Source organism: Diuraphis noxia, unplaced genomic scaffold, assembly GCF_037042655.1.
Source record: "Diuraphis noxia isolate RWA-SAM2 unplaced genomic scaffold, SU_Dnox_SAM2 contig0002, whole genome shotgun sequence".
In the NCBI taxonomy this organism is placed as follows: domain Eukaryota; kingdom Metazoa; phylum Arthropoda; class Insecta; order Hemiptera; family Aphididae; genus Diuraphis; species Diuraphis noxia.
The window spans coordinates 31,305,397-31,370,626 of NW_028301712.1; the positions used below are offsets into that span (position 1 = coordinate 31,305,397).

Genomic DNA, 65,230 nt, shown 5'->3' on the forward strand with positions numbered 1-65,230 from the left:
GATATTAAGACACATAAAATATTATAATGGTACCAAAATATACACACCACATATATTTTATTGAATGTCTTAGAAAATTTATTGTTCAATATAAAATAAATTTGGATTATTTTCATTTTTTTGTTTATTTTAATAAATATCAAAATATTGCTTTAAATAAATAAATAAAAGTTGCTAAGATATAGTTGCCATTGAGAATAATAAACTGTTTAATTTATACTATGGTCTTATTTCATTATTCATTATATCTTTGGCTGTCTTAGCGTGTGCACAAAAAAATAAAAGTTTTATTTTGTCTATAATATTATAATAATTTACTCACCAGTTAATTATTACTATTAATTATAATATCATGTCGAGCATTGTTGAACAGAGTATTACAGCATCCACCGAGGCGATCGTAATGGACAGTTCTCCTGCAGATCTGAAAAATGACGTGACCGGAGAAATCGTGATACAGGAACCGGACGTAATTGACTCATGCCGATCCGAGGACGAGTTGATGCCAAATACGGCTTTTCCGATCGAGGAGTTAAGTGGACCGGCTGTAGAAATGCATGGTATCGAGGTACAACAGTCCTCAAGTTGTGTTTTGATGCCAAATTCCAGTATAAATGAGGTATTTGTTATATTATATTATATTATAAAGTTATATTATATTTGTATTTATAAACACACGCTATTTTTCCGCAGGAACCCATAATTCAGGGATCCGATGATGCAAATTCAATAACCACTGTGGCCAAGCCAAAGTGCCGATCTGCTTGGAAAAGGACCAAGCATTTCTTCCGAAAATTGTTTTGTTGTGGTGATGTCAAGGTCCGGCGTTCTAGTTCTGGCATACTCGTCGAGCCGACGAATTCCGCGGGTGATAAATTAGATTTTAGTTCGCTACCAGTCATGGAGGAACCGGTATTAACGGATTCACCCCAATTTCCTGAGGATTTTCTGCAGCAAACGACATTGAAAGTAGAGGAGTTCAACGATCCGATTGAAACTGACGTTCAACAGTCCGACTTTGAACCTATAGGCCCACAAATGACTTCCCAAGTAGAAGAAATTAGTGGCCCGTTCGAAACAGACGTGCAACAGTTCCACTGTGACCTTAAAGTTCCACCGTACGAGTGTTTTGTTTCACAGTTGACTCCCGATGTGGAAACGGATTCCGTGGGTGATAAAGTCGATATCGGTTTGACTTCAAACACACACGAACAGATATTGATGGATTCACCCCGGTGTGCAGATGAATTACAGCAGCAAGCGTCTTTGCCGATCGAAGAAATCAGTGGCCCGGTTGGAACAGACGTGAAACAGTTCCACTGTGACCTTAAAGTTCCACCGTACGAGTGTTTTGTTTCAATGTTGACTCCCGATGTGGAAACGGATTCCGTGGGTGATAAAGTCGATATCGGTTTGACTTCAAACACACACGAACAGATATTGATGGATTCACCCCGGTGTGCAGATGAATTACAGCAGCAAGCGTCTTTGCCGATCGAAGAAATCAGTGCCCCGGTTGGAACAGACGTGAAAAACTCCAGCTGTGATCTTGTGGGTTCTGTGTCAGATATAGTTATCCCCGAAGCTAAGCCCAAACGCCGCTCACTTTGGAAACGCTTATTTGGTTGTGTTTTTTAAATATATTCGTCTATAATCATATTTTAAATACAAATTTTAAATTAATAATCGTATATTTTTAGTTAAGGTTTTAAAAGGTCGTCAACGCATTTATTTTTATCTGAAGGTCCAAAGTGAAACATTTAACATTTTATGCTTACAAAAATGATTCATCAATCTTTATTGTAAAGATATAATGTTCCATGTTGCGTTTTGGACCTTCAGATAAAAATAAATGCGCCGACATCGACCATAATAATCATATTTCATTTTATTATTTGTTATCCATACTATTGATTTTATAATATACAAATAAATTGGACCACAGAAGTTTTTGGTGATTAAAATTTGTCATATTCTTTATTAGACCTATCGGATGATAGCATAATTTTAATCAACAAAACTCTTATGGTCCAACTCATTTGTATATTATACAATCAGTGGTTATATGTTATACTGTTCAACGTCGAATTGGTTTTCTTCAATGCTTGCTTAGTGTAACAAACCCAATAATCTGTCATTCGTGTTATATTTTCTTAACATTCAACGGTTCCTACATTGTTATACAATATACAGAAAACCAGTAACTGATAAAAAGATACAATATGTATGAAGTATGATTTTTTCGAAAATATTATTTTTAACATAACAATTAACAATTTTCTCAGGAAAACGTTAGAAAAGAATATACTTGAAAAAATCAAATTTCGTACATATTGTATCGTTTTATCAGTTACTGGCTTTTCTGTATATTGTATAACAATGTAGGAACCGTTGATTGTTAAGAAAATATAACACAAATGACAGATTATTGGGTTTGTTACACTAATCAGGCATTGAACAAAATCAATTAGACGTTGAACAGTTACGTATAACCACTGATTTTATAATATACAAATAAGTTGGACCATAAGAGTTTTGTTGATTAAAATTATGCTATCATCCGATAGGTGTAATAAAGAATATGACAAATTTTAATCACCAAAAACTTCTGTGGTCCAATTTATTTGTATATTATAAAATCAATAGTATGGATAGCAAATAATAATTATTAATATTTTCTAAAAATCATATTTCATACATTACGATACGATCCTAAAGTACTGTTTTATCATTTACTGGTTGTTTTGTATATTACAAGGAATTTAGGAACCGTTGATAGTTAAAAAAAAAATGACACGAAAGTTACGGTTTGTTACACTGAGATGACATTGAAGAAAATCAATTCGACGTTGAATACAGAGTGTCTCGTGAAGATTTACCCATTGCGATATCTCCCGAAATAATAGTGATGATATCGAAATTCTGGTTTTGTAATAAAACTCACAGGGATAAGAAATACAATTGTTTCATATTTTAATTTATTTAATGTTTTGGTAAAAAAGTAAAATATATTTAACTATTTCCAAAAAAAATTAAAGATAGTCATTTTGTAGAGTTTATTTTTCTGAAAATATTTTCGTTTCAAAATTTCATTTTCAGTAATTTCCTGATTTTTAATATTTTTTTTTAGTTTCGAGAAAAATTGCAAATTATTTAACACCATAATATTATCAAACATGTGACCCGCCGAGCCACGCGCATTCCCATATGGTCGGCTGAATACTTTCCGTGTTCCTAATAGTAATAAATTTATAATCATATTTTATTTCTTCTAAACTAGAAAAAATATCAAAAATCAGGAAATTAGTGGAGATAAAAATTTGAAACGTCAATATTTTCAGAAAAATAAATTCTACAAAATGGTTATCTTTAATTTTTTTGGAAATAATTAAATAAAAAATTATATTTTTTAAATTATTTACAAAAACATTTAAATTAATTTAAAAATAAAATAATTGTAGTTCTTAACCCTGTGAATCTTATTATAAAACCAGAATTTTGATATCTCCATTATTTCGTGAGATATCGTAATATGGGTAAAACCTCGCGGGACACCCTGTATAACCATTAACCATTGATTTTATAACATTCAAATAATAGGAGTTTTTGGTGATTAAAATATTATACTAATTATCGTGATGATGAATGCATGTTGTGATTAATGTCAGCGAATTTGTTTTCTCTTTCTGACCCACTCAAGATATTATGGCTATAAATATGGCTATAAATATGGCTATAATGCCATATAGGTGTAAGTGGAAAAATGTTAAAATAATTATATGATATAATGTACATTTATAATTTACCAAATTAGGGACAAGACACCAAGACATATTTGGATATTGTGTGAAAATAAGTAACAGCAATGAAAAACTACTTCAATCCTCTGAAATTTATCGTAGAAATTATAGATTAGTACGCAAGAAAATTTTTTAGCGTTCGATTGATTTAAAAGATAAACAATATTTATATAATAATATGTTTTGTATGAAATGTCAGTTAAACAAAGTATTGAATTTATTGCTATAATTAATAATAGTATAATAAGTATTGCAAAAATGTATGACCAATGAAAAAAAGGGAACCTCCTCTGTAAAATAATTTTCTGGATTCAACACCATTCATAATTATCAAGTGTAATATTAAACAATATATTCTCATAAAGTTTTATTGCAAACATTTATACATTGACGTAAGTACAAACCTTTTAAGCTTTTAAATTACTTTTGCACAGTTATAATTGCTCAGAGAAGCTACATTGAAAAAAAATATTTATCTTAGCGCTAAAATAATTTTAAGCTCAAATTACCATAAACGTTATTTAAGGTAAAATACATTATTTTAAATGGTAATATCGACCAACACGAGAGCAAATAAAAAGATAATTGTCTATTGCCCCAACTGGTAGTATCAATTAATTTTTATCGAATAATTAAAAAATCAGTTTTATACTTCATGTTTAATTTATATTAAAATATTAATTTATCCAGTAGGTTAAGTATCTATGTTGATTTTTTTTGTATTTGCATTTCAAATTGTTTTAATTTATCAAGTATTTATTTCAGAAATAAAATTGTTGTTACAAACTATTTTGACATTTTATATTATAAAGGTTTTTGGTAAGATATACTTATTTCATAAATTACTTTTTGTTGGAAATTCCTTATAATTTTTAAACATCAATACTTAAAATTTAAAATAATCTCATAATTAATTAACTATTGCAACTTAATGCTAACTAACTTATTATAACTGCTAAAATACTACTATTACATATTATATAGTTCAGCTGTTTGTGTAGACATTTAGTGAATATATGTACTAACTGAGTTATTAATTTTACTTTATATAGTTTATAATAAATAGAACTGATTTTTCGTATAATTTTTATACTTATATGATATTTAGTATCATGTAGAAATGTCAAATATTCGTTGCTAAAATTAAAAAGTGTATTGTAAAATACATCCGTTATGTTTAAAATTGAGTAAAAATTGGAAATATTACTTTAAGGACACTTAATATTTTTAAAATTAAATGTATATTAAATGAATACTTAATTTTGATAAACATTAGTATAACACCACTGGGTCTAATTGAATTTCAGAAAAAATGACATTTGCTATAAATTGTATATCATATTGTAAGTATAACATACATTTTAAAATCATGTAATTATATACACCATATTCATTAATAAAAAAATATCAAAAACATTGAGATAATAATATTAATACTAGCATGTAATATTCTCACAGTCTGTGCAAATTATGTATTATTATCGAAAAGCGGTTATAAATAATGTGAGAGGCCAAATACATAATAGTAAATATTATAAATAATTGATAAAATTATTATGTGTTCGAAAGCCCGGCATGCTAAATATTTTCAATTTTTTTTTAAAAAAAAGACTAGTGAAAAAGCAAACTTATTTAAATTACTATAGTTTGTAGTTACTATAACTTTTGAATTTTAAAAATTAGACATAATATGTGTATTTAAAAAACTATAATCACAAAGTGCACCATTTTAAAAGATAATATGACACGGATCAAACTTTACTTTTCTGTAATCGCTTACATTTGTATGTAAGCGATTACAGAAAAAGCCATGAATTTTCTACCCACTGGCTATTATTGTATAAGTATTTGAATGACCTTTCAAACATCCTCGTAAAGGTTTTGTCTCAACCTATTCCTACAAATCTCTCCATGAGGTCGAGAATAAACTGGTGCTGTGACCTACTATCAGCTTAATCTTTATTTATTTTTTTTATTAAATCCTTAACAATGTCGTCAGTGGGTGGCTTTTAAAAACCGAGTTTTTTCAATCTTAAACCGTTTTCTGTAAAATATATCATCATTTACGCTTTTAATACATAATTTGTAATTTGTATGGATTATGTACATCAAAAAAAGAAAATACATAAACTATAATATATGAAACTTGCAAAAACGCAATTTAATTTAATAATATATATCGTAATAAAGTTTTTATAATTAAATAAAACTATTTTTAGTACTTTGGTATATTTTTATAGATGATATATTATAATATATTAATATTGATATTGAAAATTCAAATACATATTATGAAAAAATCTAATCCAAACGGGTTCATTGTTTAGAAGTAAGTTGTAGTAATAAAGTGATTTTAATCGAATGCCATTCTGTAGTTTAATAATTGTAAGTTTTATGAATTTTATACTGTAGTATTGTATTGTTGTACTATCTAGCATGAATTTCTTAAGAAGCACTATAACATTAATACACTTTAAAACAAGATCCATGTAAATTTTAAGTTTTAACAAACATTAAAAAATAAATGTTTACATATTAATAAATATATAAAAGTTATAAAATTTAAAATAATATGTTATTAACCTTTATAAAATATGTATCGTAAGATATTTTAGGTATCTATTTTAAGATTAAATCAGTACCTATATTATATTTATATCAAGATTCTTATTTCTCCTGTTAAAGTAATTGATATATTACGTAATTACTGTAGTCAATAAATTCATTTATAATTACGACAAGAAATATTTATGTATAAAATTAAATGGTTATTTTTTCGTTGATTTTTATTTTTCATAGGTATAAATAATGATGATTGATGACCTATTTGGGGTAGTTTAAGTTTAGTTTTGATAAAATATATCTTAATAATGTAAATATATTTGTTATTAAGTTGTCGTAATATCTTATTACCAAGGGAATTTCGTTTTTTAATAGGAAAAAAAAAGCATAAGAAACTAAATGTTAATGTTAAATGCCATAATTCATAAATTTAAAACAAGTACATTTTCTTAAAAAGTAGATCTAATAAAAATTCTTAACATTCTCTACATGTTCTTTATAACGCCTAATAATGTATTTAATTATGCAACACAACGAACATTTAGTATTTACTGCCATAATATCGGTATTATTTCGACGCTCATTGAATATCGCTTCTAAAAACTAAAACAAAATAATATGTTCTGTTGCTACATGTTTTGATGATAGTAATATTTAAATAATAACAAATTATGTCTTCTCTATATTATAATATATTACTGTCTAAAAGTAAAAGATTTGTGTGTTGTTATTATAGTTATACTTTTAATATTTTAGAATAGTCATATAAAATATAGAGAAGAATCATGTAAGGTTGAGTTTAAGATGTAAAACGTATTTGGCTTTTTTCCATTTCACGAAAAAATATATTATTTTGTTTCTCACCAAGATAATGCAAGCATTGGTGATATATACCCGTACTAGAAAAGAAAATTTATATATTTAAGCTTGTAAATGACTTGTATTTTATTTTTAAATGTTAATAAATGATTCTCAGGTGTATTTAAGCATATTTTTGTTTAGTTTTTATCATACGATTAAACTGATTAAAGTCAAACAACATCATTAACAAATTATTTTTGTCATAAATATTTAAGCAGATTTCCCGTATAAAATATAATTTATCAAATTAATATAAGATTATCTGTTCTATTAGTTTTTATTATAAAATACACACTCAATTTAGTAGGTATTACTGTTGTTATAAATAATGTATGTGTCAAAAGATAACGACATTATACTTAAATTGTAAAGTTTATTATTTTACATATTATACATTTAAGAATTAATTACACGTAAGTGGTAATACAAATTAAGGAGACTCTAAGACACAGATATATACCTCTCATTCAAATATATCTATGTATAATTTCAACAAGAACACTCTGTCAACTCCGTGTAAAAAAAACTTAATGATAAATGCTATAAAAAGTATGATATGGTATGGAATCTAAGTAAATGGTCTAATGTGTATAAAATGTACATATAAATAATTAATCCAAATTTAACAAAAAATGGTAATTTAATTTTTTTGATCATATGAATTATTTTAACTATAAAATTAATCAAATTTTAGTTTACTTAGCTGAAAACGAATTTATTTATTTTAAGAAGTTTTGTGTATTATTTTTTATATGATACGAGTACTTAGTACTTGGCTAAACATTTTAAGACTGAATCTTTTATCCAAGTAAACTAAATGTGGATTAATTTAATAGTTAAAATAATTCATATAATAAATAAATGTAAATTACCAATTTTCATTAAATTTGGATTTATTATTTATACAAACATTTTACACATTAGACCATTTACTTAGATTTAACCTAGCATAATACATTTTATATCATTTATCTTTAAGTTTTTTTCACTTAACATTTTTTATATGGAGTTGACGGAGTGTTTTTGCTGGCATATCATTAGTTTTTTATAAATTATCATATTTAATATACTGTATTAATATATCTGAGGTAATTGTATACCGTGCATCTAACGACGGATTAAATTAAAATTTTTTTACAAACTTTATTTAAGACTAGATTATTTTAGATTAATTATATGTATTAAAATAATTATTATATATTAATCATAATAATTCAACGACGACGGACGGGTAGGACGGGTAGGACGGCAGTCCATATGTTTTTGATAGGACTATGCAAACTATGTCTTAGTGTGTTATATGTGCCTAGTGTTGGTGAAAGTAATAGTAGTGGGAGAAGTAGCGTTACGTACGTCGCCGTCGCAAGAATCTCTGTCACCCGTTCCCGTCACCATGACGCGAACATACGGGCATACGTCGGCAAAAGCAATATAAAATGACCACTAAAATATCCACAATTTTTTGCTTATAACTGAAACATCATTCAACCAATTTCGTTAAAAATTATTCAAGTAAATAGTCTGTGATTTTACGGGTCGATGGATACCTTATTTTAACGATTTGTTCCATCATCTTTAATGAAGAATACCAAAATATTATCACACATTGAATGGGAATGTTTAGGTTATGTTAACATACACGGCCATGGATACTATAATCATGGAGTCATAGAACATTGTCTATTTACTGGCGTTAAGTTATACATTTTTAAATAATTATAATATAATGATATTTGGAGTTGTATAAGCAATTAAGCTTTTAATAATGTTGACAAAACATCTCTAAATATACCAGATCACCTTTATGAAGCACTTGGTCTAAGTCTTGAAAATTGCAGCAACGTCATAACGTTTCTACAAAGAACTAAACTTAATAACCTTACGGGGTCGAACTTACAATTAAACATATTCTTACGGAATGTCTTGCATCCTTGACGCCTGAAATCGCAATAATATATCTAGCGATTTATACGATATACTAGGACAATTTCTGCAATACCAGACATATTCGTGTTTCTCCAGAAGACAGGATTGGACAAATTTATTTAATCATTTAAAAAAAATAAAACACAACCTTATTATTATTATTCTCACATAATTTAAGCATTTATGGTTATTGTTATTAAACTTTTCCTTTATTATTATGTAACACCTTTCTAAAAAAAAAATGTATCTTATCCCAATGGCCAAGTTGCCGAGAGTTATTTCTTTAATAAAAAAAAAAAAATATGTTGACACGAAATAGAATTTAGATATTTTATAATACCTATAGAAATACCTTGTACCTAGACACGATATATGCTATAGGTAATGTTCTTATGTGAAATAACTTGATTTAGGGGTTTTATATCATTGTGAAAACTACCTGCAGAAATCTGAATAACTGTTATTCGATAGAGGTGGATTGCCAAAAATCAAAAGAATAATTGGGCGCCTATCCTGGAAATGTTCCAATACATTTGCGGCTAGATATATAATGATATTAAAGTTTTATTTTTCATTACTAGCAACGTGTTTTTTCCCGATAATTCCAACTTCCATCGTTTTGGCAGTCACCCAATGTTTACAAAAGTTCCTTAAAAATTGTTCCGAGTAGCATATATTATTAATGTGTATTAAGCTGTAACGCTGTAAGTAAACAGATATGTTCAGCACCAGATTTTTATGATGAAGTTATTTCTTACAACAGATTTAATTCAATCGTAAGATAACATAAAAATTTTATGCACACCTATCTATAATATTGCATATTATAATCATGAAGTCTCAAAATAGGTAGTGCGCATGGGTCGGTTTAAGTTCTAATAGAGGTTTAGTAATTTTACAAGTAGTTTAATATTTAGAACACAATACTTGTAGTTACTACTTAAAATTACAAAATAAATATTAAAAATGTTACAAATTCAATAGAAAATATTTTTTGAGTAAAAATATATTTTATTAATTTATTTGTAGGTACTTGAAGATTTTTTTTATATTCTATTGGGATGTCGTCTTAAACATCACACGCATGAATATCTTGCGTTTACGGACGTATGTATCTTTGATCCCAGCATTGTTGTAGTGAGGAACCGAATAATAGAAATAGTATGCTGCAAGAAATTGACAAAATGATAGTCACCTGGAATGTTACGCTCCAGTTCATGGTGTCTGAAAATAAACTTCGAACCACCACTAAATCAATTAGATTTCCCATAGAGTAAAAAACATCACACATTGCTATTAGACTTCCCACATAACCTGAAATTTAATAATAATACATTTTTTGAAATTTACCTTAAAAGTGTTTAATGATTATAAAGTGTAATTTTATTTGTACACACACATACGTGTGTAAAGCAGAGCAAGAAATAAAGACCTATCAGAATCCTGGAAAATAATAACGCTTCGTGATTATAGGTATTCTCTGGAGGATTTCTGTGAGTTTAAAATGTATTTTACAATTTTTACTTACTTAATGATTTAACTATTACGAACTTGTATCATAGTATATTTATTTTAAATGAAAATCGAAGAAAAAATATATAAATATTATATAGATAAGTACTTATATAGAGTTTTAAAAATAATATTTAAAAATAAAATTGTGGTTTTTAATTTAGTATGTAATATGTATATACGACTTGTAAAATGTTAAAATTAATCTTAGTTGGATAATTTTTCACGAAAAGACAAAAAATTAAACTTTGTAGTTGTTATAATACAATATTTCATACAAGATGATTGCCAAAGCATAATCGTGGCTCACCACTTTTTCTTCAATAATGTAATATTATTAAAAATCTGATTTTTAAAAATTTTAAATATTACACTTGAATACTATACCTTCAAGTTCTTGTGATTTTTTTGCATTACCTAAGGAGTGTTCTGTGAACATAAAATTATTTTTTATTTTTTTTAAAATGACAACCCCCCCCCCCCTTTAACTACTGTAAATTATTAAGAAGATTGTTTTTCTGAACATGTTGACGTATTAGAATACAAATTCAGACTAGTATTTTTTGAGCAATTTAACTTTAAAAATCAGATTTTGAATAACCGCATTATTGAATAAAAGAGGCTTTTGTAAATATGCTTTATAAATTTATTACTCTGTACCTATAATACATCAATCATAGTAGACTGTTAAACTCTTTAGAATAATACGAATATTACGGTATGTGTATATGTCAATTCAATGAATTCATGTTATCTTACTTACCAGGACATAAGTCCATGGAATTTATTCGAATACTGCTTCTTTCGAATCCCAATAATATCACAGACATTTTCGTGAACGTTTTCACATATGACTCTTGACATCCAGCGACCATGACGCCAAAAAGCATTATCGGTGATCCGATTAAAACAATTCCTACGTACATCTTCCTGATTGTTGTCTTAGTAATTGTGTTAACGTTCGTCAACGAAGCAGCTGAGATTCCTGCGATTATAGACGTCATCCAACCGATTAACCATGTCATAGATACTGGTATTCCGTTTTTAACAGCATTGCCACCCAGAACATTCGCAGTATAAATCGGTATCCCGGTAGTAATGAAACTGTATAAAAATCCAAATCTAAAGAAATAGAAGTGTATGAATAACTAGATAATAAAATAATTTAAAAACATGTGATAACATATTATTATAGTGATAATTATTATTTTTTCAACAGTGTAATATTATTTGCGTACCTACTATAACTACTTAGTACCTATCGTGTCTATAATAGATTACGTTGTTGTTTTAAATGCGCATAACACAAAAATAACTCAGACTCAGAAGGATTCGGGCAAACACCGTTTTCACGGTATCTTTAATTCACCAATTTAAAAAAAATTTTGATTCCCGTTTCAACCAATATATTTAATATGTACGGTGTTAACTAATCGTGCCCAACTTCATTTATGTTGAAGTAAGAGTAAAATATTAAGTGTTGGATAAATTAATATCTGTCGGAAAAAATGTTTACAGCTTTTGGTAGGATATGCATTCTATAAAGATACATAGATTATTATATTATACGGTGCATAATTACAGAACAGCAAACAAATATGAACGGAGATTAAAACTAGGTGTTTTAACTCATTCTATCCGAGTATCTGACTTATGCGATCTCCAATAGGCGATTTTCTGCTTAGAATAAATTATCTTTTGAAAATCGTAATATTATTGTAATTATAATCCTATAATATCAAAGTAAAAATAAAAACGTGCTGTCTTCCTTACCCGAAAGATGCGTTAAGCAGACTGACAAATGGCATAGATCGCATGATCACGGTCCATGTTGTCGAGATAAATGACACGGACATGGGGATGCTGTTTAAGTCGCTGTCGTATGGTGTCAGATGTATCATGGTAGCCCACACGGCGACCCAAAGGAATCCGACGACGGACAGTGCCAAATAGCTGCCGTTGTGCGAAACGTTAGGTATGACAAGTCCGCTGTACAAGTGCCCGAAGAAGCCGCCGAACATTGTGCCAGAGAACATGAACGTCGAGTATAAAATCCTGTTCGTTTTCGGTATAATTTTACCAGCCAACGTCCCACCGCATGACCCAGTCGGTCCAAACGCACACCTGGACACAATATCGAAACCAGTGATGGATGGCATCATGATTTATTGGTTTAAAACAGTCATCATACCGATAGGACAAAGATTTAACCACTTTATTCGATTATGTAATCCCAAAAATTATAATTATACTAATCTTCTATTTAGAAAATAATTTGATTTCGATTTCGATATTATGAATTACCTATAATGCATATTTATGACTATTATAATATGATCAATATATTATTCATTAATTCATAAGTTCTTTCCGTCTGCTAAGTGAGTAGTTTATTTTTTCCTATGTTGTGATATACTCACTATATTACATAGGTTGTTTTCGATTTTTTTTTACCGAGAATTATCTGATAATATCACGCACGGGGAATATAATGTAAATAACAACTAACACAGTTATAACTCATTCTATTGATATCAAGGTAGTAGAAGTAAATAAATAACTATACCACAGACAATATGAAAATATAGTACAAGATATTTAATATAGTCCGTGATTGCAGGATTATACTGGATGCGGTTAATATTTATATTATTTTGGAAACAATTGTTTGTATAACGAACATTTCTAATTAATTTAGTATAATAGAATAATAAAGATACATAAAGTCATCCGTAAATTAATTAGGTGTAATGCTTAGGTTAATGTAATTAAATATAAAATGGTAAAATAATTGTCACTTAAATGTATAAAAGATAACAGGTTAAATTTCAAATGGAAACTAGGTACTTTCTTGAAAAGTTTTTTATCACCTAATTTGAAACGCAGAATTTACTGTCCGTCCTGATTTTCAACTATTTCAGTTGAGCTCTTCTTGTAAATACATGAAAAAAATTTCAACAGTAGAAATTTTAACAAGGAAATATTATATTTAAAAAGAATTTAGAAAACTTTTGTAGATGTTATTTATGCGAATTATCTTAGGATATAGTTAATAAAAGATTTTTTTATTTAATAAGTACATGTAGTACCAATGTACCATCATAGTATAGTAGTAGTAGTGGGTAGTTGCATAAATAACACACACTTAGAATTTTTACTGTGATTGTAAGACAATAATCCGTTTAAGAATTCAGAACATTAGATAGTAGTATAGTACTAGTAAAAATCTCAAATAAAAAAAATATGGATCAAAACACTTAAAACACAAATGTCGTTGTTTAAGAATAAGAATTTATAGGAGAAATAAAACATGTTTATCTAGTTTACGTTTGGAGAACTCTTTGATTTGTGTTTACGTGAAAAAGATTGTTGTATAAAGTTAAAATATGTATAAAAAAAAAATATAAAAATAAGTCGTCTAAAATAAATACAGACGTACTGCAATATAAGAACATAATAGAAATTTTATAATATTCTCTTTAACATTATTGAAATCGATTTTTTTTGGTCTACTAGCATTATTTAATTATTAAACACACATTTATTACAGTTACATAAAACTGTATATCATAACCTATAACATTATTTTAACTTTGAATGAATACAACTTACTTACAAATATTTGTATTTCATATTTAGAATTTTTTGGATTTGTACAATGCATTAAACTCTAAGTAAACATGAATTTAAGGATTCACGTAAATTGTCAACAGATCGTACACAAATATATGTATTTACACTTTTTAAAAATTGTATACAAGTGTACTAGGTATATTTAAAATATTGAAAAATATATAAAAATTATTTTCTGAAATTTTTCAGTGGTTTGTTTATTATTTTTTTTAATACAGTAAAAATTACTTAATTTTGTAAAAAGGAAAAGAAGGTAAAATCACAATATTCTCAAATAATTATGTTATGAATCATATTAATCTATTATTTTTGAATATTTTAGTATAAAATAGGTAATTATATATTATTATTAAACGCGATAAAAGTTTTTTTAAACTTAATTTGAGATATTAAGAATAAATATAAAATTTGTATTCCGATATTAATGTGAGAATTGTTGTTTAATAATAACAAAAAATTGTTTCAATGATAAAAAAAACATAAAAATAAATTGCAGGTTATTTCATGTTATGTACACATATTATTCTATTTTTAATATATATATATATATATATTACGTTATATAGTTTATTATTATCTTTATCCATATCTACGTTAGATTCTTAAGTATAATCTCATGAATCTAAATTTTTTACGAGTATTTCACATGCAATTACTTTAGGTACCTACACATAAAAAACTATTTTTATTAAGATAAAATGTCTCGCTCTCAATTTCCGTTATACATAATAATGTTATAACTTATTTTTTTTTGTTTTTTATTGTAAGTAATACCTTATATACATCATGATTCAATATATTATATTTTGATTAATATGTAGATTCTATAAATTATACGTATTTATACTGTCGATAATGTTATTAATTATTAATAGTTGTTGATAAGAATTGGTCTTACTCTAAAAAATTAGCTTAAGATAGCAAGAGAACTCTTAAATTAAAAAAAAAAAAAAAATGTGTACCTTACCTACTGCTTAATAAATTTCCTGCCTTCTTACTCCCACCTTCAATCTTTTCAATTTTACAGGGTTACCATAGGGTGATTTCTTAATCAAGTCTTTTCATGTCTTTTCACTACTCTTTTCACGTCATATACTTATTATGCTATATTGTATAGATTGTATATTATCTCTTAAATAATAAAAAAAAAAAAAAAAAAAAAAAGATAGCAAGAAGTTAATTATATTTTATCATACATTATTGCGTTTGATAAATTAATTTGTATTTATAACGTTAATATTTATAGAATGATTATAAATGCTTAGACATTAAAAATAGTTAAATTATTAATTTATTATGGCGAATATCCAATACATTACGAGAAGACTCGTATACAATATTTATTGCCATAATGTCATAATAAATAATAATACAAAATCTATGAAAATATAATTTTATTTTCAAGTTAAAAAAATTCACCAAAGTTTAAAATGTATATAAATGCTTAAGAAAATATATTACCATACAATGTAATCTATTGACTTTTAGTTTGATATTCATTGACTGTGTGTAAAAAAACATTAAAAATAGAGCAACGCAACAATCAGTTGTTGGAAAATGCTAGAGGATACGTTTTGTGAGAGGGAGGTGGTGGTGTTGGTTCCGTCGATCGTAAGTACGATGTTGATATAAGAACGAATTTATATGGCGTGGTGGAAAATGTTACTCAAATAATAACATTATAATACGTTCTAACATACAACGCGAACACCTAATAATAATCTAGAAAAGGTATTTGTGTGGATACCTTGTGAAGGTGCGTGTCAGTTTTAGCTAACAGCGCCGCCGGTTGCAAAACATATATTTTCGACCGAAAATAATTAGGTACGTTACCTATTATATATATTGTTGTTGTTTTTGTGTTTGTTTGTATAGGTAATATAATACGTACTACTGCGCCACGTTTAGGTACCCTTATCCTATAGAGTAACTCGTGGCTGAATAGCATCGTAAGATCATATTAAATTTGTGTTTGCTTCACCTCACGCGTAAGTACCTACAACGGCTACAACAGCACACTCAGTATTCACAAATACGAATATTATTGGATGATGCGAACTATAATTTTTTGGTGCCAAGAAAGACTCTATACTTTATAAATGGCTCTATCGTCACGATCTTTTCAGATTTATCGATTTCGCATAAATTTTTTTGATTAACGTCGTCACGTCATGTTCAACTCCGACTTATTTTGAAAATCAAACTATGGTTTTATCGGTCAACACAAACAGAAGACGCTCATTTTCTGTATCCCTATAATGTAGCCCGTGGCTGAATAGCTTCGTAAAATCCTATTAAGCTTATGTTTTCTATACCACACGTGTAGGTATTTAATTAAAAAGTACTTTTTCGTTAACACGAACCTAGTTACCACAAATTATTGGATGGATAATGTAAACCGTAATTTTTCTGTCCCGAAAAGGCTCTAACTCACGAGTTTTTTCTTTTCTCTGCTTCATACGAGTTTTTCAGTTAAGACTTTACAAATCTTTGACACATTTTTGGAACCATATGTCGTTTTGTTTTATTAACACGAACAATAGACGCTCATTTTCTATTTTCATTTCATTACATAATATATAAAATTATCTTTGGATATTACAACTAAACAAGTAGGTAAACAATAACCTATGTAGGTATACAAAGATGTTTTCGTCTCTCTAATCGATGCATTATCTTCTTCCAATATACAGATAGTATGTTTGGTGTTCATCGCTTTAGTTCAAGTTAATTATTCTATCGATTAGTTTCAAATTCATTTTGTAAGTAATACGCTGCGCGAAGTTGAAAATTTAAAAGTAGAATGAGCTTTAATAGGTATCAAACGTAAAAATGAAAATCGTATTAACACAGAAATGTAAAAAGTCCTATTTAAAAAAATCTTATTTCCGCTTTATATTTATGGTGTAAAATAAAAATAGAATATTATTTAATTATTTCGATTCATAAGAATTAAATTGAAGTCATGTACTTAGGTAATTTGTTATTAAAAGTTTAGATTAGTAAACAGTGGACAAGCATAATATTATAAAGAGTATTTATATACCACTCTATTTCGCTCATCGGCTCATCTATACTCAAAAATGTAGTACTTATAAGTAAAAACTACTCCATTTAAATACGAATTTTTATATAATGAAGTTTTAGTAATTTTTAGTTTATATTATTTATAAATTTTTAAATTAGTGTACAAATAAAAATTTAAATAATATACAAATATTAAACATTTAAATTTGCATGAATAATAGTAATGTGTTGTGTAGTATAGATAAATAAAAAATTTTTCTTGTTAAACACACATTATAAGAGAAATAAAGGTAAATAATGTTGGATTCAGATAATAATATATGAATCAATTATTGTTTATGAATTTAAATGGTAATATAACGTTATGATGACACGGCGTCATGGAAAGGCAATTTCATGGTCATGGCGGTCGTGGTTACGTTTTCTCTGTAATATAATAGGTGTATTGAGCGTGGTTTATGTACAGGTCAATATAATGTATACAAGAAAGTTTAAAGTCAATTAGTTTGAACTTTATTACAATTATCAACAGTTCAATGTTCTTATAGTGAATATAGCATTTTCTTGATAACTTTGAATTAAATAATCAGTGTTATTTTTATTTTTAGTGGAACCTCATCTATATATATAAAATTCCCTCATTATTAAATCAGTTAATGAGATGGAAAAATTTATAAAAACTGTTTAATAAACATACAAATAATTAGCTAGGTAGTATAATATATATAAGTGTTAATAATAAACTGCATTAGGTTTTTATGGGATTTATATACAAATTATGTATTCTATACATTATTGAATGACATGAATGTTGATGAAAAAATATAATATCTAGTTATTCAACTTTTACAATAATTATTTAACATAATATTTATAACTTTTGATTCATATTTATAGTAGATTACATAATACAAAATATAATATTCATTTATTTTATTTACTTTTAATAAAATAAGAAAAAACTTAAAATTTACGAAAATATTACGTAAAATTTAAATTGAACTTCAGAACTTACAATAGACGTATGACTAATTGTTAATAGTTGATCATGAGTTGTTATAATTATTATGTTGAACATTACGACTGCATCAGAGTATAATAATTGATTTTTGTAAAACGAAATGTATAAGATAAAAATTGACGTAGTCTGTGTCAGGTGTAGATAAAAAAAGTCCCGTCAGACGTAATGTGCTTGGTTATTATCTAACAACTTAATTGATGACATTTTAAGCTGCGCGTAGTCATATTAAAATAAAATAATTTAATACAACTTGTAAAACACCAATACATTTGTCTCCAGTAAAATATCTATAGAGAAATATCTATAGACCAAAATTTTATGTTGATGAATAGTTAATACATGATAATATATTGTAATCTTTAATTTATGAACATTCTGTTTATTTTGTGTAATATATAATAACTCAAATTAATAAACCACAGGTTCTAAAAAACTAAGTTGGGAAAGTAATTGAAGAAGATTGTAATCGACTTAAGTTACCTAGTGAAAGATAAAAATATAATGATAAAAAAATTAAGTTATGAGTTAATAGTTATAAAACAATAAATTTAAATCAAAACGTTTTAAATTTATAGGGGAGGAGAGGAACAATATAAATTAACTCAGTTAAAAATTAATTAATTTTTTAACTACCACCTGGATCACATACTGGAGTTATTGCTATTTAATGTTCAAATCGCTTAATCAATAATAAAATTAATTCATTCTAACTTCTTTCTTGTCACACACCAGCAGCAGCGGCTTAGGCAAAATCGCACGTCAGTGTCAAACTGTCAACTAAAATCTAAATTATTGAATTAGATTTATTAGTTTGGTGTTGAATTATTTTTAAAAATCAATTGAAAACATTTAAGTTTGATAATAATGGTATTGGAGAGGAGATCGATCAGTAAACTAACTAATTCATTATTTCTTTTTACTGGTATTAATTTTTTGACCGGTTAATGCCTCTACCTTTGCTTCTAGGTGTACCATAATAATGAAGTAGTGTGTGCATAATATGACGTGCTCACAATAACACATGTGGTAAGATGTGTAGGAAAAAACCTAACCCAATAATTTGACCTGACCTTACCCTTGCAGGAACCGTAGGAACGTGACGGCCAACCAACTGTCGTACTGGACGAACGCGACCGGCACCAATGCCAACGTGGCGGACGTGGTGGCCACGCACCACAGCATTATGGAGCGCTCGTAACCGCGACTCGAGTACACGCCGCCCGGGAGAGTGGACACCAGCGTGCCGAAAAAGTATGCGCCCATCGTGACCGCCTGTTCTCGGATCGTCCAGTCCATCCGCTTGGCCACCACGATCGTAGAGTTCACGCCCACGTCCAGCATGGCACCTGGACACGGCGGCCGGTCAGCTAGTACCGCCACTAGCGGTACGATCATCATCACCATCATCGAGTAGTTGAAATGTACCCGGACGGTCAACAGAAACGAGTACGCCAAGAACATCATCGTCAGCCAACCGTTGGTCGCGCACATCTTCTGACGCTGCCGCATCGTGCATGACCTGACCACATTGATGTTGATACCGCTGTTGCCGTCTTCAGTATCGTTATTGTTGTTTTGCTGTTGTAACGCCATCTCGGACATCGGTATTGTAATATAAAACAGCGAACGGATCGTTATAAGGTGTACGACGAATCGTCGTTGTTGTTCAACGCCAAATGCTGAATAAATCAATATAGGTACTATCAAGTAAAAAATCGCTACAATGAGTAATCGAATGTATGATGTAATGCTATTTTGTAAGAATTTAAGTGTTGGTCAAAGGTTCGTCCTTAGATCTAATTAAAAGGGGAGGATAATAATAAAGGGTAGAAGTATATATTAATTGCATATTTGAATATTGAGGTTTTAAATAGCGGAACATAATATTATCCATTTTTATTTTTACGGACATAGGGTGTTTGTAAACATGGATGGAAATTATTTAAAGATAACTTTATTTTAGAAGTTTTTTACATTAATAATATATGTATATATATATATAAATATTTATATTTATTCAATGTACGTATGTTGTAAAAGGATGTCATTCTCGCATGAGTAATTGTTTGCGACTTACTAATAACGCATAACAAAGAACATTTTAAGTTCGAAATACTTCATTTTATTACCCATGTTACTTTAAATATTATTGAGGATTTGTTTGTAAGTAGAAAAGCTCTCGAATGTTTTATTTTTATTTTTTTATTTTGAAAAAAGTGTTATGATTTATGAGTAAGTATTTAAAAACTTAAGATATACGTATTTTTAAAATGCTCATACTTTATATTTTAAAATTAAAATATCAAAAAAGCTCACAAAGGGTCCCTAAATAATATTGCGTTTACATCTGATGACAAGTCAAATAACTCCGAAATTAAAAACAATTGAGTTAATGGATTATTCTGAATGTAAAATTCGAAAGTAGGTGGGTTATTAATACACAATACGCGGGTACGACGTCCTCAAGAAATTGTAAATAAATAAGTTTAACGACATTTCAAGATAGTATAATATAATAAAAAATTATTCAAACTTAACTATTTAAATAATAAATATTATTATTATTATTATCAAGCAATAACTAATATGTATAGTATGTATCGTGTTATCCATTCGTATATTATAATTTTATTAATTAAAAATAAACTATTCTTAATTATTAATTAATAATAATTATATCACACTACTTATGGTCTTAATATTTTCGTAAACCATATAGTTGTAAACTGAATAATAATCAACATTCAAGCATTGCTATACGATACTCGGCACTAAAATAGTACTTGTTTTGTTTTATCATTATTTACTTATATATTGCAATCATAGTAATAATGTATAGTTGATTATAATACATTGATTACCGAGTAATAAACTGTAATACCTTATACTTAATAAGTACTATTGTCATTAATAATTTTAATCAAAATGATCAGAAATTAAATAGATGCACTGACCACTTAGTGTTTGAATTTTTTTTTTGTTAATAAAAGTTTACGCCATGTTTCAAAATTATTTAACAATTAACTTGTAAGTACGTTACATATAAATACCTTATTTTTTTAATAATACAGACAATCTATTTTATAAGCCCGTAACTAGTAAAATTAATATTATACAACTGTACACCGAAGTGATTAATATTTGATATACTGCAAATCACAGGTTAGATGAAATAAAATAATCGATTAAAAAAATAGTATTTTAAACATACAATTATGTGTATACACAGTAAACTAATAAATTATATGGGGTGGTGGGTTTTATTATTTGTACAATAAATTGATACTAATAAAAATATGTTGAAAATTAAATCCACCGCTGTTATAGTTTTTATATTTTTATTGTCTTTTTCTGTCGATGTTTTATTGTTTCAGGACGATTTAAGTGTCAGCATTCGTCAAGTTTAAAAAGCGCTACTCTTAACGTGAACCAAACTTCTTTATTGTATTATAGATTTTGAGTTTCCAAATGCCTATTTTTTTCCTTATCTTCGAATAAACAGTACAATTTTCTTTTAAATCAATATCGGCCTCTTTTCACGAATTTCAACACCTGGGGAGTATTTATTTTTTTTTATTTTAATAGGCATGCTGTGAATTGGCATTGTTATAAAGATCCTATTTTTTATAGTAGTATCGTTTATTTGAAATTTATATTTCATATAAATTTAAAATGTTCTTGTAGGTTTTCATTATTCTAAATAAAATTGAATAAAAATAAATAAATTTATTTATTTATTTTAAATAAACTTACTGTTGGTCAAACTGTATGTATATTATATGATTTATACGATGATTGATAACACCACTATTTAAATTTATCAGCATTAGTATGATTATTTATATATGAATATTTATTTCGTTTATCTATTCTATTCATGACTAAATCATTATTATACATAATTTAAATTTTAAAGTAGATTCCTACAAAATTATACTAATATTTACTTTATATGAGTAGGTTAATACAAAATATATGACAATAAATTTAGGTAGCTATTTTTTATATATTAAACTAAACCTTTTTAGCTCATAAATAATTATGACAATATTATATATTATATTCAACACAGTATAAAATTTAAGTAGAATAACGAAAAAACCGTATAGATATTATAAGGGTCTACTTTTCCACATATTCAATTAATTTTGTTATTATTACGAAAGTTTTATAAATGCATTTTCATTTGAAAATATTTTAAATTAAAATAACGAAGAAGCTTAAACATTTTAATATTTTTCTTCCACAATGAATTTTTTAGAATTAACATGTAGGTATAAGTTTTTTCGTATTTTATACTCACATAGTCACATAAACATATATTATAATGATCATGTATTTATTTATAAAAACTTTCAAATTTTGAAACTTTGGCAATAAATTTTTGTTTTGTTGTAGTAAATAGTTCTAAAACAATAATTTATGAATTAATATTATTAAAAACAACGTTTCTTGTTGTATATGTATAAAACTTTTTTTTAGTTTATTAATATAATTGTTTCAATATACTAGGTATTTTTATAATGCTTTTACAATGTTTTTATAATATTATAAAGTTAATTAATTAAGGTTAACAAATAAGTTTATGGATACATTTTAGCTTAATTATGAGTCTGGGTAGTCCTCTTCTTAAGTTTCAACTGCTTCAAGTAAAATATCTTGTGGTAGCCGTGGCTTTAGTCTGCGGTTTTTGGTTCTTTCCCCAATGTACAAGTGAAGAAGTATTGTTTTTTAATTTTGAATGAAATTTTTGAAAATTTTCATTGATCCGTGTGGTTAGGTGTGGTATTCCAGTGCCGTTGTGGAGTTATGTGTTTTGCATGTACCATGCGGTTTTAAAATCTATTCTGAGAAATCTGTTTTATATCGTTTGTAATTTTTGTAATTTTTTTTTGGGATGTGGTTGCTCATATTGGGCATGTACTTATATATATAATTAATGGTTTTATTATTGATGTGTATATTAGAAGTGAGATATTAGTAGATCTGAAGAGTTGAACTGTAATTTTTTTACGGAGTATCAGATTCTCAATCGTGTACAAGTTTGGTTTAATTTTTTGTTTATATGCATTTTCCATGTTAATTTTTGATCAAGGGGAACTCTGAGATATTTTATTGATTGATCTTTCTTATTCCATAATAAAGGCTGATTTTGATTTTTAATTGAGTTGGATTTGTATATCTGTATGGGGTAAATGTTTTCGCTTCGCTCTTAATTGGATTAAGAGCTAGTTTCCTAAGTTAACCAGTCTGAAATTCGGTCTAAAGAAATTTGTAGATCTGTTATTGAGTTATCAAGATTTTGTGTTATGTTAAGATAACAGTATCATATGCGTACATTGCCCATTGACATTTTTGTGGAACTGGGATATCATAGCAAAAAATATTAAAAAAAGTGGGGCAAAGGACTGACCCCTGTGGAATTCCTGCTTTTATCGAGTGTTCTTCAGAGATATCAGTATCTATTCGTAATTTAAATGTGCGATTTGTGATAAATGAGAATATGATTTTATATACCTACATAGGTTGGCAGTTTTTAGTTTTGTTAATTTGGACATGGTGCCTTGGTGCCAGATCTTGTCGAAGGATGTTACTTGCCTGTGCGACGTCAAGAAAAGCAGTGGTTGTGTATTTTTATTTTCAAATCCATCTAATATTATTTTTGAAATTCGCTGAAGTTGATCACATGTGGAGTTTTGAGGTTTTAAGCTTAATAGGTCAGCTACATAATATGTTTAAATATAATTTTTATAATAATCAGATAATTTATAATTCATAACGAGGTGGTATTTAAATTCTATATTTCGAATATTTTATGATGACTTCTTTAACATTTTCACGGAAATATTTATTTAGTTTATTTCAACGAATTTTGTTAGGTATAGATAATTTAAATAATATAAATTTTTGGAATATAATTAATTTATCAGTCTACATATTTTATGAATGATATTGATTTATATATACTGTGATAAAATGAAAAGTAAAAATAACGGTTAAAGTATGTTTTAATTATCACAATATTACGTTTTTTTTATATATATTTATATGTATAATATGTTATATAAATAAAAAATTAATAAAAGTTATTCAGACAACTTGGATTTTATATTACTTAAGGACGAAAAATGCATTGAAATTAAAATTATTTAGGTATGTTTATTCAAATTTTAATTTCGTTTGTAATATTATAATAAACGAATTGGTTAGATTTATTATACATACTTTACAATATTATATGCATTGTTTTAAAAGAACAATAAATAAAATATTGATATATTGTGCATTTAAAATAATAATTAGTCTCGAATACTAATGCGTATGGTATTGATTTGATGAAGTAGTCAAGCTTAGTTAAAGTTAACTCTATTATAAACTACCATATGTCATAAAATTTAAAAGCATAATGTGTTATATCACTTATATTATAGTTTATGGATATAAAAATGATCTACTGTGTTGACATTATAGTTTATAAAATTAATAGTTAATACGTGGTTAATCACTAAAAATGAAATTTTATGAAAAAAAAATTCAATATTTCTAAAAATAAATTTGCTAGGTATTCAACTAATATAATATTAAGTTTTTATATATAACGTATTACATATTTATTATCATATTTTATAGTATTTAATACTTGTATCCATTTTTTTGAACTCGATAATTATATATTTTAGTTAAATCAATTAAATTAATATTATGTGAAAAAAACTGAGATTAATGCAGTAAATCCATTTTTATATTAATTATAAAATACATTTCATGAATGTACTTGGGATATAACAATATAATTTTTACACAATTGCCATAATCATGCAACAGTGTTAAAATAATTTTGAAACTTAAGATATTGTGAATAATATATTTAACTAAAAACAATATGCATTTTAACATTTTGTAAACTACTTATAGTTTGGTATCAGAGACAAAATCAAATTCAAAACATTGACAAGGAAAATTATATTTAATTACTTATATAATATTAGACATTTAATCAATAACGTATTACCTAACCACACAATATGAAACACTTCGAGCGACAATGTAATCATGAAACAGTTATAATGCAGCTGAAAATATTTGTAATGATATAAGGTAATAATTAGACGTATCTGGTAACATCATCTTACGGCTTATGTACATTAACAAAAAAAACTTGACTTTAAAAAAAATATATACATTTTGTATATATTTTAATAACTTTATAAAGTCTTTTTAGTAAAACAAACAAAACAATACAGTTTATATATTATATATAGTTTAGAATAACTTGTAATAAATCAAATCATGTAATGTTCCATGATTATTACCATTGAGCATATAATTATAATATCGTAAAATAAGATTTATACCTTAACAATTTGTTATGCCCTCTCGTTATATACTTACAACAGTGTCTTCTGATTGTATGTAATATTATCAATCACATAATTATTTATAAAACAAAGTAATTATAACGGTTATTTTAGTTTTTAAATTTCTTAAATTTTTTTAAATAATATATCTAAATCAAATGACAAAATAAGGTATTTAAATAAATAACTCGATTGTCAGTCGGAAAAATAAAAATAGGTACGTACGTTATTTAGTGAATAAGTACGAAATAGTGCTAAACGTAAATATGAACCTATACAACCCTGTCATGTACAAAATACCAAAAACAATTTTTATGTTTAATTCTATAAGATTTTGCAGATACTATGTTTAGCTTATTAAACGTTGTTGATACTTTAACATCGTATAAAATAAACAACAAACCATTTATACTAAAACTACAAATATCGCACATTTTCAAACAAAAGAACAGAAAACGATTATATAGGTACCTAATTAAAAAATAGAGTCTTTTTTGATGAAATTATGTTGCTTTATACCTATTCTTTTTATTCTATCCTAGAATTTTGGTATTTAGAAAGTCCACAATATTATAAAATTACATGATATAGTCTTAACTATGTCGGAGTTACTCTGCTGGGATGCTTCGGCAATCTGTCTAATCTGCCTTTTTATTTATTTTATTGCAAAACTTATGAACAAAAAAAAAACATAATATAGATGAATTATGAATTTTATACCCGCCTTTAGTTTCATATTTAATTTTTATTAATTATGTTATATTACCTATGTTAAAAGTTTATAAACTATAATAACTATTAACTACATAATAATTATGTAATGAAACAAAAAAAAATAATAACTAAACTTTTAAATGTTGATTGGTACCTACGACGCCAAAGATAAAATTTCAAATTATTCAAAAGTATATAAATACGTTAAGTTTATGATGTTTAAGTTCGTAAAATATGCAGTAAAAATTACATAGGCACATGGTTTTAAAAACAAAAAACCATAGATACTTGCAATATTGATATTGAATTTTTATTTAAAAGTTTGATTTAAAAAAAAGTATTTTGACTATTTCTAAGCAATTTATAGCATTTTAAATTTTATGTATTGTTTAGTTATTGTTCAATAAATATCCATAAAAATGTTTTTATTATAATAGCAGTTCAAACTTCAAAATTATTAAAGATACATACATTTAGACTAAATAAGATAGTTTAACGCAGAATTAAGATTTAATTAATTCTTTATTGTGATATAAATATATTGTTCATGGGTACCTACTTGAAAATGTTGACCTACTTGAATGTTAGAGTTCATATAAAAGAGTTATTTTTTATATAGACAAGTACATTTTTAAATAGGTACTATGTTATTGGGAAAAGTTAATTTAACATACTGTATGAGTATGGTTATAATAGTAAAATAAAATAATTATACCTTTATATCAATAATATCATCTAATTTACTTTGTGATATATGCTGACACACCGTCTCCGCTTAATATCATTTTTCGCGAGTAATGGTTTATCATTGAATTCAAATTTTACATTAATACAATATCCATTAAAGTGACCTGACCCCCTTGACATCTACTGTATAGTAGAGGTTAACCGTTTCACTTGCCACCTTTTTCAATTTTGATAATGAGACAATTAAATTAAATTCCATGCAATTTTATATTTCCAAAATGGGTTACTTGTTAAGATAAACTAGTCATTTATATATACATATACATAAATTATACTGTGATATAATTGTAATTTATAACTTACCATACTAAATGATGTCTCAAGAGTCAATCATTAAAAAAAATTAATTTTAACACATTTATTCATGAATAGATTTTGTAGCCACGTTCTTTACGTTTTGTTAAATTTGTTATTCGTTACGTATCCATGCATGACGATTAAGAAAAATGCATTTTTATTTGTTATGGTAACTCATTATTAATATTATCACGACGTTAATCAATTTAAAATGTTGAAGAGTACATTTTTATTTAATAGTTTTATTTAAGTCTTGTATTACAAAATCACATATATTAAGATAATAACATATCACAACAAATACATCTTAAAAAATAACATTCCATTTGTCATAAGCCAGAAGAATTTATGACTCAAAGTCTAGTCTCGTGTCCCACAAATACAAATTATAAATATTTAATGTGTGTGTGTGTATTATGCTGAAATATTTATTTTTTTTATTAGGATAAGATAAGATGTTCCTAGCCTTGGCTATCTACATCTATAGATATTTACAATGGTACATTTTTAACAATTTGAACACAATTATTAATTTATATCGAAATTTAAATAGTAACATGAATTTGGTATCTGCTGAAATATTAACGAGAATGTATACTGCTTTTGTGGACACACGTTACATCTAGTTTTAAATCTCACCAATATCTGTTAAACATGGATGAATAGACTACATGATAATAAATTGTAATATATATGATTGTTACAAGTTACAACCAATATCGCAGCTTAAATCATGATAATTTGAAGAGAATTTCGTTGCAGTGAGGAGAATATGGTAGTTGCTGTAAAGCTGTCACAATATCATAACATTCATAACTCTTGGTAAAACTGATACACTATCAAACGTTCATGATTTTTGACAGTTATTTTTGGGCAGCTTAAGATTTATTTGGATTTATTTATTTTTTAAAGTCTATTTTAAATAAGTAATATACCACTTGTATAAATATCAGTGCTCCTCGCATTGGTTGCGACAACGTAATATAATTATAAGTTTGGATAACGGACCGCAAAAAACACAAAATATACTTATTATGTATAAATATATTTATAATATTATATAGATATCTACTTTACTTGTATTATTTGTGGGAACTTAATGAGATTTTTGGAACATTTGGACTCCAAGACTGAATACGCCACTGGCGAAGAGTGAGTTAAAATCTAAGTGACTTTTGCAGCACTATTTATACAACATTAATAATTCAAACGTTATAAATTGAAATTATACAACATGTTGATTCTGAAATTAAAAATATTTATTTATCACAATGTAATTTTCCTACTGAATTTAATATTTTTCACAAGTAACAAAGTAACGATAAATACGATTTTTTAAGTTACTATCTTACAAAATAATATTTAATGCATAGATATTTTTTTTTTTTTTTGGCCTACAAGTCAAGTAAGAAAAAAAATAACTATTATTAACTACGATTAATTTATATTTCTTTAAAATAATATATAAATATATTTTAAATAATTGGAAATAAACTATTATCATATTATTTTTATTTTGAAACAAATTATATATTTAAGAGATATATTTTGCAAGTCTCGGGTATCTGAACAATTCTTTAAAGAAAAAACAATTTGTAAAATTGAAATCCATAATTAATCAATTTTGCAGTAAATCGAATAATACTAATTTTTGGTTTGCTTTCATATTATCCGTTTAATGTTCCCATTCAAATTCCGATAGATTATTATACACAATAATGTCGTTAAGCTTGTGCTATAGAAAATATTTTCTTCTAATATTAGTTTTATATAGTATAATTAAATGTTTCATTTTTTTATTTTAAGTTTTAACTAAAAGAAATATTTTTTTTTCAATGGTTTAATTTAACATATTTTAGTGTAATAAATAAAATCCTTATTCAAAATTAAGGAGTTCAATACCTAGTTTTGTTAGAAATTTTCGAATTAATTATTTTTTTATGAACTATGTTTTTATAAAATGTTTTTGAATAGATGTACTAAATTTAGTTGCTTAATTATGAAAAACAAATATTATAGCTTACTACTTTTCAGTTTTATATGGTAATTTTAGCGATATCAATCATAGTTTTTATTAGAGAATGAAAAACACCACATCACTATATCGCTACCTGTTCTGTATTTTTTTTTAGAACATACCTATTGTAAGTCATAAATCAAATTTATTTTAAGCTATTATATTTTTTTCAACTTTTTATCACAAAATATGAATTATTCATAAACTCTTAATGAGCATTCTTTTAAATCATGTTTGTAATATGGTGTTTCATCATTTCAAATTAATGATAACACGTTTCAAACTATAATAGTGTTGACAAATATATTATAATCAGATAATTAAAATGTAAATATAACGCTTTAATACATTAGTAATAATAAATTGACAAATTATGTGTGATAATAATACATAAATACTTGTATAATAAACTCAATAAACCGAAATTAATAATATTGATAAATCCTGCAGAAACTAGTTTTGAAATTTAAAAAATAAATATTTGTTTTACATTCTATTATTTCAATTTGTCTCAATGTTCTTAATATATTTTTAAAATAAGGTTTATACTTGAAGTTTTATCAAAATTTCATTAAACTGGACTATATTATGGAAGTTTTTTTTTTTAAACACTAGATCCATTAGTAGTAGAACTGTGAAAAAATTTTGAATGTTTTATTAATATATCATTAGGTTTTATTTAATTTAAATAAAAATGTCAAATATATTTTTGATTAGGGTAAAAGATTTTTTACTTTTGACCGATTTTTCATAAAGTTTTCGTTGTCATTGTTATTTATTAACAAAAACAAATTTATGGTTCATAGATTTTCCTTGTAAATAAAAAATATTGAGTAGCATGTTATGGGTTTTCCTATACATTTGTTAATAAAATGTCTTAGTAATACTATTATAATATTATATACTATACTATTATGTATGTTTAATATTTTTCTATACTTGAGCAATTTATTTATGTCAGGCAAAGTGAACACGAATCTAAATATAGCCTTTGACTATGTTTGATGAAACTTTCAACTAAACAAAGCTTTAACAAACATAGCTAAAGCATTTAAACTTTAAAGGCATTATATTCATTCATATTCCCAATGAAAACATAAGTTTAACAAAAAAATAATAGTTAAAGATATTCTTGAAATCATTTAGGTATAGGAAATTGATAATAACAATAACGCATTAAATAATAAATAATATACTTATTAATATATTTCATTTATTGAAAAACTTAAGAAATAAGATTTTAGTACCTATCTATCCAAAATGTTGTTTTAATATTAGTGAGTGGAGGATTGCCTCACCGCTAATAATTGTTGATGCAATATTGTAATCAATAGACGATGTGAGTCAGAGGAGGAGTAATGCTAACGCGGTTCCTTCTGTGGCTCTCGATACAAAACAAAAAGTACCTACCTATCCATGAATTTATATATTTTTGCATTCTCTTTAAAAGTTATATAATACAATATAATATAAAAACAATCTATTTTGTTATTCACTTACATCAAATGATTTTTGTAATATACCTAATATACTATATTTATTCTTAAATTGCCATGTTATTGAATTGAAATAAAAGTAGTACATATTCAATCCTTTTTACACAAGAGGAAACTGCGCACAATAATATAACGATGTCATTTCGGTCGAGTTTGCACACAATATTTTTTACAATTTCATAGACCGAAGTTACATCATAGGGGTAGCTTATATAGTTTCTTTGAAAAATATGCTCCATGTGTTTTATATAGCTATGAATTAGTAGTGTTTATTTTATTTTCACTTAGCACGATTGTGTGTGAAGTATTTTTGTTTTTTTTTGTGAATTGTGAATTATCTTATTTCATTTTTTAGTTAGTTATTTTTACGGTACCACATAACGGTCAAACTTTTCATAAATTCAAAATAATAATATGTTTGGTCGTTTTAATATTTTCTGAGGAAAATAATGGCAGTAAATGTGATATATTTCCATTAGAGCCATACATTATAGATTTCTCGAAAAGTTTAAGTTAATGCGAATTTGATTATGTAAACAAAATCGTTTAAGTACTCATATTAGTCATATTATACTATTTATTATGTAAATTGAATTAATAAATGTGTCAATGCCAGAAATTCAATTTATTTAACAATATTAGGAATAACGAAGCTGCAGTAATTTAGTTGTGTAATAATGGTATACTGAAATTTAAAAAATTATTAATTTTGTAAAAATTAAAAATATATTTGTTTGCGTAACCAGTGGTTTAAAAAAAATGAATATCTTATCTATAATTAAAAATATCAGTTTAATTCATGCAACATAGAAAAAAATCCTCATTTTTCATATTTTATCAAACAATATGGATAAGATTAACAAGTAATTAATTATTATGTACCTAGTATGATGACATGATGACGTGACATACTGACATTGGTATAAAGAATTTACAATTTATATAATGAAATAATTTCAAGTAAAATATAAATATAGATACCTAGTACCTACTCTATATTTACAATAATATTGTGTTTGTTGAAGCTTTGTGATCTATATTCTAAACCTAATACACCATGCTATAAGTCATAATCAGTCATACTTTTATTTTTTCATTCTGTTTGTAGAGATATTAGTGCCATTTAAAAAAAAAAAATTTTAAATACTAATACTTTTTTTATTTTTATTATGTAATATGCAATCTGTGCAATTTAGGCACAATAAGTGAATACGAGAAAAGAAACACAAAAAATAAAGCAAAAAAAAAAAAAAAAAAAAACAGGCGAGAAAGACGTGATTAAAGAAGCCACCCATTAGTGACACTTTAGCTGTTGTTGATATGTATCGTTATATTAATTTAGAGAATGTCGCGATACCATGGTCTTTTCAACCTACGTTATGGATTTCTAGGAAGAGTTGGGACGGAGAGAGCTTTTATGAGTGGATTGTAGTGATTCGCAAGTTTGAGGTGAAATCTATTGTAGAAAGTTTTGGCTTTTTCGTTAATTGTTTTTATATAAAGGTCGTTATGGAGCGTAAGATTTGAAACGAAATAAGAAGCATTTGTAATTTTGTGAAGTGAAATATTTTGAAAAGTTTGAATTTTGTTGGTATTAGATTTTTTGGCTGCTCCACAGAGTTGTAGTCCGTAAGTCCATATAGGTTTTAAAAGAGATTTATATACTATTGTTTTTGTTTTTAATTTTGTACATTGGTTAGAATAGAGTGATTTGAGTATGCGGGAGCGTAAGTTTAGTTGGAGTCTTTTTGATTTAAATGCATATTCCATGTTAGGCATTTGTCAAGATGAAGACCTAAGTACTTGACCGTGTCAGAAGTAGGGATTGGAGCATTAAATACTAATACTAGTATAATAAAATAATGCTTACCTGGTACATAAATAAATATCAGTTTGAAAAAAATTTAGTTAATTTTTAAGAACGTGAGTTAACACAAACTTATTTCGCTTTAAAATTATGTATTAATATAGATTATATACCTACGTATTATGCATATTGAATCTAATAATATTGATCTATCTTTTATATAAATTAATCTTTGTCGGATAATACTCGTAGATTATTTTATTTTATTTCTTTATAAAATAATATATCCAAGAGAAATAAAGATATTTTTTATGACATTTTGAATTTTTCAAGCTCATAACTATTTAACATATTATATGAACTTTAATATTATTATTATATTATTATACATCATGGATGTGCTGGCTCAATAATGTGACAATTTTAGGTTAGGTAACTTCACAGCGTCTTACATGCAATAAGGTATAATATACATATATTGTAATATAGTTTGCTGTAGACGTGTCTTGAATATTGTAGTAAGCACATATTTTGAAGTCACAGATTGTCAAACCATAGAATTTAATATTCCCATGAACTGTATATATAAAGTATTATACACAATGCAATACGAGTGTCTGTTGTTCGTGTATACTGTTGTAGTTATTCGGGTACCGAAACAGCATTATTATTATTATTGTGGCATGTGTTGCTTATTTCGGACGGCGGAGTGATATTTTTTTCTTCACTTATACTGGTTTATTTTTTTCTTAAGATATATATTTTCGGAAGAACAATAAAACTTGGTTGCAACAAAGGAACATACACAAGTAAAACACGTTTAACTTTTTCATAACTTTATACGAGTCACTTGTATTCTTGAGAGTTATCTTTATAAATATTAGTTTAACAGCGCTATAGATTTTATATTATTGTATTATACAAGTACCAAGTACGTACCATAGTAAAATGACTTAATATTTTTAAAGCTTTCAGTTAATGTTTATAATTTTATTATTAATTGAAAATGTCATCGAAACATAAAGTCGTTATGATTGTACCATAAATTGGGTAAAAACTAAAAAATTAAATGTTGGCTCATAAGAAACAATGCGTTTTATACGTGATCTTATAACGTACAATTATTATCAAAAACAATTTAATTATAACTTATTTAGTTATTCATTTTACAATGGTTTTAATGCAACAACTTCAGTAGTATGCTTTGGTATAAACTTTCAATTTTAGTGGACTATATGTTATATCAAATTAGTTTGGTGTATTAAGTGGAAGTAATTAGAAGTTTTAAATATTATTTAAGCACAACATGACATATAAATAAAAGTATAAAACTACTTGAAGTAACTTCTGTTTTGAAAATTGGAACAAACTATATATCATAATTAAGTTAAACGCTTTTCCACGTTCATAATCCATGTATGAGGTTCTACTTTCCTTTTATCGAATTTTCATAATTTTCATACATTTTTAAAATTTATTTTATGGAAATGAGTTATTTATTTTTTTAAATATCAACATAATTTAGTTCCATAAACTGATTATTGTAGCTTATTAATATGAAAAATAACAAAAATAATTATTTTTTGAGATTTGTTAAATCGAAAAATGAAGTACAATTTATAATAATAATTGTGGTTTTATATGGTAATAATTATAAGAGTAAAAATGATGAGATTTTATTCATGTGAAATTAAACGAATCAATGGTAATTGGTGTATGAAAGTCATTCCATTTTCTTTCTTATAAATTTAAAAATATAGCTTATATTTTATATAAAGGTATATGTATTCAGATGCACTGATATCACAAAAATATTGAATAAACAATTACCATTTAAATTAAGTCCAAGCTTATAAATTGTATATAACCTGTAAATAATTGTATATATATATTATGTAACCTATTGTAAACCAACGCCAATGGCCTTTGACGCCGAGGCTTAATATAAAAAAAAAATTACCATTTAAGTCTTACCTTTATGATAATTAAAAGTTAAATATTTGGAAAATTCAATGAAGAGTTATTTTAGTATATGAATATGATGTATAATAAATAACAAAATTAAGATTATTAGTTAGTAGGTATTTTCAATTTCATGATTAACATGATGATATAATTCGGAGAAATAAAACATAATGTTTTGTCTTAAGCAAAATATAAAAATTCTTTTTTGTCAAACTGACAACCGTGTATTATTATTATTATGTACAATCATATAAAAATTAACCAAACCCAAATATAAATAGATCACATTTATAAATTAATAACAATAATATTTATTTATTTTTATTTGAAATATCTAAGTATTTTTTAAATAAAATATTATGATATACAGATCATAGATATACTCGTAATGTGATCAAAATTATAATTATTTAGGGACTTACTACCTTTATTTAAAAATTAGAATTTGTTTACATCACCCCATGTAAGTAAAATAAATTATTCTTATTATAATATAGGCTGCACTTGAGCTTTTCAAGGCATGTAATAGTGAAAATGTACGATTCTCGTCAGTTGGATTATCATTAAACAACTGAAGGTAGACAATGACGAAGCTATTAATCAACTTGGTAACCAAAAACGGACTCGACGGTAGAGTGTATACTGTATACGCAATTTATATTGCATATTGAAATTAAATTGTCTATTAAATTCAGAAACAGTTTATACAATATTATAGAAGTGCATTTTAATATTAAATACTATGGCGGTTAAATGCTTAATTTTATTAAAAATTTGCTGAAAATAACTTTTTGTGTATTATATATGTACCTACTAATTTTCATAAAAAAAATGATACTCACTTGCAACCACTTACAATTCACAATTCGTACTGCTATGTTCATGTCTAAAAATCATTTTGTAAGTATTAAATGTTTTATAAAAAATTTCAATATTTGAATCGAATGTAGTAAATTGATATGATTATGATTTTAAAAATATCAAAAAACTTTATACGATATAAGTAACCTATTGATGGCTTATTGCCTAAACATATGTATGGTAACTATTTAACAAGTTACCAATAAAATAGTTTGCAATTATTATGATGCATTGTTATTTATTTTTGATATTATATTAACATTTTAAACAAATCTACTGAATATCTTTGTTGATAACCGTTTATTACATTTTTGTTTTATCTCAAATTTAAATAAGGATAGGTAAATCAATATATTTACCTGGAATTTCAATGAAAAAATATCTAGGCTTTTACGTGTTACCAAAATTATTTATAATTATTAGGTGTCTACAATATGCAAAACTAATAAAAAAACAAAGAACAAAAATAGAAAACTAATTAACATAATCCTCAGCACAGTGTTGTTATGAACATGTACGTGTAATGCACTGCGTACACGGCGGGTACCTCATGGATTGCATTGAACTTATAAATCGGCGATTACGCAGTCGACCCTCAATCAGTATTTCGTGTGCGACTCGTGACGAAACGTACCGCGTATGACATTATCGTGAGAACCATTTCGATTCTGCACTCTCGATGCGCCTGACTGTATAATTAGGTGTACAATAACTGCGCTCAAGCCCGTCAGTTTTCCATCCATTTTTCTCGACCCGGCTCTTCGTTGACCGGTCTCGAGGCCCGTCCATCGCCGCTTTGCTTCACGGCCCGGCGCTGCGGCCCGTCAGCCTAGAGAACTCGTGCATCATCTTCACGATCCAGCCTCAGGCCGGGCAGTTCTGGTCTTGTGTGTATCGTCATAATCTTCTCTGTCTTCCTTCCTGGGCCTGTCTAACTCTCTCTATGGGTCATTGGCTACAAAAAAATTACATAGTATTTATATAAGCAATAGATGAGTTACAATAATATGGTTGGTACATTATATTTATAGTATATATTAAATTTTTTTTATGAAGTTCTGTATCCCTTAGGAATTTGCGAACGTTGGTTATATCAATGTTGAGGTTTTCAGCAAGATGGTGAGTAAGGTTGAATTTTTTACGTTGTAATTCGTATTTTCTGCAGTCGGTGAGGATGTGTTTAACTGTCATGGGATCGTTGCATGTCGAGCACATGGGTGGGTCATCTTTCTTCACTAGGAAGGCGTGAGTTAATCTATAGTATGGCCTATTCTGAGCCTATTGATAACTACTCCATCGTTTATTGATAACAATAACAACGACAATTATTAGTGGTGGGACAATCCCCCACTCACTAATATTACAACAACCTTTTTACATCAACAATTTTTACAACAACAATTTTTTTAACAACATTTCTCATCGCCGCACCTCCGCAGCCTGAAAATAATAATTGTCTGCCCAGAGTAGTATCAGTCATCAAATAAATCATTATAAAAATTAAATATAGTTTTTATTTGTTAGTATTTGTTCGATATACTACAAATATTAATTAATTACTTTGAATGTAGCTATTCTACATAATTCGTAATTTATTTAATAATATTAATCAATTAAATATTTACCATATGTATGGACAGTTTACTGCAACACTGATTTTTTTATACATGTATATGTACAGTTTGTTATTAAATATGTTTTAATACAAACATGTATACCTAATATAACACAATATAATTAATTTAATAGCAATAAACCTAAATATAAATTGTATAGTGTTAAGTGAAATAAAAGTGATTTAAACAATCATAATCATTAGATATTAAAAGAAAAAGAGAGAGAGGGAAACAAAGATTAATTTAAACCAAGTTAATTAAAATTCAAACATTAAAATAATATGATGAAAAAAAAAAAAAGTGGGTAAGTAGATGTCGCTCTGCTGTACATTAGGGGGTGGGGTGGACCTCTGACTAGAGTAGGTTGAATTTGAATGCAATAATAGGTAGCAATGTATACGTAAAATGATTCTGAACGGAGTTGATTTGTCAGTCAAGGATATATTATATTTAAATATTGTAATATATTCTATTTTGAAACAAATATTTTATTTTTCAATTAGGACGAATTTTGTATAAGGCATGGTTATTCAATTTTTCCAAAAACATTGCATGTAGTTATCATAATTCAAAATACCTTATATTATCATAGATATACATATACCTGGTTTGAGGATAAATCGTTGTCGTTACGCGATTTCATAACAATTTAAAACTCAAACGCTGAAAACATTTTTCCTATAATGACTCTTCAAATTTTCTCTATAGTTATTTAAAGCAAAACTTATGGAAAACTTAGTGTTGAGTTTTTTAACCTTAGATATCAATATAAACAATTTTATGAATTTTGAACTACAAAATAATTTGCAAATATTCATGGTTTTAAGGAATTTTTGTCAATATTTGAACTTCAAATGCTAATAAAAAAAATTATGCCTATGTATTCCTATAATTTTTTAATAAATATAAGAATAACTAATGAGAAACTTTGTTTAAAATTTTCAAGTATTTTGATTGGGCCAAAAAAAAAGTTTTCAGTAAAATTGAAAATTTCAGTTGTCTATAAATACCTCAAAAAAAGTCAAAATATTTTGAAAATTAAATCATGTAAAGAAAATGCCAATCTAAATAACTGCTAAAATTTTGAAGCATCTACAACTTATACTAATTGAAAAAAAAACAAATATTTAAAATCGTCTGAGGATAAATCGTTATCGTTACGCTATTTCGTAAAAATTTAAAATTCAAACGCACTTAAAATTTTTCCTATAATGACGCTTTGAGTATTCTCTATAGATATTTGAAGGAAAACTTATGGAAAACTTAGTGTTGTATTTTTAATTCTTGGTTATAAACACAAACAATTTTATGATTTTTCAACTTCAAAATTACTTGCAAATTTTCGCGTTTTCGACAGATTTCGTAAAAATTTGAACTATAAACGCTTATAAAAAAATTGTGGCTTACGATTTTTAATTTTTTTTAGCTACAATAAGAACAACTCATAAGGAACCTTGTATTAAACTTTCAAGTTTTTTCGGTCATCCAACATTTTTTTACCGGTACTTCAAAAAAAAATTCTCAAAAAAATTGAAAATTTTAGTGGTCTATAAATATTTCTAAAAAAATCAAACATTTGGTGAAAATTTCAAGTATTTACAGTGATTATTTTTTGAATTAAAACCATATAAACAAAATCGATTTGGTCGAAAACTGGTTTTGCGTAAGAATTCCCGTTTTTCTGTCATTTTTTTTTGTTTTTCTCGATTTTTTTGAAAACTGTTGGAAAATGTTTACTTTTGACCTGTATAATACACCAAGGGTATTCACTTTTCCATCGGAAACCACCCCCAAAGTTTGAAATTGAAGCATTATTTCGACTATTTATGCTGTACACAGACACAAAATCAAATCATTTTAAAATCAATACATTCATCACTTCGTTGAGAATCTAAAACCTGATTGTAAAACCAATAGATGCATCGTTCACTGTTCACTCATAAATGAAAATTAATACTTCCTCATTAAGCATATACGAAAAATAGTTTTGTTAGATATAATTTACTACCTACTTACTCGTATCTTAGTACCTTCTCGCTCCTACTCAACATGCCATTTAAGACATGGAATGTTGCTGTTATTATTTCGTTAGTTTTTTGGTGTAATTTTTTTAGCTATCCATTCTATAATATATGAATTAGTATAGATAGTAATCATTATTTTTTTTCAATCAGTGAAATTATCGTAAAACTAATTGTATAATGTATCTATATACTATATAATAAGCTGTGATGCTAATATTAATGTATGCAACTACTTATTATCTGCAACCAAAAATATTTATTGAAACTAATGTGGTTGTATCATGATATATTTTTATTAAAACTAATAATGACAGTCCTGTTCATTTTTAGTTATTTAGCTTTTACTTCTAGAGAAGGAAATAGGTTCTAACTTCGTTGTATTTTCTTGTGTTGTTTATACGAAATAAAATACATCATAAAAGTATTATTCATTGTGTGGTACCTATTTTTTGATAATCGACTATCAGTAGTATTGACTAAACTTGAAGCAGTTAACGAAAAAATAACACATCTGAATGTGGTTAAACCAATGAAAATGAAAATGTATGTATACATTTCCCACATACCGAGGGAGTCAAGTATGGCAATGAGAAGCCCATGTTCTACTGAGTCAAACGATTTCTTGAATTCAGCAAAATATAGTGTTAACTTGACTATTAGCCACAAAACTGTTAAGTATATAGGTGGTGAAAGAAATGCTGCTAGTGGTGGACGATGGTTGACTTGCCGGGGTGGAATCCATGTTGGGAGTAAATAATTATGAAATTGCGGTTTCTTTTGATACAGGAATATACGATGGAGTTTGGCCATGTATGGTAACGGTAAGATAGAAATATACGTCTATAATTGCAAACGTCAGAGTGGGTCTGCGCCGGCTACATAGGTCACCCGGCGTCGGTGCTGGGAACAGTACATGCCGAACATGGTACCGGACAATCGCATATTATTTATAATAAAAGAATAAAAAGTATAATAAATTGTAATAATTATAGTGTTTTAGAATTTTATTGCGTGTAACCTATACTGATTTTAATCGAATTAAAATTATATTTTAATGTACATGCACGAACCAATAAATTGACATAATTTAAAAATTAATTAAAAATTAATATTAGGTACTTACCTAAAACCGTTGAAGTGAAAAAAAATAGATGTTGGCGTTTAATTTAACGTATATGCTGAACACTCAAAATAAATATCATACAAGACAATGTTTGTTACATTTTATTAAGTATTTATAGCTGATTATACTTCGTAGTTGGTATAATTTGTATTGTTTGCACATATAACTTTAGTAAAACTTAGGTAAATTAGGTAAACTATAAGGTTTATTTTGAAGTACATTTAAATTATTAAAAAATATTATTGATTTCTTATAACCTTTTTGGATTTAATTTATCTAATCCTGGTAGTGAAACCAGATATGATTTTACTGACATACAGCGAGATATTCAAGACGTTTTACAGTTTCTTGTCAATGTTCTTCACCCACAGGTAGTGAAAAATTTAATGTTTAGGGGAAAATATCGAGGTTCAAATTCTAAACATATGGATGTATTGATTGGTATAAATCATAGTAAAATTAATAGTGAAAAAATCAAAAAAATTGAAAATTTGGATGCTAGCCACCAGGGTAGGAAATAGCTTTTAACGTGCATAATATGCAATGATATGCATAACTGCATATAATATTCCACTAATAGATAATCAATAAATAATATATTTTATTATACACATAGTGGTTTTTATAATATAGTTTAACTTCTAAATACATCAGTAATGAAGCTTGTACATTTTATGGCTGGATAATAAGACACATAAAATATTATAATGGTACCAAAATATACACACCACATATATTGTATTGAATGTCTTAAAAAATGTATTGTTCAATATAAAATAGCTTTGGATTATTTTCATTTTTTTGTTTATTTTATTAAATATCAAAATATTGCTTTAAATAAATAAATAAAAGTTGCTAAGATATAGTTGCCATTGAGAATAATAAACTGTTTAATTTATACTTTGATCTTATTTAATTATTCATTATATCTTTGGCTGTCTTAGCGTGTGCACAAAAAAATAAAAGTTTTATTTTGTCTATAATATTATAATAATTTACTCACCAGTTAATTATTACTATTAATTATAATATCATGTCGAGCATTGTTGAACAGAGTATTACAGCATCCACCGAGGCGATCGTAATGGACAGTTCTCCTGCAGATCTGAAAAATGACGTGACCGGAGAAATCGTGATACAGGAACCGGACGTAATTGACTCATGCCGATCCGCGGACGAGTTGATGCCAAATACGGCTTTTCCGATCGAGGAGTTAAGTGGACCGGCTGTAGAAATGCATGGTATCGAGGTACAACAGTCCTCAAGTTGTGTTTTGATGCCAAATTCCAGTATAAATGAGGTATTTGTTATATTATATTATATTATAAAGTTATATTATATTTGTATTTATAAACACACGCTATTTTTCCGCAGGAACCCATAATTCAGGGATCCGATGATGCAAATTCAATAACCACTGTGGCCAAGCCAAAGTGCCGATCTGCTTGGAAAAGGACCAAGCATTTCTTCCGAAAATTGTTTTGTTGTGGTGATGTCAAGGTCCGGCGTTCTAGTTCTGGCATACTCGTCGAGCCGACGAATTCCGCGGGTGATAAATTAGATTTTAGTTCGCTACCAGTCATGGAGGAACCGGTATTAACGGATTCACCCCAATTTCCTGAGGATTTTCTGCAGCAAACGACATTGAAAGTAGAGGAGTTCAACGACCCGATTGAAACTGACGTTCAACAGTCCGACTTTGAACCTATAGGCCCACAAATGACTTCCCAAGTAGAAGAAATTAGTGGCCCGTTCGAAACAGACGTGCAACAGTTCCACTGTGACCTTAAAGTTCCACCGTACGAGTGTTTTGTTTCACAGTTGACTCCCGATGTGGAAACGGATTCCGTGGGTGATAAAGTCGATATCGGTTTGACTTCAAACACACACGAACAGATATTGATGGATTCACCCCGGTGTGCAGATGAATTACAGCAGCAAGCGTCTTTGCCGATCGAAGAAATCAGTGGCCCGGTTGGAACAGACGTGAAACAGTTCCACTGTGACCTTAAAGTTCCACCGTACGAGTGTTTTGTTTCAATGTTGACTCCCGATGTGGAAACGGATTCCGTGGGTGATAAAGTCGATATCGGTTTGACTTCAAACACACACGAACAGATATTGATGGATTCACCCCGGTGTGCAGATGAATTACAGCAGCAAGCGTCTTTGCCGATCGAAGAAATCAGTGGCCCGGTTGGAACAGACGTGAAAAACTCCAGCTGTGATCTTGTGGGTTCTGTGTCAGATATAGTTATCCCCGAAGCTAAGCCCAAACGCCGCTCACTTTGGAAACGCTTGTTTGGTTGTGTTTTTTAAATATATTCGTCTATAATCATATTTTAAATACAAATTTTAAATTAATAATCGTATATTTTTAGTTAAGGTTTTAAAAGGTCGTCAACGCATTTATTTTTATCTGAAGGTCCAAAGTGAAACATTTAACATTTTATGCTTACAAAAATGATTCATCAATCTTTATTGTAAAGATATAATGTTCCATGTTGCGTTTTGGACCTTCAGATAAAAATAAATGCGCCGACATCGACCATAATAATCATATTTCATTTTATTATTTGTTATCCATACTATTGATTTTATAATATACAAATAAATTGGACCACAGAAGTTTTTGGTGATTAAAATTTGTCATATTCTTTATTAGACCTATCGGATGATAGCATAATTTTAATCAACAAAACTCTTATGGTCCAACTCATTTGTATATTATACAATCAGTGGTTATATGTTATACTGTTCAACGTCGAATTGGTTTTCTTCAATGCTTGCTTAGTGTAACAAACCCAATAATCTGTCATTCGTGTTATATTTTCTTAACATTCAACGGTTCCTACATTGTTATACAATATACAGAAAACCAGTAACTGATAAAACGATACAATATGTATGAAGTATGATTTTTTCGAAAATATTATTTTTAACATAACAATTAACAATTTTCTCAGGAAAACGTTAGAAAAGAATATATTTGAAAAAATCAAATTTCGTACATATTGTATCGTTTTATCAGTTACTGGCTTTTCTGTATATTGTATAACAATGTAGGAACCGTTGATTGTTAAGAAAATATAACACGAATGACAGATTATTGGGTTTGTTACACTAATCAGGCATTGAACAAAATCAATTAGACGTTGAACAGTTACGTATAACAACTGATTTTATAATATACAAATAAGTTGGACCATAAGAGTTTTGTTGATTAAAATTATGCTATCATCCGATAGGTCTAATAAAGAATATGACAAATTTTAATCACCAAAAACTTCTGTGGTCCAATTTATTTGTATATTATAAAATCAATAGTATGGATAGCAAATAATAATTATTAATATTTTCTAAAAATCATATTTCATACATTACGATACGATCCTAAAGTACTGTTTTATCATTTACTGGTTGTTTTGTATATTACAAGGAATTTAGGAACCGTTGATAGTTAAAAAAAAAATGACACGAAAGTTACGGTTTGTTACACTGAGATGACATTGAAGAAAATCAATTCGACGTTGAATACAGAGTGTCTCGTGAAGATTTACCCATTGCGATATCTCCCGAAATAATAGTGATGATATCGAAATTCTGGTTTTGTAATAAAACTCACAGGGATAAGAAATACAATTGTTTCATATTTTAATTTATTTAATGTTTTGGTAAAAAAGTAAAATATATTTAACTATTTCCAAAAAAAATTAAAGATAGTCATTTTGTAGAGTTTATTTTTCTGAAAATATTTTCGTTTCAAAATTTCATTTTCAGTAATTTCCTGATTTTTAATATTTTTTTTTAGTTTCGAGAAAAATTGCAAATTATTTAACACCATAATATTATCAAACATGTGACCCGCCGAGCCACGCGCAATCCCATATGGTCGGCTGAATACTTTCCGTGTTCCTAATAGTAATAAATTTATAATCATATTTTATTTCTTCTAAACTAGAAAAAATATCAAAAATCAGGAAATTAGTGGAGATAAAATTTTGAAACGTCAATATTTTCAGAAAAATAAATTCTACAAAATGGTTATCTTTAATTTTTTTGGAAATAATTAAATAAAAAATTATATTTTTTAAATTATTTACAAAAACATTTAAATTAATTTAAAAATAAAATAATTGTAGTTCTTAACCCTGTGAATCTTATTATAAAACCAGAATTTTGATATCTCCATTATTTCGTGAGATATCGTAATATGGGTAAATCCTCGCGGGACATTCTGTATAACCATTAACCATTGATTTTATAACATTCAAATAATAGGAGTTTTTGGTGATTAAAATATTATAATAATTATCGTGATGATGAATGCATGTTGTGATTAATGTCAGCGAATTTGTTTTCTCTTTTTGACCCACTCAAGATATTATGGCTATAAATATGGCCATAATGTCATATAGGTGTAAGTGAAAAAATGTTAAAATAATTATATGATATAAATAGAAATAAAATAATATTTTTTGAAAAATCACATGTGTGTTGGTAAAAATGTATACGACATTAATTTTACAAAGTTTATAGATGACAGTATAAATAAAAAAATTGCAGGAATAATTAATCGATTTGATTTTGTAAAATTAATTTCATTTATAATAAATACTAATTTACAAGTGAAATAATATTATTTCTAATTGTCGTCGACCGTCGTGTTCCGTCGTGAGCGGCTGTCTGTTGTTGTCCCGCGACCTACAGCACAATACCTAAACCGGTTTTCTAAATTGATATTTTATCGTAATATTGTTTTATTGATTTTATCATAGGTAATCGTGTTCCTAGTTAAATTTTCATTTTTTCAATACTTATGATTAGTTTCAAAATCTATTAATAATTTTTTTTTACATTTAAATAATTAACACATGTTATATGAACCGTTAATGCTTTTTACTTTTGTACTTGGGTTATATTTTAATTTCTGCGTACAAGCAATATTTTTCAAGTTATCATATGTGCTTTTTGTATAGTGATTATTGTTTTTTAAATAATAAACACCTGTCAAAAATAATAAAAACAACAGTTAAATATTATAATAGATATAGCTATATAACTAGCTTCACAGTTTTTAATATCATATAGATATAATAAATAAAATATAGTATAATTTGTCATCATTACATATTTATGTATTTATTATTTTATGTACATGTTGTTTATAAAATAATATTACGTTCAGAAGATTGCCGTTTATATATTCTAGGATGTAAGTGCATTGATTATATGGAATGTATCGTGTAAATTTTATAAGTGTTGTAAGATTCTTAATTTTTGATTTGGTTTCTGTGAGAAGGTAGTTAGTTTATTGTGTTCAGATATTTTTGAAGACCATTTACATGTTTTGTATATATTGACAACAAATAGCAATTTCATAATGTACTCAAAATTTTTAGCACATTCTAGTGGTACAATATTTTTTGGCAATTTCCATTTATTATATAAACCACGTATAATTATGACAAAGGCCAGTTTAGCGGACCGACTAGACCGACCCAAATATCCTAGATCCTTATACCCTTTGTTACGTATTAAATAATGTTTATATATATATGGTGGGGGATTGTCCTACCATACGCGACGTATATGTCTCGCACGACTTATAGTATTTTAGTTTACGTATGTTGTTTCTACAATAAACACGTCTTCATACCTATATAATGTAGTTATACTGATTAACATTTAATTGCTGCATTTATATTAATGCAACGATCCAACACCCTTCTATCATGTGTAATGATTTGTTGTATTCTAAAGAATACCTGGTAAAATAATATTATTTCTTCTCATAAACTTGTAAGCAGCTGGAGATTTATAGAATATAGAAATATCTAAATTTTTTTCATTTTGTAACCAAGGTCTTCGTTTTTTATGGAGCAATTGCATTGTAACTAAAGATTTTGAGTTTTTCGATACAAATTTTTTTTTTAAATAAATAATTTATGGTTCAGTTTGTCATTTTTATGTTTGTTATTTAATTGTGGCTCTCTTCCTAGATAATAGTTTTTCTTGTTTTTCATATTTTTCTAACAATTGATCGTACGGAATAATCCTATTTTCAGTTTTAGCATTTTTATGGGGACTCGGAAGCTGTACAAGTTGAGACACGTATAATTTAGTTGCTGGTGATACTACAGAATACGCAGGACTACTAAAATCATGTTCATAAACATCAAGTCTACTTTCATCGTTTAGATCTCTAGTGTATATTTTTTTCGGTGTTAATAATTTGAGTTCTTTGGTTCTTAATCTTGAATTAACCTACTACCGAATGAGCTCTTTGTAATATTAAATTAACGTCTACTGCATAAAAACAAAATTACCAATGGGGATTTAATTAAAGTTACATTAATCTTATTGCTTTTAGATATTGAACTTAGTGATGAATGTATGATTTATGACATTTTTACCAAATTTCTATACTATAGCGATATTTATTCACTTGAAAAAAATTAAAAAATTGTGACTAAAGTACTTTTAAAGTCTAAATATTTAAGAAATATCAGATATGCCATAATCACGAAAATTTGAAAGTAATTTTTTAGTTGAAAATCATAAAATTGTTTGTGTTTATATCTGAGGTACTGCCACACTAAGTTTTCCATCAAATAGCTATAGAGAACTCGGAATAAATATCGATAAAAATTTTTTTTGGTTGAGTCAAAATATTTGAAAATTTAATACAAAGTTCCTCATAAGTTAGTACGTATTACAGTGATTAAAAAATTATAAGAATACAGAGGCATATTTTTTTTATTAGCGTTTGTAATTCAAATATTGATATAATTTATCAAAATCACAAATATTTGCAAATGGTTTTGTAGTTAACAATTTATAAACTATATTGTATAAAAAGCTACAAATTTACTGCAAGGTTGTCCATAAGTTTTTCTCATAATAATTATAAAATAAGTCGAGTGTAAGTCAATTAAAAAAATTTTACGAGGCTTTAAATTTTAAATTTTTTATGAATTTCTAGGATAAAATAATTTACGAATTTTCGTGATTTTTACGTATGTTGTCAAAATTAAAATTTGAATGCATGTAAAAAAAAATTGTGGCTATATATTTCTTTTATTTTTCAACTGCTATTGTAAAAATATATTAGGAGCCTTGTATTAAAGTTTAAAATCTTAGATATAAAAAGAAAATTTTTTATGAATTTCTATCTAAGATAATTTGAACATTGCCGTAATTTTTATGTATTTAGTCAAAATTTGAACTTTAAATGCTTATAAAAAAAAAATCGTGCCTATGTATTTTTAATATTTTTCAACTGCTATTGTTACAATGTGTTAGGAGCCTTGTATTTAATTTTCAAATCTTAGAAATAATAAGAAAAACTTTTATGAATTTCTATCTAAGATAATTTGAAAATTGCCGTAATTTTTACGTATTTAGTCAAAATTTGAATTTCAAATGCTAATAAATAAATTGTGCTTATGTATTCTTATATTTTTTTAATTACCATAAGAATAACTTATGAGAAACTCTGTATTAAAGTTTCAAGTAGTTTGATAGGGCCAAAAAAATTTTATCGACACTTCTAAAAAAAATTTTCTGAAAAATTGAAAATTTCAGTTGTCTATAAATATCTCAAAAAAAGTCAAAATATTTTGAAAATTAAATCATGTAAATAAAATGCCAATATAAATAACCGCTAAAATGTTCAAGTATCTACGACTTATACTTTTTGAATAATAACAAATATTTAAAATCATTTGAGGATAAATCGTTATCGTTACGCTATTTCGAAAATTCAAACGCACTTAAAATTTTTCCTAATATGAAGCTTCGAGTTTTCTCTTTAACTACTTGAAGGAAAACTTATGGAAAACTTAGTGTTGTATTTTTAATTCTTGGTTATAAACACAAACAATTTTATGATTTTTCAACTTCAAAATTACTTGCAAATTTTCGCGTTTTCGACAGATTTCGTAAAAATTTGAACTATAAACGCTTATAAAAAAATTGTGACTTACGATTTTTAATTTTTTTTAGCTACAATAAGAACAACTCATAAGGAACCTTGTATTAAACTTTCAAGTTTTTTCGGTCATCCAACATTTTTTTACAGGAACTTCAAAAAAAAATTGAAAATTTTAGTGGTCTATAAATATCTCTAAAAAATCAAACATTTGGTGAAAATTTCAAGTATTTACAGTGATTAGTTTTTGAATTAAAACCATATAAAAAAATCGATTTGGTCGAAAACTGGTTTTGCGTAAAAATTCCCGTTTTTCTTTCATTTTTTTTACTGTTTTTCTCGATTTTTTTGAAAACTGTTGGAAAATGTTTGCTTTTCACCTGTATAATGCACCAAGGATCTTCAATTTTACATCGGAAACCACCCCCAATGTTTGAAATCGAAGCATTATTTCGACTAGTTATGCCGTACACAGACACACAAAAAAAAAAAAACACACATCATTGTAAAATCAATACATTCATCACTTCGTTCAGAATCTAAAATAAATTGTAAACATAGTATGAAATTCACCAATTCCAACAGAATATAATAATAATAAAAGTATATAACATTATTATATTCTATTGAAAAATACAATTTGAGCCATTATTTTATAAAGATATAAATATAAAAAAATAAAATGTGTTTAACAATAGCGTTATCGTGTTTTTAAAATTATTTAACTTTATATTGGTTGTTGTTGTTGTATTACAATATTGACTGAAGGTATAACTTGTGAGATTATTATCTTAGTAATTTTTTTTTTTAAATTTAATTATTTTTATCAATTCAATTAGTCAAATTTTTAACATCTTACATTTCTTATTTTGACGTTTAGCAGTTTTTTATTCACCTTTTAATGTTTATGCCTTTTAATACAAACTTTTTGCTCGGAAAATAATTAGAAAAATGTTCAAAACAGCTTTAGGTAATATTTTAATCCGTTTTATCAATATTAAATGCTATGAAAGTGAAAAAAAAACGGAAGCTTATTCGCTTGAGCTCGACAGCCTGGTCAGGTACATAAGTATTATTATTATTATGCATAAAATATTTATAATATTTAAATTAAGTCGAATGATAAAATATTAAATAAACAAATTACTTGTAAATTTAACAATAATTATTGTGTGTAATATTTGATATGGAATTTATGGTTATAAGTTATAACTACAAATACGTGATGATAATTGGTAGGTATTTAAAAATTCCGATACCAAAACTTAACTTTTCATCATATCTGTTAACTATAGGCGCACAGACTAACACGAATTAATTAACAGAACAACTTTATTAACATCAATCTTATTAGTTATCACACTCTGACGGCCGCTCCGGCGCATACGGTCGACAACCAACAACTAACTACAATACACTAATACACAATACTCATCGTGCACCCTAGCGGCTTGGATGTTATCACTCGGCCGTCCTGGTCTTCTGTTGTCCTCAACAGGAACATAGTAATACTCTTAATACAACTTATATAGTAACCATTGAGACCCTTACAATTAGTACAATAAGGAACTTACATTCTTTTTTTTTTTTTTTTTTAAACCAAACAATACAATTTTTTTAAAAAAAATACATGAGCACATTTATAATAATAATAATAATAATAATAATAATAATAATAATGCGACCGACAAGTGTCATGTATAGGAACAAGTTAACACACATAGTCATCGTGCCAGGCTGGTGGCTTCTTAGTTCTCTGCGCCCTTCTCCGTGTCGCTTCTTCAGTCCCTGCTATGCCTGTACCTCCAACTGCTTCCGTTCGGCCATCTATACCCTCCTCTTCGAACAAACCGTCTTCCTTGTAGATTCGCCAAGATTTCAGTTGTGACACGTGTGCAGTCGTAGCGAATCTACTATTTTTACTTTGATCAAGTTCGGCCACACGGTACACATCCCCTGGTAATACTTCTACTACAACCAACGGCCCTCTGTACCGATCTTGTAGCTTGGTTGACTCACCAGTAGCTGTTGGTACTCTTTTCATGACTACTATCTCACCTGCTTTATAGTGAATATTGTCATGCCTATGACGATCATACCTAGCCTTGTCCTTTTCCTTTCCTTTCATCAATTGTTCACGAACAGTCTCCCGTAGTTCTTCGGGTGGCTCCCAGTCATCGGCGGTCCGGGATAGTTCTCTCAGTGCTCCTTGATGGAACCTGGGACGGTACCCATGAAGCAACTCGAAAGGTGTTCGGTTGCTAACCTTACTTTCGCTGCTGTTGATTGCATTCTGTACTTCAGGAAGAACCCCGTCCCATTCCTTTCCCTCTTCTGTGCACGTCATCAGGGCTGCTATCAGGACACTATGCTTACGTTCAACTTGTCCGTTCGCCTGTGGATGTCGGGTTGACGTCAGTATATGTTGAATCCCTTGGCTGCTACAGAACTCCTCGAATCGGTGCGAGGTAAAGCAAGTCCCTCTGTCACTAATCAACCTTCTAGGCAATCCGTATGCACTGACAAATTTCTTAACACAGCTAAGAGTCTCTTCCGAACTCGTACCAGCTACAGCATAGAATATCACATATTTAGTTAAATTATCTACCAAAGTCATTACAAACTTGTATTCGCTCGAAGTAGTGATAAACGGGCCCACATGGTCCAGATGCACCGTGTCAAAAGGCCTCTTGCCTACAGCAATCGGATGCAACAAACCTGGCTGTTTTCCCCTAGGTCTCTTCACTAACAGACACTCCATACACATTCTGACATGGAACTTCACATACCTCCGCATCCGCACGAACCAAAAATCTTGCAGAATGTTTGCGACAGTACGATCCACGGCTGGATGTCCTTTCAGGTCGTGCGCGGCGACCACTAAACTCTTCCGCATCGACCTCGGCATCACAAATAGTAGCTTGTCTCTTAACTTCCGGTACAACAACCCACCTACTAGCACAAAGTTCTTGTCTCTGGGACCAGAATCATCCAAATCATTCCTTAGGCCTCGAATCAGCTCAGATAGTTCTTCATCAGCAGTTTGGCACATCCGGACTTTATCTTCTGTAGTGAGCACAACACACACGTCCCACCTGTCCTTCAACTCAGAGTCAACCGGAATCACTTCCCCCACAGCCGGGTCAACCGGTGCCCTGGACAGAGCGTCGACGTGACTCATCCGGGTTCCAGACCGATATTTGACCGAAAAGTCAAATTCTTGGAGTATGTCGTGCCAACGTGCCACTTGAGCATTTGTGCCCTTGAACGAGTTTAGATAGACCAAGGCCTGACAGTCCGTATAAACTACAAAATGCATTCCTAACAAGAACTGTCGTAACTTGTTAGCTGCCCAAACTACACACATCAACTCCAGTTTGCTAGAATGGTATTTTGACTCCGCCTCACTTGTCCTTTTACTTACACAATATATCAGTTGCAAGGGTTCGCCAGTTCCCCTGGACTGCAGCAACATGGCACCGAGCCCAACCGAACTCGCGTCGGTATGCAATTCAGTGACACCGGCCGTCTGGTCGAACATTCCGAGTATCGGCGGCCGTGTCAATACGTCCCTTAACCTTTGGAACGCGTTAACCTGTTCTTCTCGCCACGAAAAGTCCACGTTCTTCTTTGTCAGCCGTGTAAGCGGTTCCGCTATGATAGCATAACCTTCCACGAATCTTCGGAAGAACCCGGTAAGTCCCAAGAAACGTTTCAGCGACGACACATCCACCGGAGTAGGGAAATCCGAAATTGCTCGCGTCTTCAACTCACCTGGTTGTATTCGACCACTGCCAATTACAAATCCCAAAAATTCGATCTTCCTCGCGCCGAAAACGCACTTCGACGGTTTAAGCGTCAGGCACGCGTCCCTCAAACGATCGAACACCATACGCAATTTATGCAACATGTCCGACCAATCGTCGGCATCTACGACCATATCGTCCAGATAGTTCCGAACGGTCTTACCATGTAATGGCCCCAACACATGGCGCATTAAGCGAGTGAACTCGGCAACAGCTCCCGATACTCCAAACGGCATACGGACAAATTGTCCGGTAGTATCTTCCGTTATGAACGCTGTTTTCGCAGACGCGTCTTCTGTCATCGGTATCTGTAGATAACCACTTGCTAGATCGAGTTGAGCGGTTAGGATGTTATCATATCTGTTTTCAGATTGTAGTAAACCGACGGAGTCGCTCTACTATTTTTTTAATTACATTAACATATTATAATTACAATTCACACTACTATTATACTACTATCTTCCTGGACCTCGAGAATGACAGTTTTATCGATACCAGATTCAACCGCGTATCGATTACAAATAAGTACCAAAACAGAGCAATAAATTAGATTAGAATATTGCCGAATGTATGGGCGTTGGCTCGCCAAATTACTGGGAATCCAAACACTCGCAATAACAACCACCTTGCGGTTCCTTTGATCCACTCCTTACAATCTCTACCGTGTAAAAATTCTGCATAAATACAGGATGAGGTCCATTGCAGAATTAGAATTAGTTTGTGTCTCACTCAATGTAGAACTTAGTATAGTCGTTGGGCTTGTCCTCAACATCGCCGCTATACATAAGTTCATTCCAATTTTTATTACTAATTTCTCGGGCAGATACTTTACGTTCTGTCCTCAAATTTATATAATTTTATATTTTTACTTTAATAAAAATACTTAATATTTTCAACGTTGTGTAACTTGTAACTCTATCACCGTCTCCTTTGAAAAACCTGATTGTCAATCCAACGTCGCTGAACTCAAATAATATGCGTTAGTGAGGGATCACTACACGTTTTTGGTGTCAGGTGTGGGGTCACCTGAAAGAAGTATTTTGGTATCCAACCCAGAATCGAGTACATCAGCGGACCTCGAGTTCAACCACGTCATCGATCCACACATCAGGAATAGGAACGGACAAAGCAAGTACATCAACGACGAGCCTAGCGGAGCATCAACGGCAAGCCAGCAGAGCAGTCATCAGCACGCAGGACAATTTTTAGGACCAGACAGCATCATGAGCATTTTGTATGTTGTCAGTTAGAAAAATTATTTAGTATATGTCTGAGAGTCCGAATAGGTGTTGGGAAATAACTAGATACAACCCACAAACTTTACGTACAACCATAATGAGTGTAAACATAGGACTTGAATCTGCTTTACGCATGGTTCCGACTTTTAACGGGGGTTCCGAAGCAGACTTATCTTCATATATAACAAAATGTAACTATATAATGAATAACGTTAGCGAAACCATTAGACCTATGATATTTGAAAACATATTAGCACAATTAGGAGGGGGCGCATACCAAGCGGTACGCTATCGCGAGTTCACGGAATGGATAGCGCTTAAAAACCACCTCCGCACAGTATTTGGGGCAACACACTCAGTTAATTTTTTGCAATCACAATTAAGCAATATAAAACAACGTTTCGGTGAAGACGTCCGAACTTTTGCCGGACGCACGGAAAAATGTTACCACGAATTGGTAAGCGCGTTAACTATAGGACTAGATCATAACGCTGCAACGGCAGTGGCTAACTCGCATAAAACGGGGGCACTAGCTGCATTTATTAACGGGGCACAACCCGAAATTAGGGCACTACTACGAGCTCGAGATGTTAACACTCTTGAAAAAGCAATTACAATCGCTATCGAAGAGGAGCAGGATTTACAACAATTAAACCGAAGATTTAATAATAATAAAAATTACGGGAAAAATAACACAAATAAAAAAAATATTAAATGCAATAAATGTAATAAAATGGGACATTATGCAAACGAGTGCCGTAATAACGTAAGCACATCGGTCAGTTCAGGTTTTAGAAATCCCATAAATTATCGCGACGAAAAACCCGTTGTTATAAAGAAAGAATATCAAGGACAGGTTAGATTCTGCGCGTACTGTAAAAAGACTAACCACAATATTAAAGATTGTAGGAAACGTATGTACAACGAAAAAAATAAAACTAATGGTCAGGGGAACGAAAGTGAAAGTCCCACTACCAGTTACTCAAACCGTACCGTTAACGAAATAAACCAAAACAACATTAGAATTGTCACTAACTTTGAGGAGGAGCACATAGTATGTAGCTCGCATAACTTTAATCCGCATAATATAAAATTACTAATCGACTCAGGCGCGGAAATGAACCTCATAAAAATCACAGCGTTAAACGGACAAGTTATTGTTAACGAGCAGGAAAAACGCACTATCAAAGGTATTAACGAGATACCTATATTTACGATAGGAACTATAGTTACTACTATGCAGATTAATGATGTAGACGTCCTTGTAAAATTCGACGTCGTATTCGGCGATTTTCCTATAACCGAATCCGGTATAATCGGGCGTAACTTCTTAAAACAAAGTAAGGTCATTATGGATTACAGCCGGAATATTTTAACGATACCCGAACAAACCAGTCTTAAAGAAATTATAATACCGCCGCGTAGTAACTGTGTACTATTAATAAAAAACGATGATAAAATTAAACACGACGCGATAACTATAAAAAAACAAGACGTAAACGAAAACGTTATTATTGCTAATAGCATTAGCCCAGTAAATGATAATACTATAATAAGTAACATTATTAATATTTCTGAAGAACCTTTCGTTATCGACGAGCTAACCACACAACATATTGATTGGGAGCCATACCACGAGACAGTACTTAAAGCATCTTTCGTAGATGATAAACAAACTGATCGTATAACAAAATTAAAAAGTGAAATTAAAACGGACGATTTAAATAAAGAGGAACGTGAAAATATTTTACAACTCTGTTGTGATTACGCGGATTTATTTTACTTACCGGGTGACTATTTAAGCGCTACCGATGTCGTAACGCATACGATAAACACGCCGCGATGCACAAAACCAATTAATATACGACCGTACCGTTTACCTTGGGCTTATCAGGAGGAAATCGAAAAACAAATTAAAGAAATGAAACATAACAATATAATACGCGATTCTAAATCACCTTTTAATTTTCCATTAGTAGTAGTAAAGAAGAAAAACTTAGACTCGACAGGGAAACCTAAATTACGGATTTGCGTAGACTTTCGAAAACTTAACGAAGTAACGGAAAACGAAGCATATGGTCTTCCTAACTTGCTCGAAATACTCGAATCGTTAGGAACATCTAAATATTTTAGCACTCTCGATCTAGCCTCGGGATACCACCAAATTAAAATAGATCCAGCCGACGTGCATAAAACGGCCTTCTCTACGAAATCAGGGCATTACGAATACTTGCGTATGCCATTTGGCCTAAGCTCAGCACCAGCTACATTTACACGCGCGATGAAATCTGTTCTCATGGGTCTCGAAGAAATGTGTACCGCCTATCTCGATGATATTGTAGTACACGGGTCTAGCTTAGTTGACCATCAGAAAAAACTCGAACACGTTTTTAATCGACTGCGTGTACATAAACTTAAGTTACAGCCTCAAAAGTGTTCTTTCTTACGAAAGGAAGTTATCTATTTGGGACACGTAATTAATGAAAACGGGGTATCACCAGATCCAAACAAACTTAAATGTATTCGAGATTATCCTAGACTTAAAAATGCTAAAGAAATTAAATCATTTTTAGGACTATTAAATTACTATAGACGTTTTGTTGATAACTTTGCAAAAATAGCAAAACCACTAACTCACTTACTTAAAAAAGACGTACCATTCGTATGGACTGATAATTGCGAACATAGTTTTATGGAACTAAAAAAAGCTTTAATGAGCCCACCACTACTAGTCTATCCAGATTGGGAAGCAGGGAAGTTCAATTTGTGCACCGACGCTTCGCAATATGCAATTGGGGCCGTATTATCTCAAGGTTATGTACCTAAGGACCAACCCATAGCATACGCGAGTAGGACACTTAATAAGGCAGAAACTAACTATAGTGTAGTTCAAAAAGAATTATTAGCCATCGTATGGGCCGTGAAATATTTCAGACCATATTTATATGGTCGACATTTTAATATAGTAACCGATCATCGACCGCTAACCTACTTGTTCGGTATTAAAGACGCGTCCTCGCAATTAATGCGTTGGCGTTTGCAACTAGCCGATTACGATTACACTATAACTTATAGAGCTAGTCCGGAACATTCGAATGCTGACTGTTTATCGCGCATACGAGTAGTACAGACCAGTTCAACAGAATCGAACACGGACTATAACGAGTTTCAAAACGCGGAAAATAAACCGATCTTTAATTCGAAAATTTTAGAAATCGAAGACGACCTCCACAAGGTCGTTAACCAAGAGAACATAGTTGTTACACTACCGCGAGATAAAGTAATAACACACCCGACCGTACGCGAAATTATTAAACACATAAACATTAATGAAATAGAGTTCACTAACGAGAACCGGTTTTATAAACACACAAACGGGTCACACTTCATAATTTTCTATAACATTACACCATACCATTCGGTACCACCTGTTGCCGAAGAGATCTACCAGGCAATTAAAAACATAAAAAATTATTGCCTTGATAATAAAATCGAATCCTTTTCTACACTAAAATTAGACGGAGCTACGTCATTAACCAGTTATTCTAGAATTCGAACGATGTTCCGATATATATTCAAATCCACAAACATCGTAGTTAAAATTTATACTGGGGGACAGCTTACTGAGGAGGAGAAACAACAAGTTATATACGAAAATCACAACTCACCGTTAGGAGGACATTCGGGTGTATCACGTACCATTAAACGACTCAAGGTTAACCACAATTGGCGTAATATGAAAAAAGACGTAAAATTGTACATTAAAAATTGCGAACTATGCCAAAAGAATAAATCGCATAAAAAGACAAAACAACCAATGCTAATAACCAGTACGGTCACTAAACCCTTCGAACGAATTTGCCTTGACATTGTAGGGCCACTACCACAAACATTAATGGGAAACTCTTACATTTTAACATTGCAAGACGAGCTATCTCGTTACGCCATGGCCATTGCTTTATCATCCACTGACGCATCTACGGTAGCACAAGCATTCGTAGAATGCTATGTCTGCACATTTGGTATTCCTAAATCAATTTTGACAGATTGCGGTACAAACTTTCTTTCTAACATGTTCAAAAACATGTGCAAACTACTTGATATTAAAAAAGTACAAACAACCGCATGGCATCCACAAACAAACGGTTTTTTGGAACGAAGCCACAAAACATTAAAAACTTATCTTAGAAGTTTCGTAGACAAGGACAATAATTGGGACAAACTATTATGCTACGCTATGTTTTGTTATAATACAACTACTCATACCTCTACAAATTTCACACCATATGAGTTAGTTTTCGGAAACAAACCTAATATTCCTTCTGCACTTAATAAAGAACCAGAACCACAATATAACTATGACGATTACGTTTTCGATCTCCGACGAATTATGCAGGAAACACATAAAATCGCTAGGGACAATTTGATAAAAAAGAAGGAACAAAATAAAAATTATTACGATACTACTATAAATGCTATCGATCTCCATGTAGGTGACAAAGTCCTCATTAAAGAGCATAGCAAGAAGAACCCACTCGATTTAAATTGGCAAGGACCATATGAAATAATTTTGGTACACGACAACGAAAATATAACAATACAAAAAGGTCGCCGCGAATATAGAATTCACATAAATAACGTTAAGCGCTATCATGAAAATGATAACGATCGCCAATAAAAGAATTACCAATATTTCGTTATATCTTAAAGTATATATATATATAAGTAACTAAATAATAAATATATTATACTAGTAAAATACTAAATAATTAATTAAATAAAAATAAAGTATATATAAAAACATATGCGTATTATTAGATTTAAGTGTTAAAACACACAATATTGGGAATAAGGGAATCACTTAATTTTATCATTTTTTTTTTATATATAAGATTTGGATATAATGATAATTTTATTTTAAGTATGACTAATGAACTGAAAAACATTTCCAGACTTATACTACTAACAATACCATTTACGTCAGGAACATTACGATTCACCGACGAACATTTAAACCAACATTCCGGTATCTACTACGAAAATCGGGGACCGTTGAAACTTATAACGTCTCAATGGGACCTCACTGCGTACATTAGTCTAGCCAAATATAACAAACAATTTGATTACATAGATACTATGATAGAAAAAACAAAAGCAGTATGTATTGAACACATGCACCCAGTAAACCATAATTTTGACTGTACTAATTTAGTTATTGTAGCTAACGATATAATTCAAAACTTACAACAGCAAAAACAACAAGTCTTAAACTCTATAGGACACGTAATTGTTAAACGTAATGCTCTTCTTAAATTTGCAACAAAAACAGCTAGGTTAATCTATGGAATATGCAACTTAGAATGCATAAGAAAATTTAACTTTAACATAGAACTGGCTCAAAACTCTTCACAATCTAAATTAATTAAAGAACGAATTAAAGTAGTACCATTGAACCATGGTATAGGAGAACACAGATATTTTGAGTTGTCATTAGATACAAATGATCTAACAAATATTACAAAGGAACAACAAGTCAAAAATTATTTAACCAAACATTTTATACAGGTTAATTTATTAATTACTAAACATATATTAGAAACCAATACTTTATTAGAAATTATACACCAAGCAAAAATAGGAATTATACACCCAAGTTTAATAACACCACAGGAGTTACTAGAACACGTTAAAGATATTAAAGTATCACTACCAGGGGGAACAGATTTACCCACTGACTTAGAAATAACTAACATTTATGAACTAGTGAAACTCTCAGATATTGCTATTTATTATGCTAACGACAACCTAGTTTTTATAATTTCTTTACCTTTAATATACCAAAATGATTTTGTTTTATATAATTTAATACCTGTACCAGTATGTATTGACAATGATTGTGTTTATATAAAACCTATTAATAAGTATCTAGCTATAAGTAATTCTAAAGAACATTATGCAACTTATGATGAATCTTACTATACTCATTGTAAACACGCTAGAGATTTCCTATTATGTCCTGAAGGCAATCCTTTACATCCTCGCAACACACGACCCACATGTGAAGTACTACTATTACAAGATCCTTCCGAAGTTCCACCCAGTTGTGAAATAATGCATGTCCAAATCGGTACGACTATTTTTCATAAAAAACGGTTCAAAAATGAATGGATATACGTAACCAACCATGATGTACTATTCATTACCTGTGATGAAGACAAAGAATCAACCAGCCACACACTCAAAGGAGTAGGAATCATTCACTTAAATGAAACTTGCAAAGGCTACGCGACTAGAGACATATTATTGCCAGGAAAAGTCGACTATAAATCCGAATACACAGATTTTAATCCAAGGGCAAGAATAGACCTAAATCAAGTTTCAACACAATTAGAAACTAACAACTTAATGGAAGACTATCACGTAAAAACAAATAACATGGACGACTTACACGTAGTTTCGAACTCAAAGAAAAATTTGGACACTCAAATCAAAATCAACGGAAAAATCGAAGAGATTCAAGACATACAACAGTTGTATAACTATGTATTATACATAACGATAGGCTGTATTGTCATAGTTATGATATTAATGATGATACACAGCATTAAACAGAAAATAACAGAAAAATTCAAAAGTAAACGTCAAAAACACGTTCATGAAGAAAATGAAGAACTTAACCAACCAGGAACGGGTCATCAAAGTGAAGATATAATTGAATTTCCACTTACACCACGGAGTAGCCCGGAGGTCCACTATACAAAATTAAAACCATATGGATTTAATTGAGGAAGTCAGGGACTTCCATCTTCGAGGGGAGGAATGTAGTAAACCGACGGAGTCGCTCTACTATTTTTTTAATTACATTAACATATTATAATTACAATTCACACTACTATTATACTACTATCTTCCTGGACCTCGAGAATGACAGTTTTATCGATACCAGATTCAACCGCGTATCGATTACAAATAAGTACCAAAACAGAGCAATAAATTAGATTAGAATATTGCCGAATGTATGGGCGTTGGCTCGCCAAATTACTGGGAATCCAAACACTCGCAATAACAACCACCTTGCGGTTCCTTTGATCCACTCCTTACAATCTCTACCGTGTAAAAATTCTGCATAAATACAGGATGAGGTCCATTGCAGAATTAGAATTAGTTTGTGTCTCACTCAATGTAGAACTTAGTATAGTCGTTGGGCTTGTCCTCAACATCGCCGCTATACATAAGTTCATTCCAATTTTTATTACTAATTTCTCGGGCAGATACTTTACGTTCTGTCCTCAAATTTATATAATTTTATATTTTTACTTTAATAAAAATACTTAATATTTTCAACGTTGTGTAACTTGTAACTCTATCACCGTCTCCTTTGAAAAACCTGATTGTCAATCCAACGTCGCTGAACTCAAATAATAGGCGTTAGTGAGGGATCACTACAAGATGCATACAGTAAATATAAGCAATAGTGATAATGGCGTGCGTACACAGAGCCACTACAGAAGTGCGTACAACTTGAGGTATGCTGAAGAAATATTTTTGGGTTAAGCTCAACTAATATACTACCCTAAATTACCCGTGTACCTTATCTCTATGTCACATAAATTGTATTTTGAAAATATATTTTCAATATATTTTAACGTTTAAAAAAATATATATGTGATGATAATATAAAATATTATGATTATCGACTATAACTCTAATGCATGGGACCGGGTCTATGATCCGGGAAAAGCAAGTTCCCGACTTAGACCATTCACGTACCATTTTCGGCCACCCTAATGTTCTTTAATTTTAGTATAGAGAAATATGACATTCTCAAAGTCTGAACAATATAACAATATTTATACATACAATAATATTTTCTGTGTATTCGTTTTCAATAGATTATCATATTATATTTTATGCATATTTAACTACCTTCCACTGTATACATTGCTTATAATTTTGTATTATTAATATGTAAACGTGATGTACCTATGCTTTAACATTATACAAGCAATCGTCAGACAGTCTCTTAAATATATAATATCGTTTCAATACCGAAATATTATTCTTATCGAGTTCTCAGTGAGATATCAGTGTTGAAGAACAATTGTTTCGAGCAGATATCTGCTTTGTATATCAAAAAATTATGAATAATTTTTAAAAACGGGAGTTTTCCATATTTTGTTCAAAGTTTTTTCCCGTCTTTGATTTTTGCAAACATTTCTGGAAATTCGATAAAATTTAATAATCACAATCAGAAATGTATTTTAGGCATACATTGGATTGAAAGCAAAAATAAAATAAAAAATAATAATAATAATAAATCATGGAGTAGGTAATATTACACACATTATTTTCTTGGTAACACTTATAATATTATTAGTCTAATAAGTCTTCCTCTGTACCACTCAGCAGTACTCGTCGATCTGATCGTTTGATGTTGGCATATTATATTTGATAGAATCAGATATAGATGGATTTGGGACTTAAGAAAAATAGAAGTATAGAAATCAAATCGTTTCTCAACGATGTTCGTTTTTGTGTCGCATACTCTTTCATAACTGAAAACTATATATTATACACGTTTGACGCTGAAATAAAACCAGAAAGTCTAAGCATAGTATTACTCTAGAGACAACCACTCGCTAATATTATTATTATTGGCAGTATCGTCGATCACTATCGGCCGGTCGCGGTCGTCTGGCGGCACCAAACCGTCTGCTGTTCAGCCCCACCACGAGCACCGAATGTTCAGCGTACAAACTGATCGGAGCACCTCACCCGATTAAACTTTAACCGTCACTCCACACACTCTGCTCTGCCCCGCCACCAGGTTTCCCGTCGAAAATAACAAATCAGGATGATCGACTACAACACATGCCGCCGCCACCGGTCCGTCTGCCGGCAACTAAGACGATAGGCGGGCGGTGGCGGTGGTCCGAGGTTAAATCGTGTCACCAGACGTGTGCTGCAGGGAGAGTGAAACAAATAGCCGTTCGAAAAATGTAATATGACTGGTTACACCGCATATTTATTAGGGTTCACCATTCATCTCAGTGATGTAGAAGCGATGGTATATAAAAACAATTTCGTACCAAGTCCCGAGTCAACGTCAGCCACACCGGATGCTTGAAAGGGTATCTGCAGCCGTAGGTATTTATGATGTTGTTTTTTTCACGCCAATTAATTTTGTGAAAATCCTGAAACATACCACCACCAAATATCCACCATAATATACCGAATAAAGCGCCATAAATATAATTTGAGCGTAAAAGAAAGAAAAATACGAGAATCTTTTTAAACAGAATATCACGTTTATACGGAGGTATGTCCTCGCGCGCATGCACACGCGCATATAAATTCATCACGGAGGATTCACGAGGATTTTTTTTTTGGAGATAATAATAAAGGGAATAAAAACGCCGTTTGTCACAGGGGACTTATTTGCCCACCACTAGCGTTATCGGGCGTACTTCAATTAACCTGGCTTATATATATATATATATATATATATATATATATAAATACCAAAAGTGCAAACTATAATGGTACTCACGAAAAACGAATACAGTTGGTGAATGTTTTCTATTATTCAAGTTCTGTTTTATATGCGCATAAAAACAGTTGTCAATTTGGCGGTAACACACTGGAAATTTGACCTAGATTTTATTTCTCTAATCTCATAATATTATAGCTAAATGGAAAACACTGAATGTGTTACAATTAATCTTTTATTACACAATAGGTAATAAACCTAAGATCATTAATTTAATTTTTAAACAACAACATTAAGTAATATTAATTGAGAACTTTCGTTAGTTTACAAACATTTCTCCCATAGTAATCTAAATACGAGTGAATATAAAATGTTATACACATTTTTGTTTAAAATCAATTTAAATATGAAGACTTTGCACATTTTCTTTAAAGTTATCCAAACTCGTTTGTTGATATAAATTATTCAAAATAAATATTTGTTTGTAATTTTCTCAGAGCTTCTAGAAACCTTAAACTTTTGCATTAAACTTAAAAAGGTGCTTACGACAAGATATAATTTAAAATAGGAAAGGTACTTATAGAATATAAATAGTTGTATTATTCCATAAATTATACTGCTTCTATTGTGTTATAAAAAAAATAAAATTAAAATGTTCGAATGTGATATGTGTCTTTGAATAAAAGCGTTATGGAAATAACTATTTCTTTTGTGTGTATTAATTTTGAACTTGATTAATTAATGATAGATACCTTTATATCACGAACATACATTACGAGGCTACAATATAAATTATATTATCAAATACAATGAATCAACTTCAATTTAATTTAATCGTTTTATCTGTCAATGCTCGTGGTGTTTTAAAAGCACGTGATACATTTTAAATTTTTAATCTTATATAGCAATTCTATGCAATATACTGTAATGTATAATATATACTTATAAATCATAATTTTACATTTTTACAAAATAATCCATTAGTCATACCTAACACAACTAATGTATTTTTTTTTCATTTCTAACTGAATAGGTTAATAATTAATGTATTATTTTTACATTTTTGATAAAATATCTTTACGAAAAATTAAATATAAATAAATTGCTACCTTTAAGTCATAACAATTTTTTGACTGAAATTAATTCGATTTTGTCAATATTTTAACTCTTAATACATATAAAATGGGGGTATAGTGGCCGGACGTATTAAGGCGCCGGTTGCGATGCGCACCGTTGCTGGTTTGAATTCCGGTTATGGGCGGCATCGCTTTCCGGGCAGTTCATGCTATCTGGAATGAGAGCCCCCCCCTCCTCCACCCGAGCATGGTAGAAACCTACGGGTACCCATTCGAAATTCTGCCAAAACATCTACGAGTATCAAAACCACAGTTCCCTCCACCAAAGTTCCACAGGCTAATGGCCCTTGTTATCAAAGCCTCAACTCCCAATATAAAAACTATAAAGTATTTCAGACTGTTGTAATATTGTTAGTAAACAAAAAAAAAATAATAATAACAATTACACCAAGAACACAAATATGTATATCTGGTTCAATAGATTACCTTCTCAATATGTAATCGGTCCTTTAAAAGGTGAAACATATTTATACCAAAAAAAAATTGTAAAACCATATTAGTGTTGTGAATATTTGCACAAAAGCTTTGAAACTTAAGTGTTTATTTCGGGGTAGTCTATGTATATTACATACACGCAAGATACTTAGGAATTGGTTGAACATCTTGAAATTTAATACAATGGATTCCGGCAGAAAATAATAAATCATTTTTGTCCTGCACAAAATAATATGTCAGCAAATGTAAATTAATAATGAATGATTTATACGTTACGTCCAGAAATGACGTGGAAATTCAACTAGATTCGGATTACTTACAACATTGTTCGTTACTATTAATACAATATATTATAACGTGTTATTGATATTTTACGAGACGTAATAAATTTCAACGAAATTACCTTTTGGTTCGCATGTCAAACCGTAAATGAAAATATATAAAAACATAAATATATTATATTAATACGTGTGAATGATATAGTCACGTGTTATTAAAAATATACGTCATCGTTTCATTCGCTTAATGGATTTACCGAAATTACATTTTTAGATTTTAAAACGACGTAAACACTATATTGTGTGCTCAACCACACTACCACACTCGTTTGGAGTCACTGAAAATATGCGTTTCAGACAGTCAGTGGGGAGCGGTTAACGATTCCAGATTCGGGTGAAATGAATACATATTATATACATGGGGTGGCTGATGTAAAAGCATAAAGCTTTGCGTACTACACCCGAGAGACTAATTCCTCGGCTATATATATATACTTTTATCTTGGTGTCAAGCATCATTTTTCGCGGTTATTTAACCCCAAGACCG

The 65,230-nt window shown here is 29.0% G+C and overlaps 4 protein-coding genes across 4 annotated transcripts in view; 3 read left to right on the top strand and 1 right to left on the bottom strand.

Moving 5' to 3' along the window:
* The window catches only part of LOC149058344 (uncharacterized), a 9,687-nt gene extending 7,526 nt beyond the window's left edge, over nucleotides 1–2,161 (top strand). The window contains exons 2-3 of the mRNA XM_089221420.1: nucleotides 374–619; nucleotides 694–2,161. Coding sequence (XP_089077546.1) covers nucleotides 374–619; nucleotides 694–1,638 — 1,191 coding nt within the window. The 3' untranslated portion in view covers nucleotides 1,639–2,161. The remainder of the gene's footprint in view (nucleotides 1–373; nucleotides 620–693) is intronic.
* A 7,964-nt stretch (nucleotides 2,162–10,125) lies between these two features.
* LOC107168158 (sialin-like) lies at nucleotides 10,126–27,530 on the bottom strand. The gene is made up of 5 exons (XM_089219929.1): nucleotides 27,465–27,530; nucleotides 19,418–20,021; nucleotides 12,435–12,785; nucleotides 11,425–11,783; nucleotides 10,126–10,463 (listed from the first exon to the last, which is right to left on the bottom strand). Exons 2-5 carry the CDS (start codon nucleotides 19,942–19,944, stop codon nucleotides 10,249–10,251), a joined length of 1,452 nt encoding a protein of 483 aa, XP_089076055.1. The 5' UTR covers nucleotides 19,945–20,021; nucleotides 27,465–27,530; the 3' UTR covers nucleotides 10,126–10,248.
* A 13,782-nt stretch (nucleotides 27,531–41,312) lies between these two features.
* LOC149058345 (uncharacterized) lies at nucleotides 41,313–43,345 on the top strand. The gene is made up of 2 exons (XM_089221342.1): nucleotides 41,313–41,667; nucleotides 41,742–43,345. Exons 1-2 carry the CDS (start codon nucleotides 41,401–41,403, stop codon nucleotides 42,684–42,686), a joined length of 1,212 nt encoding a protein of 403 aa, XP_089077468.1. The 5' UTR covers nucleotides 41,313–41,400; the 3' UTR covers nucleotides 42,687–43,345.
* A 9,139-nt stretch (nucleotides 43,346–52,484) lies between these two features.
* Nucleotides 52,485–60,688, top strand: LOC149058346 (uncharacterized). The gene is made up of 2 exons (XM_089220233.1): nucleotides 52,485–53,340; nucleotides 58,297–60,688. Exons 1-2 carry the CDS (start codon nucleotides 53,330–53,332, stop codon nucleotides 60,128–60,130), a joined length of 1,845 nt encoding a protein of 614 aa, XP_089076359.1. The 5' UTR covers nucleotides 52,485–53,329; the 3' UTR covers nucleotides 60,131–60,688.
* The last annotated feature ends 4,542 nt before the right edge of the window (nucleotides 60,689–65,230 follow it).

Coding starts and splice junctions, on each gene's coding strand:
- LOC149058345 (XM_089221342.1), top strand. CDS start 41,401: ATGTCGAGCATTGTTGAACAGAGTATTACAGCATCCACCGAGGCGATC. Junction 41,668..41,741: donor CAAATTCCAGTATAAATGAG/GTATTTGTTATA, acceptor ATTTTTCCGCAG/GAACCCATAATTCAGGGATC.
- LOC107168158 (XM_089219929.1), bottom strand. CDS start 19,944: ATGTCCGAGATGGCGTTACAACAGCAAAACAACAATAACGATACTGAA. Junction 11,784..12,434: donor CTGCTTAACGCATCTTTCGG/GTAAGGAAGACA, acceptor CTATTTCTTTAG/ATTTGGATTTTTATACAGTT. Junction 10,464..11,424: donor TTCCATGGACTTATGTCCTG/GTAAGTAAGATA, acceptor ATTAAATTTCAG/GTTATGTGGGAAGTCTAATA.